The sequence below is a fragment of the Mobula birostris genome, chromosome 13 (genome assembly GCF_030028105.1).
Source record: "Mobula birostris isolate sMobBir1 chromosome 13, sMobBir1.hap1, whole genome shotgun sequence".
NCBI classification, from domain to species: Eukaryota; Metazoa; Chordata; class Chondrichthyes; order Myliobatiformes; family Myliobatidae; genus Mobula; species Mobula birostris.
The window spans coordinates 106,965,695-107,037,783 of record NC_092382.1 but is presented as its reverse complement, the minus strand read 5'-3'; the positions used below and the strand labels follow the sequence as shown (position 1 = coordinate 107,037,783).

The window sequence follows — 72,089 nt, the reverse complement described above, 5'->3', positions numbered from 1 at the left end:
CCCATCACACACACCCGGGCTCGGACAGGGAGTAAAACTTCCTCCACGCAGTCACGTCACACACTCCCGGGGTCAGACACAGAGTAAAACTCCCTCCACACAGTCCCATCACACACACCTGAGCTCAGACACACAGTGAAACTCCCTCCATCCCTCCTTCTGCCCCACTCACCTCGGGATGGAGACCGTGAGTCCGTTTTTGTGATCTTCACATTCATGTATGTCACCCTGTCGTCCATCCCGTCGAGAATTTTCTGAGTTCTCAGCTCTGATAGGATAAGCGACCTTTGTCAGAGGAAGCCCGTGTTTACAGGGGGTCAGACCGACACCAGCAAACACCAGATGAAGGGATAATAAAGAGAGAGGCCAGGAGCAGGGACGGGATGTGCCGGGCAGGACGAAGGTTGAAGGTGAGAGAGCGGGTGTTCTCGAGAGTTGTCAGTGGCGGGGGGAGGAGTTGTGATAGAAGGGAGAAAGAGGGGGAGGGGAGAACGAGAGAGATTTGGGGGAGTTCGAGAGAGTGAACTGAGTGACAACGGACTAAAAAGGGGAGGGAAAAGAAAGAGGGGGAGGGTCGGGTGTGGGAGAGAATGAGTAAAGAGGGGGGGGGGGAAGCCCAGGATATTTGAAGAGAAATTAGCGGACAGAGGGAATAATGTGAGGGTGAGTTGACGGGTAAAAAAGGGAGAAAGCGAGAGAGAAAAGGGCATGGAGGGGGCGAAGAGCATGAGGGGGAGGAGAGAGAGTACTAAAGAGAGGGAGGTGGGTTGCAGGGGAGGGACAATGGAGGGAGATAGAATGAGAAGTGCGGGAGAAGGGAGTGCAAGAAGATGATAAGAGAGAATTGCAATGAGTGAAGAAGGAGCAAATGACGGAGATGTATATGTCACTCATACAGAGCACCTATTATCCAGGAGAATTGTACCCCCAGGTGCAAACACCCAACACCCAACCAAGCAAGCGAACCCCCACCCCCGAGTGAAATGAACAACTCCTCGCAGTCTCTCTCTCTGTCCAATCTGCACCAAGTTTACACCGGAAAGGTCGCGAAAAACAGATTGCCATTTTTAGACTGTGCAGTGTTTAACAAAAAAAAAAAAAGAACGGGTATGTGGACATTGAAGTTTACAGGAAACCATTCGCACGCTGATCTGTACCTACGGTTTGACTCTCATTTCCAATGAGAACATAAGTTGGGCGTTATCAGTATTTGAGAGAAGTCTTGAAAGCGTGCGACTACTCTGACTGGTTCTTCATCAAGACAGCAAAACAATAACAGGGACGTCAGCCCAAAAGAGGGAGTTCCGGAGCTCAATCAAACACCCTCCATTATTTCCTGTCTATCCCTTTCGCTCTCTGCATAAGTCACTGTCTCCCTATCTATCCCCATGAATGTACCGATCCCGCTTGAGTTTCGCAACTCCTTCGCTGTCCCTCCCTCTCTCTACCCCTCTCGCCGTGTGCCTTTACATCTGACTTCCCTCCTCAATCAGCCTTCTCTTTCTGTCCCCAAACCCTCTGAAAACCACCTTCACTCTGCCCTTTCACGTCCGCGCACACAGAGAGGGAAAAAGATGCGGGATGTTGGAAATGAGGGGTGTGTGGAGTATTTGGCGAAGGGGCTGGTAGTGTGCGTGGCGACGTGCTGGAGCAGCTGTGTGTGTGTGTGTGTGTGTGTGTGTGTATGTGTGTGTGTGTGTGTGTGTGTGTGTGTATGTGTGAGTGAGAGAGAGGGAGACAGAGAGAGAGAGAGAGAGAGAGAGAGAGAGAGAGAGAGAGAGAGAGAGAGAGAGCGAGAGATGTACCTCGGCATCGGCAGAATGAACAGTCAAACACTCTCCCGGAGTCAGACATAGTAAATGTCTCTCCAAACCGTCTCATCGCACACTCCGGGGGTGAGACACGGAGTGAATCTCTCTCCACACCTTCGCATCACACACTCCCCGGGTCAGACACAGAGCGAAGCTCCCTCCAAGGGAAATGAGAGTCAAACCGTAGATATGGATCAGCGTGCGTTGGTTTATTGTAAACTTCAATGTCCACATAGCCATTTTGTTCGTTAACCACTCAATAGTCTATGAAGGGCAATCTGTTCTTCGCGACTTTCTCTGCTGTAAACTTGGTGCATCACACACTCACGTAGTTAGACAGAGAGAGAATTTCCCTCCACGCCATTCCATCACACACTGCCGAGGTCAAGCACAGAGTGAAGCTCCCTCCACACTGTCCTATCACGAACTCCCGGGAACAGAGACAGAGTGAAGCTCACGGCACACCGTCCCATCACACAATCCCGGGCAGAGTGAAACTCCCTCCGTACTTTCCCATCACACACTCACAAAGACACACAGAGAGAAGCACCCTCCACGCCGCTCCGTCAGGCACTCCCGGGGTCAGACACTGAGTAAACCTCCATCCACACCGTCCCATCACACACTCCGGGGTTCAGACACAGAGTGAATCTCCCTCCACACCGTCACATCACACACTCCCGGGGTCAGAAACAGAGTGAAGCTCCCCCCACACCGTCCCATCACACACTCCCGGGGTCAGAAACAGAGTGAAGCTCCCCCCACACCGTCCCATCACACACTCCCGGGGTCAGACACAGAGTGAATCTCCCTCCACACTGTCCCATCACACACTCCCGGGGTCAGACACAGAGTGAATCTCCCTCCGCACCGTCACATCACACACTCCCGGGGTCAGAAACAGAGTGAAGCTCCCCCCACACCGTCCCATCACACACTCCCGGGGTCAGGCACAGTGTGAAGCTCCCTCCATCAAACAATAGATCCATAGAACATTAGAGCACAGAAACAGGCCCTTTGGCCCTTCTTGGCTCTGCCGGACCATTTTTATGCCTAGTCCCACTGATCTGCATCTGACCATATCCCTCCATACACCTCTCATCCATGTACCATCCCAAGTTTATCTTAAAAGTTAAAAGTGTAACCGCATTTACCACTTCATCTGGCGTCTCATTCCACACTCCCACCTCCTCTGTGTGAAGAAACCCCTCCCCCCAATGTTCCCTTTAAACTCTTCCCCCTTCCCACAACCCATGTCGTCTGTTTTTTTTTCTCCCCTAGCCTCAGTGATAAAAGCCTGCTTGCAGTCATTCTATCTATACCCATCATAATGTTAGATTCCTCTATCAAATCTCCCCTTTTTCTACGCACAGAGAATAATGTCCTAGCCTATTCAACCTTTCTCTGAAACTCAGTTTCTGAAGTCCCGGCAGCATCTTCGTAAACCTTCTCTGCACTCGTTCAACCTTATTAATGACCTTCCTGTAATTAGGTGATCAAAACTGCACACTATACTCCAAATGCGGCCTCACCAATGTCTTATACAACATCACCATAACAGTCCAACTCCTGTACTCAGTACTTTGATTTACAAAGGACAATGCAACATTAGGTATCCTTACGACCTGTGCCACAAATTTTAGGGAATTTGGGATATATATTCCCAGATCCCAGATTATCACCCTCGAGGTCTTGCTGTTTAGCTTCCTACCAAGCTCTCGATACTCACTCTTCAGGACCTCTTCGCTGTTTCCTCCTACGTCATTGGCACCATAATATCTGGCTGATCATCCTCCCATTTCAGAATGCTATACAGGCGATCAGAGACATTCCTGAACATGGCTCCCAAGAGGCATCAAACCATCCCGGAGTCCCTGCCACGACCACAGAATCTCCTGTCTGTACCTCTGACTATCGAGTCCCCTATCACTACCGCTCTCCTCTTCTTCCACCCTGCTTTCTGCACTGCAGAACCAGACTCAGTGCCAGAGATCCGGCTGTCGCAGCTTGTCCCAGGTAAGTCAACAAATCGGTATACAAACGTTTGTACTTGTTGTTGGGGGAAATGACCACAGGGGACCCTGCGCTTCCTGTCCTTTCCCCCTCCCTCGCCTGATGGTAACCAATTTCCTGCGCACTGCTCCTTTGGCGTGACTACCTTCCTGAAGCTTCTGTCTATAAACACCTCATTCTCCCGAATGATCCGGAGGTCGTCCAGTTCCGTAATCCGGTTTGTTTAGGAGCTGTAGCTGGATGCAATTCTTTCAGGTGTCGTTGTCAGGGACACCAGAGGTCACCCTGACTTTCCACATCCTGCAGGAGGAGCATTCCAACATCCTACCTGGCATTCTCTCTAAACATACTAGTTAAAAAAGAAATCTAATGAGATAAAAAAAAAACAGGCACAACAACAACAACAACAACTTACCTGAACCTCCCCTCGCCTCTGCCTGTTCTCGTCGAAGCCTGTTGAGCCAAAGCCGTCTAACTCTGACTCAGTCCACTCCGACGATGGAAGCTACGAAGATGGCCGCTTCGCTAGACGAAACTTCTTTTAAAACGCGCTCGCTGACCGGTTGTCTTCAGCTCTTCCGCTCCCAAATGGCTGGCCCTTTAAAAAAACGGAAAAACCTGCGAATCCTTTCTATCTCAGATCTGACAACGGCCACTTCAATCAGTGTATCTATCCCGCTTCAATACCGCTCCCTTCTCCAGCTCTCTGCCTCACTCTGCCCTCTCTCCGGATCCTTTCAATCTCACCGCCCTCCTCACGAAACATCCTCTTTCTATCTGTCCACACGCTCTACCCTCCTTTATCCCTTCCCACTCTCTCCCGCTTACAGTAAACGTTCACCGTACTGAAATGTGACCGGGCCGTCTGTCCTATTCCCAGGAGAGGGGCCGCCCACTGGGCAGACGGATTCGTTATATCCTCCACAGTAAGTAAGGGGGAGGTGAGAGGAAATGGAGCTACGGAAATAAATGCGGGGAGCGTCATGACTAAGGGGGCGGTGGTGCGGGAGGCGATGTGCTGCAGCGGCTTTATGGGTGTATGCGTGTGTGTGTGTGTGTGTGTGTGTGAGAGAGAGAGAGAGAGAGAGAGAGAGAGAGAGAGAGAGAGAGAGAGAGAGAGAGAGAGAGAGAGGAAGAGAGAGAGAGCCCCTGCACCGTGCGAACAACAGTCCCGGGGTCAGACACAGACTGAAGCTCCCTCCAGCCCGTCCCATCACGCACTCACGGGGTCAGACACAGAGTGAAACTCCCACCAGCCCGTCCATCACACACTCACGGGGTCAGACACAGAGTGAAACTCCCACCAGCCCGTCCCATCTCACACTCACGGGGTCAGACAGAGAGTGACACTCCCACCAGCCCGTCCCATCACACACTCACGGGTTCAGACACAGAGTGAAGCTCCCTCGACCCCATCCCATCACACTCTCCTGGGGTCAGACACAGATTGAAGCTCCCTCCACACCCTCCCATCACAAACATCCAGGGTCAGACACATAATGAAGCTCCCTCCACACCGTCCCATCACACAGTCTTGTGTTCAGACACAGGGCGAAGCTCCCTCTGCATGGTGTCATCACACATGCCCAGGGTCAGACACAGAGTTCAGTTCCGTCCACACCGTCCCATCACACTGTCCTTTCCTGAGACAGAGTGAAGCTCACTCCACCCTGTCCCATTACCCATTCCTGGGGACAGAAAGAGATTGAAATTCCTTTCCTCCGTCTCCGCCCCTCTCTCTTCTCGATGGAAACCATGCGTCCGGTTTTACAAGTTGCATATTCATGTAGTTCGCTCTGCCGTTAATCCTGTGTCGGATTCTCTGCGTCTCTGAGCTCAGCGAGGGGAAGTAATTGTTGTCAGAGGAAGCCCGTGTTGACAGCGGAGTCAGACCGACAGAAACAAAGACCAGATGAGCAACTGATAAAGAGAGGAGCCGAGAGCAGGGGAGGAACTGCTGGGGAAGAGGGAGATTGAGGTTGAGAGAGGGGGTTATTCTGGAGCGATGAAGGGGCGGGGTGAAGAATAGGAAGAATGTGGAGATTCAGAGGGAGGGGAGAGTGAGGGAAAGGCTAGGGCTTGAAGGAAAGAGAGACGTGGGTTACGGGAGTCAGAAAGGAGGTGCGGAATGAAAGAAATGGAGGGCGAGAAGTAGGAGGGAATGGGTAGAGAGAGGGGCTAAAATAGGGAGGGATGGAGTCTTGGAGAGAAGTTAGAGGATAGAGTGAGAAAACAGAGCGCCAACAGGAGAAACAGAGTGAGAATTAAAAAAAAAAAATAACGGACAGGGAGGAGGCGAAGGAAGAAAGGGAGAAGAGAAAGCGCTACAGAGAGGGAGGAGGGATGCAGGGAAGGGTCGATTGAGGGAGAAGGAATATAGAAGTTGGAATGACATAGGAAGGGAAGAAGGGAGAGAGAAAGCAATGGAAGCAGGGGAAGATTGAGGGATGACGATTGTACAAGGAAAGAAAGGCGGACGGATATTTTGTCACACATGCAGAGACTTTAATGTCTGAGAAATTTACAACTAACACCACACCCCCCACCCCCACACCCCAACCCCAACCCCAACCTCGCAGTGATTCCTGGTTTGAGCGTCAGCGCTCCCATTGTTCTGCTTATCGCCGGGGCTTCAGACCCTCTGTGCTCTAGAAACCACGGCCCGGGACAAACCCGCAACACCCCCCATGAAATAAGCCAGCCCCTTCCCTCCGAGAAGACTTCAGAGCAATAATTTGCCATTTTTAGACCGTGTCGTATTTAGTAAAAAAAAAACCGGGCGTTTAGATATTGAAGTTTGAACCAACGCACGCTGATCGGTATCTGAAGTTTCACACGCTGCACCCATTGGAAAATAAGTGGGGGATTTTCACTATTTCAGAGAAGTATTGAAAGCTTGCTGCTGCACGGATTGAGCTATATAAACAACAAGAAATAAAAATAGCAGGGACGTCAGCCCAACAGACGCAGTTCAGGAGCTCTCTCAAAAACCTTCCATCACTTCCTGTCTGTCATTTTCTCTCTCTGCTTCCCTCACTCTCCGGTCACTATCTCCCTATTTCTCTCCCATGAATCCCTCCAACCCGCTTCAATTTCGCTCCTCTCTCCACCCCCCTCCTTTTTCCTCTTACCCCTCTCCCTCCTATGCCTCTCTATCTCACTGCCCTCCTCATAAATCCTTCTCCTTTGTCTCCCCACCCTCTCTACCCTACCTTCTCCCTTCCCACTCTCCCCCGCTCACACTGAACGCTCACCGGACTGAAACGTGGCCGGGCCGTCTGTCCCGATCACAGGAAAGGCGCCACGCACTCGACAGCCGGATTAGTTACATCCTCCACAGTAAGGAAGGGGGGAGGTGAAAGGAAATGGGTGTGAGGGTAATAGCTAAGAGGGTGGTGGTGCGGGAGGTGATGTGCTGGATCGGCTGTGTGTGTCTGTGTGTGTGTGTGTGTGTGTGTGTGTGTGTGTGTGTGTGTGAGTGTGTGTGTGTGTGTGAGAGAGAGAGAGAGAGAGAGAGAAAGAAAGAGAGGGAGAGAGAGAGAGAGTCAGAGAGAGAGAGAGAGCCAGTGTGTGTGTGTGTGTGTGTGTGTGTGTGTGTGTGTGTGTGTGTGAGAGAGAGAGAGAGAGAGAGAGAGAGACAGAGACAGAGAGCCCTCGGCACCGTCCGACCAACCGCACCCGGCGTCAGACACAGAGTGAATTCCCCTCTGCACCGTCCCATCACACACTCCCGGGGTCAGACACAGAGTGAATCTCCCTCCACACCGTCCCATCACACACTCCCAGGGTCAGACACAGAGTGAATCTCCCTCCACACCGTCCCATCACACACTCCCGGAGTCAGACACAGAGTGAATATCCCTCCACACCGTCCCATCACACACTGCCGGGGTCAGACACAGAGTGAATCTCCCTCCACACCCTCCCATCACACAGTCCTGTGTTCAGACACAGAGTGAAGCTCCCTCTGCATGGTGCCATCACACACGCCCAGGGTCAGACACAGAGTCCAGTTCCGTCCACAACGTCCCATTACACTGTCCTTTGTTGAGACAGAGTGAAGCTCACTCCACATTGTCCCGTTACACATTGCCCGTGTCAGACACAGAGTGAAACTCCCTGCACCCTGTCCCATTACCCACTCGCGGTATTAGAAAGAGATTGAAACTCCCTCCCTTCGTCTCCGCCCCTCTCTCTTCTCGATGGAGACCATGCGTCCGTTTTTACGAGCTGCACATTCATGTAAGTCTCGCTGTCGTCAATCCTGTCTCGGATTCTCCGCGTCTCTGAGCTCAGCGAAGGGGAGGGGAAGGAACCGTTGTCAGAGGAAGCCCTTGTTGATCGACACAAACCAACAGCACCTGAGCCGCTGATAAACTGAGGAGCCGAGAGTGGCCGGAGGAAGTGCTGAGGAAGAGGGAGATTGAGGGTGAGAGAGTGGGTGCTCTGGAGTGATGAGAGTGGCGGGGTGAAGAATAGTGAGAGTGTAGAGATTCAGAAGGAGGGGAGAGTGAGGGTAAGGCTAGGGCTTGGCGGAAAGAGAGACGTGGTTTACAGGAGTCAAAAAGGGGGAGCGGAATGAAGGAAATGGAAGGCGTGAAGTGGGAGGGAATGGGGAGAGAGAGGGGTTAAAATAAGGAGGGTGGAGGGTTGGAGAGAAATTGGGCATAGAGTGAGAAAACAGAGCACGAGCAGGAGAAACAGAGAGTGAGAATTAAAAAAAAACGGACAGGGAGGGGGCGAAGGAAGAAAGGGAGAAGAGAAAGCGCTACAGAGAGGGAGGAGGGATGCAGGGAAGGGTCGATTGAGGGAGAAGGAATATAGAAGTTGGAATGACAAAGGAATAAATGAAGGGAGAGAGAAAACAATGGAAGCAGGGGAAGATTGAGGGATGACGGGTGAACAAGAATAAAAAGACGGACGGAAATTTTGTCGCACACGCAGAGACTTTATTGTCCGAGAAATTTACAATGAACACCACACCCCGCCCCCCCCACCCCAGCCCCAACCTCCAGGTGGTTCCTGGTTTGAGCGTCAGCGCTCCCATTGCTCTCCCTATCGCCGGGGCTTCAGACCCTCTGTGCTCCAGAAACCACGGCCCCGGGACAAACCCGCAACACCCACCGAAGTAAGCCAGCCCCTTCCCTCCGAGAAGACGTCAGAGCAATAGTTTGCCATTTTTAGACCGTGCAGTATTTAGCAAACAAAAGCGGGCGTTTAGATATTGAAGTTTGAAGCAACGCACGCTGATCAGTATCTGAAGTTTCACACACTGCACCAATTGGAACATAAGCAGGCGGGTTTCATTATTTCAAAGAAGGCCTGAAAGCGTGAGGTTACACTGACTGGGTGGTCATACAGACAGCAGAAAATAAAAATAACGGGGACGTCAGCCAAACAGACGGAGTCCAGGAGCTCTCTCAAAAACCCTCCATTACCTGCTGTCAGTCATTTTCTCTCTCTGCTTCCCTCACTCTCCGTTCACTATCTCCCGATTTCTCTCCCATGAATGGCTCTAACCCGCTTCAAATTCGCTCCTCTCAAGCCCCCTCCCTTTTCTCTACCCCTCTCCCACCTACGCCTTTCTATCTCACTGCTCTCCGCATGAAGCCTTCTCCTTTGTCTCCCCACCCTCTCCACCCTACTTTCTGCCTTCCCACTCTCCACCGCTTACACTGAACGTTCACCGGACTGAAATGTGCCGGTGCCGTCTGTCCCGTTCACAGCAAAGGTGCCGCCCACTCTACAGCCAGATTAGTTACATCCTCCACAGTAAGGAAGGGGGGAGGTGAAAGAAAATGGGTGTGACGGTAATAGCTAAGAGGGTGGTTGTGCGGGAGGTGATGTGCTGTATCGGCTGTGTGTGTGTGTGTGTGTGTGTGTGTGTGTGTGTGTGAGAGAGAGAGAGAGAGAGAGAGAGAGAGAGAGAGAGAAAGAAAGAGAGACAGAGAGCCCTCGGCACCGTCCGACAAGCTGCACCCGGGGACAGACACAAGTACAGCTCCCTGTAGAGCGTCCCATCTCAAAGTACTCAGGATCATACACAGAGTGAATCTCCCTCCACACCGTCCCATCACACACTCCCGGGGTCAGACACAGAGTGAAGCTACCTCCACACCGTCCCATCACACACTCCCGGGGTCAGACACGGAGTGAATCTCCCTCTGCACCGTTCCATCACACACTCCCGGGGTCTGACACAGAGTGAATCTCCCTCTGCACCGTCCCATCACACACTCCTGACGTCAGAGACAGAGTGGATCTCCCTCCACACCGTCCCATCACACTCTGGCAGGGTCAGTCACAGAGTGAATATCCCTCCACACCGTCCCATCACACACACCCGGGGTCAGATACAGAGTGAATCTCCCTCCACACCGTCCCATCACACACTCCCGGGGTCAGACACAGAGTGAATCTCCCTCTGCACCGCTCATCACACACTCCCGGGGTCAGACACAGAGTGAATCTCCCTCTGCACCCTCCCATCACACACTCCCGGGGTCAGACACAGAGTGAATCTCCCTCCACACCGTCCCATCACACATTCCCGGGGTCAGACACAGAGTGAATCTCCCTCTGCACCGTCCCATCACACACACCCGGGGTCTGACACAGAGTGAATCTCCCTCTGCACCGTCCCATCACACACTCCTGACGTCAGAGACAGAGTGAATCTCCCTCCACACCGTCCCATTACACACTCCCGGGGTCAGACACAGAGTGAAGCTCCCTCCACAACGTCCCATCACACACTCCCGGGGTCAGGCACGGAGTGAATCTCCCTCTGCCCCGTCACATCTCACACTCCCGGGGCCAGACACAGAGTAAATCTCCCTCGGCACCGTCCCATCACACACTCCCGGAGTCAGACACAGAGTGAATCTCCCTCCACACCGTCCCATCACACACTCCCGGAGTCAGACACAAAGTGAATCTCCCTCTGCACCGGCCCATCACACACTCCCGGGGTCAGACACAGAGTGAATCTCCCTCCACACCGTCCCATTACACTCTCCCAGGGTCAGACACAGAGTGAATCTCCCTCCGCACCGTCCCATCACACACTCCCGTCGTCAGACACAGAGTGATTCGCCCTCTCACAGTCCCATGACACATACCCAGCGTCAGAGACAGATGGAAGCGCCCTCCACACCGTCCCGGCTCACAACCTGTGCTCAGACACAGAGTGAAGCTCTCTCCCCACAGTTCCATAACACAACTACGGATCAATAAACAGAAAGAATCTCCCTCTTTACTCCCTCTCTCCCCTTTCACCACTCACCATCACTTCAGTCTTTCTGTAGCCTCTAATTGTGTGACTAGACGTAGAACTGAGGAGAGAGGAGGAGGAGAGGAAGGGCTGTGAGGAGGTGGTGAGATTGTTGCTCTGCGCGGACGTGGTGTGAAACCACACGACCAGCCTGTACATACAGAGACGCAGTGATATTCAGCACCGAGAGAGCGATATCCGGTGGAAGTGGCAAAACTAGCAGCAACTGTGTGGAGGGAGATTCACTCTGTGTCTGACCCCTGGAGTGTGTGATGCGACGGTGTGGAGGGAGATTCACTCTGTGTCTGACCCCGGGAGTGTGTGATCGGAACGTGTGGAGGGAGATTCACTCTGTGTCTGACCCCGGGAGTGTGTGATGGGACAGTGTGGAGGGAGATTCACCCTGTGTCTGACACCGGGAGTGTGTGATGGGACGGTGTGGAGGGAGATTCATTCTGTGTCTGACCCCGGGCGTGTGTGATGGGACGGTGCGGAGAGAGATTCACTCTGTGTTTGACCCCGGGAGTGTGTGATGAGACGGTGTGGAGGGAGATTCACTCTGTGTCTGACCCCGGGAGTGTGTGATGAGACGGTGTGGAGGGAGATTCACTTTGTGTCTGACCCCGGGAGTCTGTGATGAGACGGTGTGGAGGGAGATTCACTCTGTGTCTGACCCCGGGAGTCTGTGATGGGACGGTGGAGAGGGAGATTCACTCTGTGTCTGACCACGGGCGTGTGTGAGGGGACGGTGTGGAGAGAGATTCACTCTGTGTCTGACCCCGGGAGTGTGTGATGGGACGGTGTGGAGGGAGATTCACTCTGTGTCTGACTCCGGGAGTATGTGATGGGACGGTGTGGAGGGAGATTCACTCTGTGTCTGACCCCGGGCGTGTGTGATGGGACGGTGCGGAGAGAGATTCACTCTGTGTCTGACCCCGGGAGTGTGTGATGAGACGGTGTGGAGGGAGATTCACTCTGTGTCTGACCCCGGGAGTGTGTGATGAGACGGTGTGGAGGGAGATTCACTTTGTGTCTGACCCCGGGAGTCTGTGATGAGACGGTGTGGAGGGAGATTCACTCTGTGTCTGACCCCGGGAGTCTGTGATGGGACGGTGGAGAGGGAGATTCACTCTGTGTCTGACCACGGGCGTGTGTGAGGGGACGGTGTGGAGAGAGATTCACTCAGTGTCTGACCCCGGGAGTGTGTGAGGGGACGGTGTGGAGAGAGATTCACTCAGTGTCTGACCCCGGGAGTGTGTGATGGGACGGTGCGGAGGGAGATTCACTCTGTGTCTGACCCCGGGAGTGTGTGATGGGACGGTGCGGAGGGAGATTCACTCTGTGTCTGACCCCGGGAGTGTGTGATGGGACGGTGTGGAGGGAGATTCACTCTGTGTCTGACCACCGGCGTGTGGGAGGGGACGGTGTGGAGAGAGATTCACTCAGTGTCTGACCACGGGCGTGTGTGAGGGGACGGGGTGGAGGGAGATTCACTCAATGTCTGACCCCGTGAGCGTGTGGGAGGGGACGGTGTGGAGAGAGATTCACTCAGTGTCTGACCACGGGCGTGTGTGATGGGATGGTGTGGAGGGAGATTCACTCTGTGTCTGACCCCGGGTGTGTGTGATGGGATGGTGTGGAGGGAGATTCACTCTGTGTCTGACCCTGGGAGTGTGTGATGGGACGGTGTGGAGGGAGATTCACTCTGTGTCTGACCACGGGCGTGTGGTTTGGGTGCTGTGGAGGGAGATTCACTCTGTGTCTGACCACGGGACTGTGTGATGGGACGTTGTGGAGGGAGTATCACTCTGTGTCTGACCCGGGAGTGTGTGATGGGACGTTGCGGAGGGAGATTCACTCTGTGTCTGACCCCGGGAGTGTATGATGAGTTTGTGTGGAGGGAGATTCACTCTGTGTCTGACCCCGGGAGTGTATGATGAGTTTGTGTGGAGGGAGATTCACTCTGTGTCTGACCCCGGGAGTGTGTGATGGGACGGTGTGGAGGGAGATTCACTCTGTGTCTGACCACGGGCCTGTGGGAGGGGACGGTGTGGAGAGAGATTCACTCAGTGTCTGACCCCCGGAGTGTGTGATGGGACGGTGTGGAGGGAGCTTCACTCTGTGTCTGACCACGGGCGTGTGTGAGGGGACGGTGTGGAGGGAGATTCACTCAATGTCTGACCCGGTGAGCGTGTGATGGGACGGTGTGGAGGGAGTATCACTCTGTGTCTGACCCCCAGAATGTGTGATGGGACGGTGTGGAGGCAGCTTCTCTCCGTGTCTGACCACGGGCGTGTGTGAGGGGACGGTGTGGAGGGAGATTCACTCTGTGTCTGACCCCGGGTGTGTGTGATGGGACGGTGTGGAGGGAGATTCACTCTGTGTCTGACCCTGGGAGTGTGTGATGGGACGATGTGGAGGGAGATTCACTCTGTGTCTGACCACGGGACTGTGTGATGGGACGTTGTGGAGGGAGTATCACTCTGTGTCTGACCCGGGAGTGTGTGATGTGACGTTGCGGAGGGAGATTCACTCTGTGTCTGACCCCGGGAGTGTATGATGAGTTTGTGTGGAGGGAGATTCACTCTGTGTCTGACCCCGGGAGTGTATGATGAGTTTGTGTAGAGGGAGATTCACTCTGTGTCTGACCCCGGGAGTGTGTGATGGGACGGTGTGGAGGGAGATTCACTCTGTGTCTGACCACGGGCGTGTGGGAGGGGACGGTGTGGAGAGAGATTCACTCAGTGTCTGACCCCCGGAGTGTGTGATGGGACGGTGTGGAGGGAGCTTCACTCTGTGTCTGACCCACAGAATGTGTGATGGGACGGTGTGGAGGCAGCTTCTCTCCGTGTCTGACCACGGGCGTGTGTGAGGGGACGGTGTGGAGGGAGAATCACTCTGTGTCTGACCCCGGGTGTGTGTGATGGGACGGTGTGGAGGGAGATTCACTCTGTGTCTGACCCTGGGAGTGTGTGATGGGACGATGTGGAGGGAGATTCACCCTGTGTCTGACCACGGGCGTGTGGTTTGGGTGCTGTGGAGGGAGATTCACTCTGTGTCTGACCACGGGACTGTGTGATGCGACGTTGTGGAGGGAGTATCACTCTGTGTCTGACCCGGGAGTGTGTGATGGGACGTTGCGGAGGGAGATTCACTCTGTGTCTGACCCCGGGAGTGTATGATGAGTTTGTGTGGAGGGAGATTCACTCTGTGTCTGACCCCGGGAGTGTGTGATGGGACGGTGTGGAGGGAGATTCACTCTGTGTCTGACCCCGGGAGTGTATGATGAGTTTGTGTGGAGGGAGATTCACTCTGTGTCTGACCCCGGGAGTGTATGATGAGTTTGTGTGGAGGGAGATTCACTCTGTGTCTGACCCCGTGAGTGTGTGATGGGACGGTGTGGAGGGAGATTCACTCTGTGTCTGACCCCGGGAGTGTATGATGAGTTTTTGTGGAGGGAGATTCACTCTGTGTCTGACCCCGGGAGTGTGTGATGAGTTTGTGTGGAGGGAGATTCACTCTGTGTCTGACCCCGGTAGTTTGTGATTGGAAAGTGTGGAGGAAGATTCAGTCTTTTGTGAGCTTGTCTTCTGTGCATCTGACTCGTAACTCTTCCTTTTTTGCATTTATTTCCAGACGCTGTCAATCAGAGTGAGAAAAATATTGCTTCGCCACAACACCTGCACTGGAAAATAGGAGCAAGGAACGGCGAATCTCTCCAAGCACCGACCATTGCATCCGCCGGTAGTCAGACACAGAATGGGGAAGTGTCACACTGACCCGTCACACATTTCTGGGATGAACTGTAAAGAGAGGATCCCTCCGATTCGATTAATCAAACAGACTCGCCCGGTCAGAGACAGAGTGAAGCTCCCTCTGTACCGTCCCATCGGAATGCCAGACATACAACGAAGTTCCCAACACACTCACCCAAAACACATTACCCGGATAACACAGAGAGTGAAGATCCTAAAACACAGTCCCAGTACAGAATAATAATAATAAAAACTCCGTTAGTACACAGATTAAAGTTGTTTTCATACCGGCCCATCAAAAAAAAAGAAAGGGGACAGACTCAGAGTGATGCTCCCTCCACACCATCCCATCACACACTCTCGGGGTAAGACACAGAGTGAAACACTCTCTCCACGGTCCAGAAACACACTTCAGGAATCAGTCAAGGCGTGAATCTCTCTGGCCACTGTCTCATCACGCACTCCCGCGGTCAGACACATCGTGAATCTGGATCCATACGGTCCAATCAGGCATTCCCGGAGTGAGGCACAGAGTGAAGCTGTGTTGCTCCGTCTCACAGCCCAGTGGTCAGACAGGGAGTGAAATCCCCTCCATGCAACCCCACCATGAACTCAACGGGTCAAACACAGAGTGACTCTCCCTCCGTACCTTCTCCCACACACTCCCGATGTTAATCAAAGAGTGACGCTTCCTCTCGCCATGCCTGCCCTGTGATGAGGAGCGGGTTAAAGAGGAGGATGGTGTCTCACCTCTTCTGCTGATCAACAATTCACAGATGTGAGCTTTGATGCAGTTGACAGATGGTAGCGCAGGGTGGGTTGTAGCGGGGGAAGTGGGTCAAGTGGTATAGGGAGGTTTGAAGGGAGGTAGTGACAGAGACTGGAGGAGTGCAGTGGAGGTAGGTTGTGATAGACTGGGAGAAGATTAGTAGACTGAAGGGTTGAGAGAAACGCGGAGTGATTTGAAGAGGAAGTGAGTTATAGGGACGGGGAGGGCGTGTCGGTGTGGCGGGGTCAGATGAGGAGCGCGTTCATCTCACGGTGAGATATGTGTCGGTATCACGGTGTGATGTGTGTCACTGTCATCGTAAGTGGTCGTACCCTGTCCCGTTGAGGATTGTGAGGCAATCTCCGTACTATCCGGTCACACACTCCCGGAATATGACACAGTGTGAAGCCCCCGCCACATAGCAGAGACCCAGGGGTCAGATACAGTGCTGCTCCTTCCACACCGTCACATCACACACTCCCGGGGTCAGACGCAGAGTGAATCTCCCTCCACACCGCCCGTTCATACACTCCCGGGGTCAGACACAGAGTGAAGCTCCCTCCACACCGCCCGTTCACACACTCCCGCGGTTTGACACAGAGTGAAGCTCCCTCCACATCCTCCTATCACATACACCCAAGGTTCAGTCACAGAGTTTAGTTTCCTCAAAACCGTCCCATATCAGAGTCTCGGGGTCAGACACAGAATGCAGCTCCATCCACACCTTCCCATCACACTCTCCCGGGGTCAGACACCGAGTGAATCTCCCTCCACACCGTCCCATCACACACTCCCGGGGTCAGACACTCAGTGAAGCTCCGTGCAGATCATCCCACCACTCACTTGCGGGGTCAGTCAAGCAATTAAGCTCCCTGAATATTTTGCCATCACGCTCCCGGAGTCAGAAATGTGATGTACCCCCTGCACTATTGCAACACACTGTACTGGAGTCGGAACAGTTGCGCAGCTCTCTCCTTCCTCCCATCTCCCCGCTCAACAATTCCCAGCACAACGGCGTTCCAGTTGTCTCGAATTGTGTGTCTCTCGGAGATGGTGTTTGTGTGTGGTATCGGGTGGTGTGCTGCAGGAAGAGGAGGGTAGGGGCGGAGAGAGGAGGCCAGGGAAAGGGTGGTGAGGTTGCAGCCACTATCAACTGGTGTAGAAACACTCCACCAGCCTGTGCATGCAGCTTTGCGGAGAGACTCAGAACCTGGTGATAGATATCCGGGTGAAGGGCGGCGTAGCGTCAGACGTCAAATCTCCCTCACACTCTCCACAATTGTCTGTGATCACAGAAAGGGAGACATGTGCAGTGGCGACTGAGTTGGGGAAGTCTCTAGGGGATGCAGCCGGTGACGGAGACGGGGTGTGCCGTAGGGAAGGTAGGGAATGACGGGGAGTAGTGCAGGAGAGTGAGAGGTTGTCGCAGAAGGGGAGGGGTTTTGAAAAGGGAGGGAGTTATGCATACAGGGAGGAGTGTGCCCGTGCTACGGTGAACCGCCTAAATCTGTGTCGGTATCGTTGATATGGTGGATTCCTGTTATGGTGCAGGACGTGTCGGTGTGCCGAAGAGGGGCGTGTTCCTGTCACGGCGAGGGTTGTGTCGGTGTCACCGAAACACTGTAAAGAGACCTTGAGTGTCACGGTGAGTGTTGTTTGTCTCGTTCACAGTGTCTGAGCTCTTTTGTGGCTTTTCCCTGTGTACGTCAATAGATCGTCAAATTCCTTGATTTGCCAAACCTCCTGCTCCTCCCATAGAGGGCAATGGTAACCCCAGGTAATTTCTCAGGTAAGGCCATGTTCGAAACGGCCTTGTGATCTGAAGGGCCTGTTTTCTACGTTTCTAACGATGGGTTGAAATCTTTCTCTGCTGTTTCGGCAGACCAAAAAAACGTAGATCACAGAAGAGAACAGACCCTTCGGCTCATGAAGTCGTGATATTCCAATTAAACTTAATCCGTTCTGCCGACACAACGCCCGTCTCTCATAATTCCCTGCACACCCACGTGCCTGTTAAGAAGCCTCTTAAACGCCTTTATGACCCTCCCTCCACCACCAGCGCTGGCAGCACGTTCCAATCACAACCCACCCTCTGTGACAACAGAAACTTGCCAAACTCCTCTCCCTTGAAATTACCAGCTCTCACCTCTGTTATTCGACATTTCCATCCAGGGGCTAAAAATACCTGTTATCTGCTCTGTCTGTGTCTCTCGTAATGATATAAACAACTGTAGCTGCTCCCTCAGACTGCCCCGCTACAGAGAAAAGAAACGGAAAAATTCCGAGCTCTACTTATAGATTTTGCTCTCTATTTTGAAATGCCATGCTCCCAGGCGTTGGGCCCTGCCATCAGCTCATCTGGCTTTAGGACACTACTTTCTGTATTGAAATGTACGCAGCTCCGAACATGAGTCCCAACGGGCTCAGCCTTTTGCTTTCTGACTTTGTCCCATTAACCACTCCACTGCATGATATGCCATTCTGGTTTTCGTTCCCCTGTAACTCTAGAATAAACCCCACCACTCCCCATTTTAATAGCAAACTTCCCGTTTGGATATTAGTTCCATTCCAGTTCAGGCGCGCAGACTCCCGGTGGGTGGTATCTGTCATCTGTCAAGTAGGGGACCGTACACAATTCTGATTTGATGGAGACATACGTGATAGTGCGGAGGAACATCTGGAGAAACTTCTGATATTCCCGCTTCGCTGTCGCTGCTACTGTGTGGTAAGCGGAATCTCCGGAGCAGAAGGCCTGATCCTCGGCTTTGCGTGTTTCAGCGGCCGGGGCGAGGTCGAAGGCGCTCGGCAGAGGATGGCGCTCGGGAGGTTGTATCGGAGAGGCTAGTCAGAGGCTCGAGGTTTTCGGATAGACGGACTCAGTGTCGGCTGTGGTCGGCTGCTTCCAAGGCATCGGCAGTTGACGGTGCCTGGAGGTTTATGGCAGGGAGTTTCTCTATCGGGGAATTGGGAGTCGATCGACTCGGGGTCTTTGAGAATTTTTTTAACCGTGCCCATGGTCTGTTCTTTATCAATTCATGGTTTTGCTTTGCACTGCAGTAACTAAATGTTATAATTATGTGGTTCTGTCAGTGTTTGTCTTTGGTTTGTCTTGTTTTCTGTACTATCACTCTGGAGAAACTGTGTATCATTTCCTCATGTATGCATACATTTCGAAATGACAATAAAAGAGGACTGAGTGCTCTCATAATCTAAAACTGATGCCTCATGCTAGAGGAAATGAAGGAGCTGACACAATGGAGGCGGTGTTGCGCGGCCTCCAGGCAAGAGTCTGTGCCGCCCCCTAGTGTTCGTTCGGCAGAACAAGCTTTATTGCCTTGGATTATAGATTTTGGTGGCATTCAAAGTCCCCTGGGTCTCAAGAAGTTGCATAGATGCATATATACGTGTGTGTGTGTGTGTGTGTGTGTGTGTGTGTGTGTGTGTGTGTGTGTGTGTGTATGTGTGTGTGTGTGTGTGTGTGTGTGTGTGTGTGTGTGTGCACTTGTTGTGTCTTTAACAGATATGCCGCACGTGTTTCATGTATTTCTATCTTATACCTATCATGTGTGCTTCGTACCGTGTGTAATTGTTGGTATTGTGTTTTGCAGCTTTGTCCTGGCTGTATTCACGGGAGTTCATGTATGATGGAATTACAATTAAACTTAAATTGAAATCAATTGAACTGAAATGCAAACGTCTCGTCTGTGGAGGTCGCACCTTCCTTGAAATAGAGCCCAACGATCCACATATCGGAAGCCTTCGTTCCGACCCTAAGTCCATAATCCCGTGTTAATGTCAATGTTCTTTCTATTTCTAGCCACATCTGCACATGAATAACTTCTCAGAACAGCCTCTCTGCTCCTACCGATAGCAGTGAGGAACGCTGAGGCTGTTTACAAGAAGGGTCAGAGCCGTTTCTATTTCCTGAGGAGACTGGGGTCCTTTAACATCTGCCGGACGATGCTGAGGATGTTCTGCGAGTCTGTAGTAGCCAGTGTGATCATGTTTGCTGTTTTGTGCTGGGGCAGCAGGCTGAGGGTAGCAGGCACCAACAGAATCAACAAACTCATTCATAAGGCCAGTGATGTTGTGGGGATGGAACTGGACTTTCGGACCGTGGTGTCCGAAAAGCGGATGCTGTCCAAGTTGCATGCCGTCTTGGTCAATGTCTCCCATCCACTACATAATGTACTGGGTGGGCACAGGAGTACATTCAGCCAGAGACTCATTCCACCGAGATGCAACACAGAGCGTCATAGGAAGTCATTCCTGCCTGTGGCCATCAAACTTTACAACTCCTCCCTTGCAGGGCCAGACACCCTGAGCCAATAGGCACGTCCTGGAATTATTTCCTGGCATAATTTACATATTACTATTTAACTATTTATGGTTTTATTACTATTTAATTATTCATAGTGCAACTGTAACGATAACCAACGATGACTATTTGACTACTGTCACCAATAACGACAACATACCAACGAGAAATCTCGTCCTGGTCCTCAGAACCTCTTTTCGGTTCCGTAACAAAGAAAACCCTATCGCTCCGGCTCGTCACATCTCCACCATCCCACAATCTATTCCCTTCTGAGCCACAGAACTACACTCAGTGTCAGAGACATGACCCGTGTGATTTTCCTCTGCTTGCTCCTCTCTCCTCCAATCCAGAAGTATCGAAGCTGTTATACCTGTCAAAGAAAGGGTTGGCCACAAGGGGCCTCTGCACAGGAAATGACAGTGGAGTGGTTATTGGGCCAGATGTTGTTATGACCTTAGACAACGTCAGGAAGCAAAAGGTTGAGCCTGCTGGGTCTCATGTTCTGAGCTGAGTGCGTTTCAATGCAGAGGTATTGTACGAAAGGCAGATGAGCTCAGGGCAGGGTCTGCGACGGGAATTATGATATTGTAGACCTTAGTGAGACGAGGTTGCAGAACCGGCGGAACACTCAACATTCCGTGTTACAGTTGTATTAGTCGTGATGAAGCGGAAACAATTCAATGGTGAGGGGTTGTTTTTCTAGTCACATTCGCTCCATTGACAAAAACAGCGAGAGAGGGTTTCAAGTGGCTCTTTTACAGGGACGTGTGTGTACAGGGTATGCAGAGAGCTGGATGTTGTGCAGGCAATAGTGATTTAGTTGAATTAGTATATCACAACGTTTCGGCCCGATGCGTCTGTTCTGTTCGACAATTTACGTCCTCTGTTCTGTACGGGAGCAAAGAGTGATTTGAAGTCATTGCGTAGGAAGGGTAAAGGGTGGTGTAGATCAAGAACTTTTACGATAGATCGCGGAAAAAGCGAACGGCCACTTCACAGGTTGCATCGGCAGTGAACGAGCCACACAGCCTTCACCGTGACGCGGACACAGCCCTCAACGGGATCCTGAGTGACCCCTTATGGTTACAGTGACACGCACCTCACCGTGACACCGACATCCCTCACAGTGAAAACAACGCGCCCCTCATCGTGACACGTTAACATCGACGCCATGCACCGTGATACGGACACACTCCTCCCCATCTCCATAACCCCCTCCAGATACCCTCCCAGTTTCTGTCAAAATGTCACTCTGCTACTCTCCTCCCCGTCACTGCCACACACTCCCTCCTTTACACCACCCTCGTCTCCGTCACCCTCTTCCCTTCCAAGCTGCCCCGTCTCCGTGACCCATTCCTCCCCTGCAGACTTCCAAGTCTCCTTCATCCCTTAACTCACCGTGGACCCTTCCGTCTCCGTGACCAACAACAATCCATACAGGCCTCCACGTCTCAGTGGCTTTCCCCCACTGTCAAATCTCTCTCTTGGTGTTCACAGTTAATTGCGGGGAGAATGGAATCTGCCCCCTTCCAGAGGTTATCAAATCTTTCGCTTTTGAGCCCCTGCAGAGATCTAAATGCACAGCCAGGATAGGTCGAAGTCAGCATGGATTTACGAAGGGGAAATCGTGCTTGACTAATCTTCCGGAATTTTTTGAGAATGCAATTATGAAAATGGACAAGGCAGAGCCAGTGGATGCAGTGTACCTGGACTTTCAGAAAGCCTTTGAGAAAGTCCCACATAGGAGATTAGTGGGCAAAATTAGGGCACGTGGTTTTGGGGGCAGAGCACTGAATGGAAATTGCCTGGCTGACAGAAACAAAGAGTAGCGATTAACGAGTCCCTTTCGGAATGGCAGGCCGTGACCAGTGGGGTACCGCAGGGTTCAGTGCTGGGACCGCAGCTGTTACGATATATATTAATGATTTAGATGAGGGAATTAAAAGTAGCATTAGCAAATTTGCCAATGACACAAAGCTGGGTGGTAGTGTGAAATGTGAGGAGGATATTATGAGAATGCAGGGTGACTTGGACAGGCTGAGTGAGTGGGCAGATGCATGGCAGATGCAGTTTAATGTGGATAAATGTGAGGTTATCCACTTTGGTGGTAAGAACAGGAAGGCAGATTATTACTTAAATGGAGTCAAGTTAGGAAAAGGAGAAGTACAACGAGATCTAGATGTTCTTGTACATCAGTCACTGAAAGCAAGCATGAAAGTACAGCAGGCAGTGTAGCAAGCTAATGGCATGCTGGCCTTCATAACAAGGGGAATTGAGTATAAGAGCAAAGAGGTCCTTCTGCAGCAATCCTCTTATCAACTTATACACCTTTATCAGGTCACCTCTCATCTCCGTCGCTCCAAGGAGAAAAGGCCGAGTTCACTCAACCTATTCTCATTAGACATGGTCTCCAATCGAGGCAACATGCTTGTAAGTCTCCTATGCACCCTTTTAGACCATAAGATCATAAGACAAAGAGGCAGAAGACGGCCATTCGGCCCATCGAGTATGCTTCGCCATTTTATCATGAGCAGATCCATTCTTCCATTTAGTCCCACTCCCACGCCTTTTCACCATAATCTTCGATGCCCTGGCTACTCAGTTACCTATCAATCTCTGCCTTAAATACACCCAATGACTTGACCTCCACTGCTGCCCGTGGCAACAAAATTCCATAGATTCACCACCCTCTGACTAAAAAAAAAAACAACTTCGCATTTCTGTTCTGAATGGGCGCCCTTTAATCCTTAAGTCATGCCCTCTCGGACTAGACTCCCCCATCATGGGAAACAACTTTGCCACATTCACTCTGTCCATGCCTTTCAATATTCGAAATCTTTCTATGAGGTCTCCCCTCAGTCTTCAAAACTCCAAGGAATACAGTCCAAGAGCGGACAAATGTTCCTCTTATGTTAACCCTCTCATTTTTGGAAGCATTCTAGTGAATCTTCTCTGTACCCTCTCCAACGTCAGCACATCCTTACTTAAATAAGGAGACCAAAACTGCCCACAGAACTCCAAGTGAGATTTCACCAGCGCCTTATAGAGCCTCAACATTACATCCCTGCTCCTATACTCTATTCCTCCAGAAATGAATGCCAACATTGCATTCGCCTTCTTCACTACAGACTCAACTTGAAGGTTAACTTTAAGGGCATCCTGTACGAGGACTCCCAAGTCCCGTTGCATCTCCGAACTTTGAAGTTTTTCCCCATTTAAATAATAGATGCCCGTTCATTTTTTTTTTTCTGCCGAAGTGCACAACCATTCGCTTTCCAACATTGTACTTCATTTGCCGCTTCTCTGCCCATTCATCCAATCTATCCAAGTCTCTCTGCAGACTCTCCGTTTCCTCAGCACTACCGACCCCTCGACCTATCTTCATATCGTCAGCAAAATTAGCCACAAAACCATCTATTCCATAATCCAAATCGTTGATGTACAATGTAAATAGAAGCGGCCCCAACACGGACCCCAGTGGAACACCACTGGTAACCGGCAGCCAACTAGAATAGGATCCCTTTATTCCCAGTCTCTGTTTCCTGCCAACCAGCCAACGCTCAATCCACGTATGTAACTTTCCCGTAATTCCATGGGCTCTTGTTAAGTAGCCTCATGTTTGGCACCTTGTCAAGGGCCTTCTGAAAATCCAAATGTACAACACCCACAGCATCTCCCTTGTCTAGCCTACTGGTAATTTCCTCAAAAAATTGTAATGGGTTTGTCAGGCAGGATTTTCGTTTAAGGGTTCCATGCTGAGTTCTGCTTATCTTGGCATATGCCTCCAGGTACTCTGTAACCTCATTTTTGAGAATCGACTCCAAAAACTTCCCAACCACCGATGTAAAGCTAACAGATCTATAATTTCCTTTCTGCTTCCCTGCCCCTTCTTAAATAGCGGAGTGACATTTGCAATCTTCCAATCCTCCAGAACCATGCTAGAAGCTATCGACTTTTGAAAGATCTTCGCTAATGCCTCCGCAATCTCCACAGCTACTTCCTTCAGAACACGCGGGTGCATTCCATCTGGTCTCGGAGATTTACCTACTATTCAGCTTCCTGAGTGCGTTCTCTGTCGTAATTGTGACAGCGCAGACTTCTCCTGCCTGCCACCCTTGAGTGTCCGGTATACTGCTGATGTATTCTTCAGTGAAGACTGATGCAAAATACTCGTTCAGTTCCTTTGCCATCTCCTTATCTCCCATTATAATTTCTCCAGTATCATTTTCTATCAGTCCTATATCTACTCTCACCTGTCGTTTGCTCTTTATATACTTGAAAAAGCATTTAGTATCCTCCTTGATATTATTTGCCAGCTTCCTTTCATAGTTAATCGTTTCCCTCTTAATGCCCTTTTTGGTTTCCTTTTGTAAGGTTTTAAAAATTTCCACAATCCTCTGTCTTCACACTATTTTTTGCTTCCTTGTATGCTCTCTCCTTTGCTTTAACTTTGGCTTTTACTTCTCTTGACAGCCGCCGTTGCATCCTTTTTCCACTCGAAAATTTCTTCTTTTTTGGAATATACCTGTCTTGCACCTTCCTCACCTCTCGCATAAACTCCAGCCACTGCTGCTCTGCTGTCTTTCCCACCAGTGTGTCTTTCCAGTCAACTTTGGCCAGTTCCTCTCTCATGCCACTGTAATTTCCTTTACTCCACTGAAATACCGACACATCAGATTTCGGCTGCTCTTTGTCAAATTTCACAGTGAACTCAATCATGTTATGATCACTGCCTCCAAAGGACTCCTTCAGCTCATTCTCTCCAATCACCTCCGGTTCATTACACAATACCCAATCCAGTACAGCCGATCCCCTAGTGGGCTCAACAACAAGCTGTTCTGAAAAGCCATCTCACAGACATTCTGCAAATTCCCTCTCGTGAGATCCAGTGCCGACCTGATTTTCCCAATCCACTCGCATGTTAAAATCCCCCACAATTATCATAACACTGCCCTTCTGACAAGCCTTTTCTATTTCCAGTTGTAATTTGTAGTCCACATCCCTGCAGCTGGTTTGGAGGCCTATAAATAACTGCCAACATGGTCCTTTCACCCCTGCTATTACTTAGCTCAACCCATAAACTGTCTGACCTCCCGATCCTATAGCACCTCTTTCTAATGATTTAATGTAATTTCTTATCAATAAAGCTACACCTCCCCTTCTGCCTCCCTGCCTATCCTTCCGATACACCGCGTATCCTTGGGCGTTCAGCTCCCAGAGACATGCATCCTTTAGCCAGGTTTCAGTCATGGCCACAGTATCATACCTGCCAATCTGTACCTGTACGACAATTTCATCCACCTTATTGCTTATGCTGCGTGCATTTAAGTATAACACCTTAAGACCAGTATTTGATACTTCTCGCCTTGATTTCACTGCAACTTTTTTGCACTGCAACTCATTCCAATGTCACACTGGTGGGGGCATTGGGAGCAAGAGTGGACCCAAATGCAAGACACATCTTGAGAGGCTACTTAGATTTAGTTTATTGTTCGATACCTGGAGAGCAAGGCAGGAGCAGGAAATACCGAACTGGACAGGGACTCAGGACTACGACTAGGCTGGGATCAAGGGTCTGGGCTAGGACTCGGAATCGGCTCCCAGAACTAGAGGAGACTTGAAGAGACTAGGGTATAGGCTCCGAGCCACAGACTCGGCAAGTGCTCAGTACCTGGGTCTTGCCATGGGCTCGGATCCCAGAACCAGGCAAGGACAGGACATGGGCTAGGGAGAGGAGGAACATAGTAACACAGATCCTCGGTCTCGGGGAGCAGATACAGGGAACCATGGGCACATACACAGAACACAGAGTCGGGACCCCTCCTTGCGTACAGGACATAGGGCCGGGACTCAAACACAGAACAGAGAGTCGGGACCCCTCCTTGGGTACAGGACATAGGGCCGGGATTCGCACACAGAACAGAGAGTCGGGACCCCTCCTTGGGTACAGGACATAGGGCAGGGACTCATGACCCTCCGCTGGGCAACGGCAAGACGGCCTGACTTACCCCACGGAGGCAAGGACAAGACAAGACAAGACATGGCTCCCCGCGGGGCAACGGCAAGACGACCTGATTACCCCACGGAGGCAGGACAAGACAAGACATGACTGTCCGCGGGGCAACGGCAAGTCGGCCTGACTTACCCCACCGAGGCGGGGACAAGACAAGACAAGACCAACACGAATGAACACCAGACAGTACCTATCTAGCTGCAGCGATGGTACTACACCGGAGTGCAGGCGGGGGCTGCAGACAAGGGCTAGAGGCGAGAGGGGCAGAGAAGGGATTCAGACAGGGGGTGTAGGACAGGAATCACAGATCACCAGGGCCAGGACCTGACTTAGAACTGGGAAGCCGCCAGGGTCAGGACTCGACTTGGTGCTTGAACGCCGCCAGGACTAGGACTTGAGTTGGTGCTTGCATGCCGCTAGGAACAGGACTCGACTTGGTGCTTGAATGCCGCCAGGACTAGGACTTGACTGGGTGCTTGCATGCCGCCGGAGACAGGACTTGACTGGGTGCTTGCATGCCGCCGGAGACAGGACATGACTTGGAGCCTCCGGGTAGTGGCGAGCTCTCGACTAGTCCCGGGTACTGGACAGCGTTTCTTGATTCCCTCTGGCAGGTTAACTGACGGACCCACCTCAGCGAGGAAACTTTGTAGGCTCGCTATGGCCTGGTAACTGGACAGGGTTGCTCCGGTGAGGAGAGGCGAATTTCCGGCACTCGCTTCGGCAGAGATTCGGCTTGTTCCTGCCTGGTGACATTGGCCGCCGTGACTTTGCAGACACTCCCGCGCCGAACGGGTGAAAGCAGGAGACTATAAACTACCGGTTCAGCCGTGCGTTAATTGCCTCTAAATATCAAAGTCGACGGACACGGGAAAACAGGGAATCAACCGTCCAGATCGTATCATAAACAAGGTAAATTTAAAGGCACCCCGATCCGGACCATGACACCCAATGGCTACAAATTTGCCCCACCACCTGCCTGTCTTTCCTGAAATCTTTACTGCTCATTATATTAGATTTATTTCTGTTTTCCCTTTCCTCCGCTCTGTCATTCCGGTTTCCACCCCTTTGCCAAATTGGTTTAAACTCTCCCTAACAGCTCTATTAAACTTTCCCGCCAGGATATTTGTCCCCTTCGGGTTTGGGGGTAACCTGGCCATTTTGAGCAGGTCATACTTCCCCCAGAAGAGATCCCAATGTTCCAAGAATCTGAAGCCCTGCCCCCTGCACCAGACTCTCAGCTACGCATTCATCTGCCTGATCCTACTATTCTTGCCCTCGCACAGCCCAGGATCTGCAGCTTGTTGTTTCGAACTGAGGAAATAATTGTGCTGAACGCTGAGCTGTTGCCAGGTAACCGCAGCCTGACGTAAGTTCTGCTATTTTCCAGATGGTCCGGGGCCCAGAGGAGAGCAACTGAGATGACAACAGTAGTAGAACTATTGTGGAGACAGACACATTGCAGAGGGTCGATGTCCTTCTGCATGGAGGCCAGTGACCTGCTGTATAACAGAGGGATCTGTTCTGGGACTCCTGCTCGTTGTGAAAGCTGGAAGGTGGCTTAGTCTCTTTGTCAATGTCACAAAAGTTGCGGGTGTTGTGGATAGTGTGGAGGGCTGTCAGAGATTACTGCGCGATATCGATAGGATGCAGAACTGGGCTGACAACTGGCGAGAGGAGTTCAACCATATCAGTGTGAAGTGGTTCATTTCGGCAGGGGAAATATGAAGACAGGACTTAATATTATTGGCGAGACTCTTGGCAGTGTGGAGTATTATAGAGATCGTTGGGTCCGTGTTAAAAAGGCTTACGATGTATTGGCCTTCATCAACCGTGGGAGGTAATGTTAAAACTATAGAAAAACTTGGTCAGACCGCACTTGGAATAGTGTGTTCATTTCTGGTCACCTCACTACAAGAAATATGTGAATACTATAGAGAGGGTGCAGAAGATATTTACAAGGCCGTTGCCTGGATTGGGGAACATGGCTTACGAGAATAGGTTCTGTGAACGCGGCCTTTTCTCCTTGGAGCTACGGAGGATGAGCTGTGACCTGATGGAGGTGTATCAGATGATGAGAGGCGTTGATCTTGTGGATAGGCAGAAGCTTTTATCCCCAGGGCTGAAATGGCTAACACGGGAACACACAGTTTTAAGGTGCTTGGAAGTAGGTACACAGGAGATGTCGGGGGTAAGGATTTCACACAGGGAGTGGTGAGTGCGGGGAACGCACAGACAGCGACGGTGGTGGAGGCTGATACAAACGGGTCTTTTAAAGACTCTTGGATAGGTCCATGGAGCTCAGTAAAATAGAGGGCTATGTGATAGGGAAATTCTTGGCAGCTGCTGGGGAAGGTTACTTGGACGGCACCACATTGTGGGCCGAATAGCCTGTAATGTGCTGTAGATTACTGTGTTCCAGCCAATAAACACTAACGCGTTATTTTACACTCGATAGTCGCAGAAGCAGCTTAGCCCACCCTCCCTGAATACTGGTATGATCGTCGCCCTTTTGAAGCGGATGGGATGCTTCCAATGCAGAAGTGAGAGACTGAGGAAGAGGCTCGGGCAATCCGGTCTGTTGGTCGGCACAGGTCTGCAGGGCCCACTCCAGGTACACCATCGGGGCCCGACACCTGGTGAGCGTTCACCCACCTCAAGGACGTTCTGGCCCTATGCCCCGAAACAGAGATCGCAGAAAATCTCTCACCCCTCACCACTGACCAGCTGCATGAGCTCCTGACAGCGCTGGAGTATCCGGCCCCTCCATAATCCCTTGCACCGACTCTCTGTCACCGTCTACCCCTTTCTACCTCAGAGTAATCCCCCGTCTCCATCACCCCCTCCTTTCCCTAAACCTCTATTAAATCCTTCACCTCCTTACTCGACTGTACCGATCTCCCTCATCCCCAAACTCCCTGAAGCTACTCCCTGTTTACGTAGACCACTCCATCCCCAGCAGACCTCCAGATCTCTGGGTCCAACCCAAGCCCCTCCTCTCCAATTCACCCTCTCTGTGTTCACCGGGATTTCTGAGTACGATAGGGGTTTACTCCCTTTATATCGGATACCGGTCTCTCGGTTCTGAGGCTCTCAACAGTTCTGTGTGGATAAAACTACCATGTGATTCCTCTCCTATGTGCAATCTCACCACCCGGTCCCCGCCCACTCCACGCCTCCGCTTCCTTCCTCTTTCCTCTGCTTCGCAACGGCTCTCAGACACACACACACACACACACACGGAATCTTAGAAGCAGACACACAATTCAAGACTTCAGGAACGGCTGGAGGTAGGGAGGTGGTGGGGAAGGGTGGAATGGTGAGAGGGAGAAAAGGAGCGGGTGGGGGTGAGGGTGGGAGTGTGAGAGACAGGTGGGGGGAGGGGCACGGAGGGACGAGTAGTGCAGGGGGAAAGAGGAACGGTGTGGGGGAGGGAAAGGGGAAGCGAAGGAGGGTGTGGACAGAAGGGACACAAACAGGAAGTAGCGAGACGGAGTGAACGAGGGGGTGAGGTGGGGAATTGCACTGCAGAATGTGAGAGAGAGATGGCTGTCCCGAGCCAAAAAAAAACACCCAACGCCTTCCCCACCTTCGACAAGTCGGAAGCGATAAATATGGTGGGAGATGTGGAAGGAGACAGAGCCCAGAGAGGGACTGCAAGACAAATGAGGAATGCGACATAGGAGAAAGAAGGGGAAGGAGGGAGAAAGAGAGAGAGAGAGACAAAGAGAGAGAGAGGGGAATGAGAGGGAGAGATAGATAGAGAGAGCGAAAGTGAGAGAGAGAGAGAGAGAGAGAGAGAGAGAGAAAGAGAGAGAGAGAGAGACTGCCGTGCGGTAAGGAAGGGAAGACAGAAAAGACAGAGAACGAGGAAAAGAGAGAGTGGGTTGGGTTTGTGTCCTGTGTCCAGTCACTCTCCATATCTCTCTTCTCCCTCTATTTCACACTACCCTGCCCCCCACCACATTCATCCCACACACACTCAATCACTCTCCTATCCCTTTCAGGATATCAAGAACTCAATACGATGGATGAGAGCGAGACCTACGCGAACATGCGTTTCACAGGAGCGGACTCACAATCTCCTTCGAGAAGTGAGTGGTGCAGAGAGAGGGAGAGAGCTAAACACTGTGTCTGACACCCTGGAAATATGAGGTGGGACAGCGTGTACGGAGCTACACACTGTGCCTGACACTGGGGAGGACGGTTGGTCGGTCAGTGCTGAGGGCGCTTTACTCGGTGCCTGACACCAGGAGCTTATGACGAGTCGCTGTGAAGGGAGATTTACTCAGTGTCTGACTCGGGAATCTGTGAAGGGACAGTGTGGAGAAAGATTCACTGTGTTTCTGTCTAGGAAATAGGTGATTGGACTGCGTGGAGGAAGTTTTACTCTGTGCCTGCCCCAGGAGGGTGTTATGGGCAGTGTGGAGGGAGCTTCAGTCTGTGTCTGACCCCGGGAGTATGTTATGTGAAGTTGTGGAGGGAGTTTTACTCTGTGTCTGAACCCGGGAGTGTATCATGCGACTGTGCGGAGGGATCTTCAACCTGATTCTCACCCTTACTGTTGTGCTCCCAGCTGAACCTGATGTATCGTACGTGGAACTTAACGTCACGGCCCTCTCCGCTCCTCGGGTCCGGAGAGATGGAGGTCAGTATCATTTTTGCTGACTTGACTGTGTTTAGGTAACGTGTCCACGCCTGTCGAGAGATCTCAGCGCATGCGCACAGTTGACCCTAATGATAAGCTGCTGTAGAATAAGCCGGAGGGAACCGGTGGCTTTGGCCATGATGTGGGAGGTCTGTGGGAGTGTCGGTGTGGAGGGTGCGCTCTGTGAGGTACGGTGGGTATTCAGCACCATGGCAGCAGGGAGCTCTGTTTGGTGGGGACGGTGCGGTCTGCGAGGGGATGTGTGGACTAAGCGTTGTGGGATCGGGAACGGGGCAGTGCTGTGGAAGGCGTCGGAAAGGAGGGGTGCTCTGGGAGGCGTGGAGTGGTGGGTGTGCCATGGAATTGGGTGAGGAGGGATTTCCGTGTGAATCATCGGTGAGGATAAAGGGACATTGAGGACGGGGAGCTGTGTCGGGCACGGAGCAGAAGGAGCGCCGTTGGAGCGGTCGGTGAGGAAAGGAGGGACATCTGTGGGAAGGGTTGGTAAGTCTGGAACACCATTGGAGGGGTGCTGAGGACGGGTGGGGGCATGGAGGAGGCGGAGAGGAGACAGCGTTGCAGAATTTGAACGGTTCTCCGAAAATTCTAACCATCTTTCTCTCTCTTCTGATCACCCTGTCACCCTCTTTCTCTTCTCCTATACCTCCTCTCTCCCTACTTCCCCTCCCTGCTCCCCTCTCCTTTGCCCCCTGCTCCTCACACCCCATTCCCTCCACTCTCCCTTCCTTTCTAAACCGCTCCATCTTTTCTACCACTTTCTCCCACTACCCCTCTCTCCATTTCCCTTCTTTGCCCACTTTCTCTAAACTCTCTCTGACCTTCTGCAATTTGCCCCGTTTCTCCTTCCTTCACTTTCTCCTTGTTCTCTCCCCTTCGCCCCATTTTCCGCTTATATCCCGCTCCGCAACATCATCTCTTTGATGATCCCTTCCCCTTTTTCCCTCTCGCTCAGGCTTTCCCTCCTCTCCCTTCCCCTCTCTCAGATTCTCTCTCTTCTTCTGCCTCTTACCCCCTCGCACTCCCAATTTTCTCCTTCCATCTGTCTCCTATCTTCCTCCGCTCTCTTTGCTTTCTCTCGCCCCTCTCCCTCTCCCTTCCGTTCTTCCCTCTGCCACTCTCTCCGTATCTCATACCCATACTCTCTCCCCATTCACTCACTCCCAATTCGTCGTCCATTGCCCCTATCGTTCATCATTGTCTCCTCTTTTCCATCCATCTCTCATCCTTTTTCTCCCCCGTCTTCACCCGTTCCTTCAACTTCTTTCTCTTTGTCTTTCATCCTTTCTCCGCTTCACTTAACATACTCTCTCTCCCTGCTCTCCCTTCGCCTCTAACTGCTCGTTGTCGCTGTCCTCACTCCTCTTTCTCTTCCCTTCTCTCTCATCCTCCCTCGCTCGACGCCCCAGCTGGTCTGAGTTCCACCTACGCAGAGGTGAACTGTCCGAAAGACGAGCCCGTCATCGATGAGGACGAGGCCCCTCCCATTGCCGCAGGATCCCGCAAGCAGACAACCAATGCCCAAACAGGTCAGAGTTCACAATGATAACATTATTATGTCATATGCGGAAGTGTGTGTATTTTTAAGTACTTAACATTTCTCTCCTTCAGCCACATTTCTTGCATCTCGTTCCACATACGGACCGCCAATTGGTTACAAACTTTTGTCACAAGGGTACCCAATTATTTTTTACTCTCTCACTTTCTGCGTGTGCACTCTCTTCCGCGATTCTCCTTGATATGCGCATTCACCCTGTCTGTGCCCCTCGTGGTTTTATACACCTCTGTAAGGTCACCAGTACACTCCAAGGAAGAATGTCCCTCTGTAGGTCAGTCCTACGCTCCAAGGATTAAAGTTCAGAACTACACGACATCTCCTAACTAGGTCCCCGGAGTCCCCGCAACATCCTCGTAAATTTCCCTCTGCACTTTTTCCAGCTGACTGACATTTTTCCTACAGCACGGCCAACAAAGCTAAACACCCAGCTCCGACTCCGGCCTCGCCGGCATCTTGTACAACTGCAAAGTGACCTCCCATCTCCCGAACTCAGTGTCCTGACTGGTGAACGCGAGCGTGCCAAACACCTTCTTCACCGCCCTGTCCACCTGTGACTCCTGTCCTTCTACGACCTCCTGCCTTCCTCAAAGCTACCGTTCCTCCACCAGTCTCCACACAGCGCATTAATTCAATCATCCAAGTCTTTGACATCATATAAAAAGGAATAATTCACAACACGGAACACTGTGGAACACCACAAGTCACCGGCAGCCAACCAGGAAACACACCCTTTATCCCCACACTTTGCCTTCTGTTCATTGCTGGTCGCCCCATTACAGAAAGGAGCCGAAGCTTTGGAGAGGCTGCCGAAGTGATTCACCAGGATGCTGCCTGGATGAGAGGGCACAAGCTGTGCTGAGAGGATGTAGAGAATTGAGTTGTCTTCACCGGCTCTGAGGATGACGAGAGGAGATCTGATAGAGTTTTGTTAGATTATGAGAAAAAGAGATAGACAGACAAACCGTATCTTTTTTTTTTCTCCCATGGGGCTGAAATATCAAATCCCAGAGTGCATGCAACCCAAGTGAATGGGTGAGGTTTGAATCGAGGTGTAAAGAGTCTGTTGTTTGGACACAGAGGGTTTTGCCTGGATTTGCTCTTCCTGGGTTGGGGTTAGAGACAGGCACAGTAAAGAGTTTAACGAGATATTTAGGTAAGCCGATGAATGTGAAGGAACGGAGAGATATGGAGATTGTGTAGGCAAAAGAGATGAGGATGGTTATCCATTTGATGCGGAATTCATGTATCGGGGACAACTTTGTGGGCCGAAGGGCTGTGCTGGTCAGTCTGTGTTCTGTGTGTGCAAATACTTTACGGTATCTGCGAGGCAGCATGTCCTAAACGCACAAAGCCGTGTTGAACACGAAGCTTCCGTCCAAGTCTTTGCCACAGGCGGCACCGATCCGTGCGGAACACAACCAGTCACGGGCGGCCAACCTGCGACCGTCGCCCACTCTGTTCGGTGGGCAAGTCAACTTCGAATCCAAATGGCCCATTCACCGTGAATCCCATGCATCGCAATCTTGTGAATGAAACTCCCACCAGAAGATTTATATAAAAGGCCCGTCTGCAGTCAACTCTGTTACACCCCATTGACCTGCGTAATAAAGCCAAAATCTCTTTCGAATGCACAGTTAAGCGCTTTGCCGTTGCAGGTGTCCTGTCCCTATACAACTGAATTTCCAGAGCGCAAAACCTCACACTAAACCGGGATAAACTCATCTACCATTATTGACTCAGATCTTTAACAGATCCAAACCCACTGAATGTATTGGCGATCTTCTACACTGTCCACCATACCACGAATTTTATGTCATCTGCAATTTTACCAACCCACTCATATTCAGTTTCTTTGAAGTCGGTCCTAATGCATCATATACAACCTTGAGATTCAGAGCTTTAAAATTGTCCTTGGATTTACATATTTATTAATAAACGGTGTGGAATCGGCTCTTCCGGCACTTCAAGCCGCGCTGCCCGGCAATTCCCCGAATTATTCCTGGCCTAATGACGGGACAATTGACATTGACCGATGAATGTCCCAGCTGGAACGTCTTTGGAATGTGGGAGGAAACCGGGGCACCCGGAAGAATCCTACTGGCTCACGGGATAAGGTGCAAACTCAATGCAAGCGGCAGCGGGAGCTGAACCCGGTTCGCTGGTAATGTAAAGCGTTTGCTGACCACTACGTTACCATACCCCCGACAACATGTTAATCCCTACAAGACCGTCATATATCCCACGTGTAAGAAAAGAAAAAAGCTGGGTAACAACAATTCAACTATGAAAAATAATAAACTCTGAATCCGGACGACCAATTCCCCGTGGATCCCAGGTTTCCTAATCGTCTGTATAAGCCTCCTCTGAGGGTCCCAGTCAAATGTCCAATTGAAGTTCACGAAGACAACGTCCTCGACTCTAACTTCACAGTTCAGCTCAGAAGCAGAAACAGAAACAGCCAGACATTAGACAGCCTTTGCCCAGTACAGGATTTAGGACTCTCAGCGATGACGGATAAAAATAGATGGGATTGAGAGAGGGACGGGATGACTTAACATAGAACATAGAATAGTTCTTCACAGTACAGGCCCTTCGGCCCACAATGTCGTGCCGACCCTTAAACCCTACCTCCCATAAAATAAACATCTTAAACTCCACCATATACCTGTCTAGTAGTCTGTTAAACTTCACGAGTGTATCTCCTTCCACCGCTGACTCAGGCAGTGCATTCCACGCACCAAACACTCTCTGAGTAAAAAAAAAACTTCCTCTAATATCCCCCTTGAACTTCACATCCCTTCCCTTAAAGCCATGTCCTCTTATGTTGAGCAATGGTTTCCTGGGGAAGAGGCGCTGGCTGTCCACTCTATCTATTCCTCTTAAACCTTGAAGATCTATCGTGCCTCCTCTCATCGGCCTTCTCTCCAAAGAGGAAACCCCTAGCTCCCTTAATCTCTGATCACAATGCATACTCTCTAAACCAGGCAGCATCCTGGTAAATCTCCTCTCTATCCTTTCCGAAGCTTCCACATCCTTCCTATAGTGAGGTGGCCATATCCTTCTTCTCGTGATCGTGGTGGAAGGAGAAAGCGTGAATGGTGGGTGGAAGGGGGTCGCAGTAGGGGACACGGCTGAACTCAGACGGACACACACTAAATGGGCTCTCTACAGGTGCACATGAACAGGAGCCGAAACAGAACATCGAAAATAGACGATACATGAAGATCTGCCTACTCTGCCTATTTACGTCCGTGCTCATCGCCATAGTGGCCGGGCTCTCGATCTATGGTGAGTCTGGATGGAGTCAGAGAGTGGACAAACAGTGTGGAATAAATGTTCGCGTGAAATCTCACAGTGATGACGACACGCCCCTGAACATGACACCAACACACCCCTCACCGTAACACCGACATATCTCTGGCCGTAACACTGACACAATTCCCACTATGCCAATGATACTGCCGGGCAGCTGTCGGAGCGGGCAGCGGTGTCAGCGGTAGCAGAGTGTAGGGCTTTGGCTGCAACGGGCTTCGGTGATAAACGGGAAGAGGCGAGAGCGAAGCGCCAACTCTTGTTTTCTCTCCCCCCCCCCACCCCCCCCACCGCTTTCGCGAATCGGCCCGGACAGACAGGAACAGCAGGGCTCTCACAGCTAACGGTTTAAAAAGTTTGTCTGTTTGGCGAGGTAAGTGGGTGAGTAGACTTATTTTTCCTGTTTCATTCGTGTAGAATTAGATAGCATGCCTGCAGGGTTAGTGCTTTGTTCAGAGTGTCAGATGTGGGAATCCTGGGAGATTTCCAGACCCCCTGACGGCCACATCTGCGCCAGGTGCACCGAGTTGCAGCTCCTCAGAGACCGTGTTAGAGATCTGGAGCTGCACCTAGTGCTTATCAGGGAAAGTGAAGAGGTGATAGACAGGAGCTACAGGAGTCAGTAGTCATCCCTAGGCTACAGGGGTCAGAACAGTGGGTCACTGTCAAGAGAGGGAAAGGAAATGCCCGGATAGTGGAGAACACCCCTGTGGCTGTCTCCCTCAGCAACAAATATCTTGTTCTGGATGCTGTTGAGGGGGATGACCTGACAGGGGGCGCTCACGGTGACCGGGTCTCTAGTACTGAGACTGGCGCTGTTATATAGGAGAGAAGGAGGGTGAAGAGAAATGCGGTAGTCGTGGGGGATTCCATAGTCAGGGGAACAGACAGGAGATTCTGTGAGTCTGACAGAGATACTCGCATGGTGTGTTGCCTCCCAGGTGCCAGGGTACGGGATGTCTCGGATATTCTAAAGGGGGAGGGTGAGCAGCCAGTTGTCTTGGTACATGCTGGTACCAATGACATAGATAGGACAAAGGAGGAGGTCCTGAAGAGAGATTTCCAGGAGTTAGGAAGGAAGCTGAGAAGCAGGACCTCCAGGGTAGTAATCTCGGGATTGCTACCTGTGCCACGTGCTAGCGAGGGCAAGAGTAGTCGGATCAGGCAGATGAATGCCTGGCTGAGAGACTGGTGTAGGGGGCAGGGCTTCAGATTCTTGGATAATTGGGATCTTTTCTGGGGGAAGTATGACCTGTCCAAAAAGGACAGGTTACACATAAACCCGAAGGCGACCAATATCCTGGCGGGAAAGTTTAATAGAGATGTTAGGGAGGGTTTAAACTAATTTGGCAGGGGGATGGGAACCGGAATGATAGAGCGGAGGAAGGGGAAAACAGAAATAAATCTAAGATAGTGAGCAGTAAAGATGTCAGGAAACATAGGCACGTGATAGGGCAAATGTGTAGCCATTGGGATGAGTTGCAGTGCAATAAAGTTACAGTGAAATCAAAGCAAAAAGTATCAAATACTGGTATTAAGGTGTTGTACTTACATGCACGCAGCATAAGAAATAAGGTGGATGATCTTGTTGTACAGCTACAGATTGGCAGGTATGATATTGTGGCCATCACTGAGACCTGGCTAAAGGGTGCATGTCTCTGGGAGCTGAACGTCCAAGGATACACGATGTATCGGAAGGATAGGAAGGTAGGCAGAGGGGGAGGCGTAGCTTTATTGGTAAGAAATGGTATTAAGTCATAGAAAGAGGTGATATAGGATCGGAAGGTGCAGAATCTTTATGGGTTGAGCTAAGAAATCGCAGGGGTAACAGGACCCTGATGGCAGTTATTTATAGGCCTCCGAACAGCTGCAGGGATGTGGACTACAAATTACAACTGAGAATAGAAAAGGCTTGTCAGAAGGGCAGTGTTATGATAATTGTGGGGGATTTTAACATGCGAGTAGATTGGGAAAATCAGGTCAGCACTGGATCTCAAGAGAGAGAATTTGTAGAATGTCTGCGCGATGGCTTTTTAGAACAGCTTGTTGTTGAGCCTACTAGGGGATAGGCTGTACTGGATTGGGTATTGTGTAATGAACCAGAGGTGATTGGAGAGATTGACGTGAAGGAACCCTTAGGAGGCAGTGATCATAACATTATTGAGTTCACTGTGAAATTAGAAAAAGAGAAGCCGAAATCTGATGTGTCGTTATTTCAATGGAGTAAAGGAAATTACAGTGGCATGAGAGAGGAACTGGCCAAAGTTGACTGGAAAGGACAGTGGCGGGAAAGACAGCAGAGCAGCAGTGGCTGGAGTTTATGCGAGGAGTGATGAATGTGCAAGACAGGTATATTCCAAAAAAGAAGAAATTTTCGAGTGGAAAAAGGATGCAACCGTGGTTGACAAGAGAAGTCAAAGCCAAAGTTAAAGCTAAGGAGAGGGCGTACAAGGAAGCAAAAGAAGTGGGAGATAGAGGGTTGGGAAATTTTTAAATGCTTACAAAAGGAAACTAAGAAGGTCATTAAGAGGGAAACGATTAACTATGAGAGGAAACTAGCAAATAATATCAAAGAATATACTAAAACGTTTTTCATGCATATAAAGAGTCAAATACAGGTGAGAGCAAGACATAGGACCGATAGAAAATGATGCTGGAGAAATCGTAATGGGAGATAAGGAGATGACGGAGGAAATGAAAGAGTATTTTGTATCACTGTTCACTGAGGAAGACATCAGCAGTATACCGGACACTCAAAGGTGGCAGGGAAGAGAAGTGTGCGCAGTCACAAAAAAGGCAGAAAAATTACTCAGGAAACTGAATCGTCTAAAGGTAGATAAATCTCCCAGAGCAGATGGAATGCACCCTCGTGTTTTGAAGGAAGTAACTGTGGAGATTGCGGAGGTATTAGCGATGATCTTTCAAAAGTCGATAGATTCTGGTATGGTTCCGGAGGATTGGAAGATTGCAAATATCACCCCGCTATCTAACAAGGGGTCAAGGAAGCAGAAAGGAAATTATAGACCTGTTAGCTTGACTTCGGTGGTTGGGAAGTTGTTGGAGTCGATTGTCAAGGCTGAGGTTACAGAGTACCTGGAGGCATCTGACAAGATAGGCAGAACTCAGCATGGATTCCTTCAAGGAAAATCCTGCCTCACAAACCTATTATAATTTTTTGAGGAAATTACAAGTAGGCTAGACACGGGAGATACAGTGGATGTTGTTTATTTGGATTTTCAGAAGGCCTTTGACAAGGGGCCACACATGAGTCTAATTAACAAGATGAGCTGCCATTGAATTACAGGAAAGTTACATACGTGGATAGAGCGTTGGGTGATTGGCAGGAAACAGAGAGTGGGAATAAAGGGATCCTATTCTGTTTGGCTGCCGGTTACCAGTGGTGTTCCACAGTGGTCCGTGATGGGGCAGCTTCTTTTTACATTGTATATCAACGATTTGGATTATGCAATATATGCCTTTGTGGCTAAGTTTGCTGATGAAACTAAGATAGGTGGAGGGGCCGGTAGTGCTGAGGAAATGGAGAGTCTGCAGAGGGACTTGGATAGATTGGAAGAATGGGCAAAGAAGTGAAGAATGAATTACAATTTTGGAAAGAGTATGATCATGGACTTCGGCAGAAGAAATAAACGGGCAGACTGTTATTTAAATAGGGAAAGAATTCAAAGTTCTGAGATGCAACGGGTATTGGGAATCGTCGTACAGGATACCCTTCAGCTTAACCTCCAGGTTGAGTCGGTGGTGCGAAAGGCGAATGCGATGTTGGCATTGATTTCTGGAGGAACAGTGTATAGGGGCAGGGATATGATGTTGAGGCTCTATAAGGCGCTGGTGAGACAGCGATCTGAGTACTGTGGGCAATTTTGGGCTCCTTATTTGGGAAAGGATGTGCTGACGTTGGAGCAGGTGCAGAGAAGATTCGCTAGAATAACTCTGGGAATTAGAGGGTTAACATATGAGGAACGCTTGTCCGCACTTGGACTGTATTCCTTGGAGTTTAGAAGAATGAGGGGAGACCTCATAGAAACGTTTCGAATGTTGAAAGGCATGGATAGAGTGGATGTGGCAAAGTTGTGTTCCATGATGGGGGAGTCTAGGACAAGAGGGCATGACTGAAGGATTGAAGGGCGACCATTCAGAACAGAAATGCGAGGAATTTTTGTTTTTTTTTTGCATGAGGGTGGTGAATCTATGGAATTCGTTGCCACGGACGGCAGTGGAGGCCAAGTCATTGGATGTATTTAAGGCAGAGATTGATAGGTATCTGAGTAGCCAGGGCATCAAAGGTTATGGTGAGAAGGCGGGGGAGAGGGACTAAGTGGGGGAATGGATAAGCTCATCATAACATGGCGGAGCAGACTCGATGGGCCGAATGTCCGACTTCTGCTCCTTTGTCTTCTGGTCATATGGCTTATAACCATGATAAAGACACGGCATTCACCGTCACACAATCAAGACTCATCCTGACACCGGCACGCCATTCACCAGAACATGAACAATTCAGTCACCGTATCACGGCCACGACCTTCAACGAGACACAGATACACTCCTAAGCGCAACACGGACACGGACCATGGCCGTTACACACCCGTGGCAGTCACACTGACCGCAACGTACCCCTCACTGTAACATCGACATTCCCACTGACCGTGTTACTGATAAACTCCTCAAGGCAGCAGCGAAACACACCTCAAAATGACCCCGACACGGTTTTCACTGTGACACTGTGGTACCGTACACTGTGACACCTTCACGCTCCTCGTCGTGATCTGCACCGCCTCGTGACAAAGATTCAGAAGTCACTGTAACACCCCTGACCGAGACAGTATCACCGCTCAACATAACGCCGATGCACCGCTCACTGAGGCAATTACCCACGCCTCATTCTGACATGGGCAAGCCTCTTAGCGTGATATCAAAACACCTCAGCCTGACGCTGTTACAACCACCGTGGCAATGACATGCCTCTCACCGTGACACAAACACATCCCTCTCTAAACACACCCCACACCATGACAGAGATGCTCCACTCACCTTAACAGCACCAGGCCCCTTACTCTGACATTTCCCACGCCGTGACATCGAGGTACACTTCAATGCGACCGGGCACAACTCTCACCGGGGCACAGAATCACCTATCACAGTGACACCGCCACGTCCTTCACAAGAACTTGATTATGACCCACATGATATTGACGCAGACCCCCATTGTGACAACAACATAACCTTCACCGACACATTAATATACCCCTCAGCGTGACACGACAGGCCGACGCCTCTCACTGTGACAACCTTCAACGTGACACTGACACAACACTCTCTGTGGCCCGCTCGGTAGCGTGTTGCTGAATCACGTGTCACTGTAAACGCTAATCATCCTTCACCATCTCTCTCAGTATCACAGATTCGTCAGTCCAAGTTCACCCTCGACCGAAACTACGATGAGTTAAACTCAACCCTTCAATCCAAGATCAATGAGATGGAAGCGAAGTACAAAGCTGTGAAGGAAACCAAGGCTCAAATCTGTGAATTGTTGACTAGCCGAAGAGGTGAGGCATCATCCTCTCCTTTAACCCGCTCCTCATCACAAGGCAGGCATTGAGAGCTGAAGGGTCACTCTGTGTTTGACATCGGGAGTGTGTGAAGAGACGGTATGGAGGGAGATTCCCTCTCTGTGTTTGACCGGTGAGTGCGTGATGGTGCTGCGAGGAGGAAGCTTCACTGTATCACTGAACCCACAAGAGTGTGACGGGACGTTGTGGAGGTGGATTCTTCTGTGCCTGCCCAGAGGATTGCGAGACGTATCTTTACAGCTTCACTCTATGTCTGACTCCGAAAATCTCTGATGGGACGGTATGGATCCACCTTCACTCTGTGTCTGACAGGCGGTTTGTGTGATCGGACAGGGCCCAGAGAGCTTCACCCAAGGTCTGACCCCTGAATGGTGTTATGGATTGGCGGAGAGAGAGTTTCACTCTGAACCCGGGAGTGTGTGACGGGGCGGTGCAGAGGGGGCTTCACCCTGTGTCTGAATCCGGGAGTGAGTGATGGGACGTTGCAGAGGGGGATTCACTCTGTGACTGAATCCGCGAGTGTGATGGGACTGTGTGGAGGGAGCATCACACTCTATCTGATTCCCGGAGTGTGTAATGGGATCGGACGGAGAGAGAGCGTCTGTGTCTGACTCCGGGAGTGTGTGATGGGTCAGTGCAGAGGGGCGTTCACTCTATGTTACACCGGGTTGTGTGATTGGATGTTATGATGGTAGTCTGACCCCGTGAGTGTGCATTGGGAGGATGAGGGCGGATTTTCGCTTTGTGTGTGAACACGGGGTGTGGGGGGGGGGTGTGATGGGACGGTTCAGAGAGAGCTTCACTCTGTGAGTCACCAGGGACTGTGTGATGAACCGTAAGGAGGGAGATTCACACTTTGTTAGACTCGGTGGTATGTGATGTGGCCGTGCGGAGGGAGATTTATTCTGTGTCTACCCACGGCACTGTGTTATTGGGCGAGAGGAAGGAGATTCGCACTGTGTTATTCTCGGGAGTGTGTGATTGGACGGTGAGGAGGTAGGTTCCCTCTGTGTCAGACAGTTTGCCCTGTGGTGTGTTGAGAAGACGTAGAGGGAGAATCGGTCTCCCTCTGTTATTTGTCGTGTGCGCTAAGGCAGTCTCTTTCCGTGTCTAACCGCTGGAGTGTGTGATGGGCTTGTGGAGAGAGAGATTCACAGTGTGTCTGACCAAGGCTGTGTGAGATTGGACTTTGGGAAAGGATCTAAATTCTGATCTCTTACTCAGGGCATGTATAAGGGGCGGTGTGGAGGTAGCTTCACTCTGTGTCTGACCCCGAGAGTGCGTAATGAAACGGTGTGGAAGGAGTAACATTCAGAATCTGACACGGGGAAGAGTGCATTTGGAAGGTGTGCAGGAAACATCACTCCACGTCTGACCGCTGAGATGTGTGATGAGCCCATGGAGAGAGAGATTCACTCTGTTCCTGACCCAGGCAGTACGTGACGAGGCTTTGTAGAGGGAGCAAAACTCTCTGTCTGACTCCGGGAGTGTGTGATGGGACAATGCGGACGGGAGCTTCACTCCACGTCTAACGCCTGCAGCGTGTGATGGGACGGCGGAGAGAGAGATTCCATCTGCGCCTGACCATTTTAGTGTGTGATCTGACCGTGTGCAGGAAGCTTAAAGTGTCTCACCCCGTGTGTGTATCATTGGACTCTGTTTGTGACACAGTGTGCGTGTGATGGGAAGGAATACCGGAGGTGGGGGTGGGTGACTGCGTTTGGGAGGGCGGTTATGTGTGTGTCTGACACCGGGAACAGTGGCGCGTGCCTGGATGGTTTTCCGCTCTGTGTCTGATGCCAGGAGTGAGTGATAGAACGGTGCGGAGGGAGCTTCTCTCGTATTCTGACCCCTGTGTTGTGTGATGTGACAGGGTAGAAGGAGCATCATACTGTGTCTGACCACGGGAATATGCAGTGGGAAGGTGGCGAGAGTGTTTCATTTTTATCTGATCACGGGCGGGTGTAACACGGTGGTGTTGGAGGAGGTTCACTCTGTGTTTGCCCGCAGGACTCTGTGTTAGGAGAGTGTGCAGTGAGCTTCACTCCATGTCTGACCCAAGGAATGTGTGATAGTGAGGTGGAGAGAAAGCTTCAGTCTGAGGCTGAACCGGGGACTGTGTGATGGACAGTGTGGAAGGAGCATCACTCTGTGTCTCACACCGGAAGAGTATGATGGGAACATGAGACAAGAACTTCATTCTTCGTCTGTTCCCGAGAGTGCGTGACGGGACATTGTGGATGGAAGCCCAATTTGTGTCTGACCCATTAGGAGGTGTGTGATTGGATGGCGTGCAGGCTGTTGCACTCTGTAACTGAATCCGGTGTCTGTGATGCCGAGGTAGTTTCATTCCGTATCTGATCTCGGGATTGTGTGATGGGATGGTATGGATGGAGATTCACTCTATGTCTGACTTTGGGTGCGTGTCATGGGATGGTGCGGAGTGAACTTTACTCTATGCCTCACTCCGGGAATCTCTGATGTGACAGTATGGATCCAGCTTCACTCTGGGTCTGACAGGCGGATTGTGTGATCGGACAGGGCCCAGAGAGCTTCACTCCATGCCTGACCCAGAATAGTGTTATGGCACCGTGGAGAGAGAGAGTTTCACTCTGAATCCGGGAGTGTGTGACGGGGCGGTGTAGCGGGGTCTTCACTCTGTGTCTGATTCCGGGAGTGAGTGATGGGACGGTGCAGAGGGCGCTTCACTCTGTCTGAATCCGAGAGTGTCTGAAGGGACGGTGTGAATGTAGCTTCACTCTGTGTCTGACTCCCCGAGTCTGTAATGGGATCGTAGAGAGAGACAGAGCGTCTGTGTCTGACTCCGGGAGAAGAGGGAAGAGTGTAAATGGACGGTGTGCAGGAAACTTCACTCCACGTCTGACCGCTGGAATGTGTGATGAGGCACGGAGAGAGATTCACTCTGTGTCTGACCCAGGCAGTAGTGACTTGGCTTTGTAGAGGGAGCTAAACTCTGTGTCTGACTCCGGGAGTGTGTGATGGGACAACGTGGACAGGAGCTTCACTCCACCTCTAAACCCTGGAGTGTCTGATGTGTCTGTGGGGACAGAATCTATCTGCGTCTGACCGTTTCAGTTTGTGATCCGACGGGGTGCAGGTCGCTTAAATTTGAGTCTCAGCCCGGTTGTGTATGCTTGGACTCTCTCTGTGACACAGTGTGCGTGTGATGGGAAGCAATGGTGAGGGTGGGGGGGTGCGTTTGGAAGGGGGTTCATGGGTGTGTCTGACACCATGAACAGTGACGCGTGCTTGGATGGTGTTCCACTCTGGGTCTAATAACAGCGGTGTGTGACTGGACGGTGCGGAGGGAGCTTCTCTTGTATTCTGATCCCTGTTGTGTGAAGTGACAGGGTAGAAGCAGTATCATACTGTGTCTGACCACGGGAGTATGCGGTGGGATGGTGCCGATAGTGTTTCGTTTCCTGTCTGATCATGGGCGGGTGTAATGGGGTAGTGTGGATGAAGATTTACTCTCTGTTTGCCGCAGTTAAGGCAGTCTGCAGGGACCCTCACTCCAGGTCTGACCCAAGGAGTGTGTGATAGCGTGGTGGGGAGAAAGCTCCAGTCTGGGATGACCCTGGGAGCGTGTGATGGGAGAGTGCGGAAGGAGCATCACTAGCGTCTGACACCCGGAGAGTATGATTGACCGTGAGACAAGAGCTTCATTCTCCCCCTGTTTCCGAGAGTGTGTGACGGGTCATTGTGGATGGAACCCAAATTTGTGTCTGACCCTTCAGGAAATGTGTGTCTAAATTGCATGCGGGGACCTTCACTGTATAAGTAACTCCCGCTGCCTGTGATGGAACTGTTTCTGACCCTGCGCCTGTGTCACGGGAAAGTGAGAAAGAGCTTCACCTCATGTCTTCCTCCGGGTGTCAGTAATCGGATGGTGCTGAAGGAGATACGCTGTGACTTATCCCTGGAGTGTGCGATTACACACTGCGACAGCAGCATAACTCTGTGATTGACTCCTCGATTTTGTAGTGGTAGGGTGTAGAGGGAGCTTCACTCTGTGTCTGACCCCGGGAGTGTGTGATGAGACGGTGGGGAGGGAGATTCACTCTGTGCCTGACCCCGGGAGTGTGTGATGAGACGGTGGGGAGGGAGATTCACTCTGTGCCTGACCCCGGGAGTGTGTGATGAGACGGTGTGGAGGGAGATTGACTCTGTGTCTGACCCCGGGAGTGTGTGACGGGAAGGTGTGGAGGGAGATTGACTCTGTGTCTGACACAGTGTGTTTGCGATGGGGTGCTATGCACAAAGCCCCACTCTGTGTCTGACCCCAGGAATGAGTCTTCGCAGAGTGAGGAGGGAACTTCAATCTGTCTTCTACCGGGGCTGTCTGATGGCAAGAACATTGACTTCTCTAACTTCCATTAAGGCCCCACTATCCTTTCGTACCCTACCCTTTATTTATTTGTTTGTTCGTTTGGTTGTTATTACTATGATGTTGCCTTTTTTTTCTTTCGCTCTTTTTTTTTTCTCTCTCTGTCCCTCTCAGTATAACTCCGTACCCATCCTCTAGGTTCCCCTCCCCCTTTCTCTCTCCCTTGGCCTCCCGTCCCATAATCCTCTGCCTTCTCCCGCCTCGCACCCCTTTGCCAATCGACTTTCCAGCTCGTAGCTCCATCCCTGCACCTCCTGTCTTCTCCTATCATTTCCGATCCCCCCCCTCCCCCTCCCACTTTTAAACGTATTCCATTTCTTCTTCCGGTTATTCCTGACTAAGCTTCTCGGCCCGAGAAGTCGACTGTACCTCTTCATTGCAATGCGGCCTGGCCTGCTGGGGTCACCAGCATTTTCTGTGCGTGTTGCTTGGATCCCTATTCTATGTCTGTCTCCCGGCGGATGCAATGTACGGACGGAAGGAGATTCACTGTGACTTGTTTGGAATTTTCAGAGCAAACGTTTTCCCAGGACTGGTTCAGACATGAAGACGGGTGTTATTTTATATCCAGGATTGAAAGATCCTACGATGAGGCGAAGCTGCATTGTGAAAATTCTGATTCAATTCTTCTTGAAATAAATTCAGCAGAAGAACAGGTACGTGTCGGTTCGAGGGAAGACATATCAACACCAGAGTAAAGCTCAATCGACACCGTCACATCACGCACTCCCAGTATTAGACACAGAGTGAATCTCCCTCTACACCAACCCATTACACACTACCGGGTTCAGACACAAAGTGAATCTCACTCCACACCGTCCCACTACACACTACCGGGGTCAGACACAGAGTGAATCTTCCTCCACACCGTCCCATCACACACTCCCGGGGTCAGACACAGAGTGAACCTCCCTCCACACCATCCCATCACACACTCCCGGGGTCAGGCACAGAGTGAATCTCCCTCTACACCACCCCATTACACACTACCGGGGTCAGACACAGAGTGAATCTCCCTCTACACCGTCCCATCACACACTCCCGGATTCAGACACAGAGTGAATCTCCCTCTACACCACCCCATTACACACTACCGGGTTCAGACACAGAGTGAATCTCCCTCCGCACCGTCCCTTCACACACTCACGGATTCAGACACAGAGTGAATCTCCCTCCACACCGTCCCATCACACACTCCCGGGGTCAGACACAGGGTGAATCTCCCTCCACACCGTCCCTTCAGACACTCCCGGGGTCAGACACAGATTGAATCTCCCTCCACACCGTCCAATCACACACTACCGGGGTCAGACACAGAGTGAATCTCCCCGCACCGTCCCATCACACACTTCCGGGGTCAAACACAGAGTGAATCTCCCTCTACACCATCCCATTACACACTACAGGGGTTCAGACACATAGTGAATCTCCCTCCACACCGTTCCATCACACACTCCCGGGGGTCAGACACAGAGTGAAGCTTCCTCCACTTCGTCCCATCAGACACTCTCGGGTTCCGATAGAGTGGATCTCTCTCTACACCATCCCTTCACACATTCCCGGGGTGAGACAGAGTGAAGCTTCTTCCATACGGTGTCATAACACACTCCCGGATTCAGACACAGAGTGCAGCTCCCTCCAATCCCTACCATCAACATTTCCTGGATCAGGCAGGGTGTGAATCCCCTTCTGCACCATCCCATCAGACTCTCGCGGGGTCAGACAGAACGTGACGAACCTTAAATTGTGCTGGAATTCAATCATTAATCATAGCAATTTAATTTCACAGAGACTAGTCAAGAAAGCTATCAACGACCAACGTAGTTCATACTGGATTGGAAAATGCAAAAGCGGGTGAGAGTTGGTGTCATGAAAGTTGTTGAGGAGAAAGTTGGCCGTGGGATTAGTTTGGGGATTGATGTAAACTGCAAGAAGGGAGTGGGCAGTGGGATTAGTTTGGGAACTGACACAGGTGGCGAGAGGGAGCCAGCAGGGGGATTATTTTGCGGACTGACGGGTTCTGTGGGGAGAGTGTGGGATTTGGTAGTATTTTGCGGACAGGGAAAGGTCTGCGGGGAGAGAGTGGGGTGTTTGCATTTGTTCAGTGACTGACACAAATCTCTAGGAAGGAAAATTGTCAGTAGGAGTATTTTGGGGACGGACACTGTAGGGAGGGAGTGAGGCACTGGGATTAATTTGGGGCACATACATCTGTGGGGGGAGAGTGGGCAATTGGTTTAGTCTGTGCACTGGCACGGGCTATTGACAGAGTGTGTGTAGTTGAATGCGTTTGGGGACTGACGTGGAATGTGGGAAGAGAGCGTGAAGTGGGAGTGTTTTGGTGGTTGGGAAAGGTCTGTAGGGAGAAGGTTAGGCAGTGGGATCATTTTCGGAACAGGCACGGGGCCGTGGGGACTGGGTGGATCTGTAGAGCGCTTTTGGGAACTGACACAGGTTTTGAGAGAGAGTTCGGCAGCGGGAGTTCTTTGGGGGCAGACACAGTTCTGTGGATAGAGAATTTTTTCAGTGGGATTAGTTTGGGCATTGACAGAGGTCTGTGGAAAAACAGTGGAAAGTGGGGGTGTTTTGGTTTCTAACACAGGTTTGGAACAAGAAGGCTGGGCAGCAGGATTATTTCCGGGACTCGCACGGGGCTGTAGGGAAAGAGTGTGAAGTGCGAGTATTTTGGGGACCGACACGGGGTCGTGCGGACAGAGCGAAGCAGTGTGTGAACTTTGAACTGACACTGATCTGTGGGGTGAGAATGAGAAGTCAGCGTCCTTTGGGGTGTAAAATCAGGCCTGTGGGGAGACTGTGTAGCAGTTGGAGTATTTTGGGGTCTGACCTAGAGCCTTGGGGAGCGAGTGTCGCTATGTGTGTATTTTGCGACCTATGGGGAGCAGCTGGGGTACTGAGATTATTCTGGGGTCTGACACCGGTCTGTGCGGTGAGATTGGGGCAAGGGATTAATTTTGGGGCTGACTCAGTGCTGCAGGGAGAGGATGGGCCAGTGGGAGTCTCTGGAGACTGAAACTGGGCTGTGCTGGGAAATTGGGGAAGTGGGTGATTTGGGTGTCTGCCACAGGTCAATGGTGAGGGAATGTGTCAGTGATTTTGGGTACTGACACAGGGCTGTCTGCTGCGGGAGAGTTGTACCTTTCAACTTGTTCACCCCCCACCCCGCCTCCCTTGACAGGAAAGTGGCCTCTTATGTCGTGCAGAAGAATAAAGCTGGAAATTTCGAATGCAGTGAATGTAAACGGGACCGTTGCAAAAACGATCAGCACCGTTTCATCTGTGAGAAGTCGGCAGCTTTGTGCCCAAATATTCGTGAAAAGATCCAGGATCTCTGTCATCAGTCCGAGGGGCCGACTTGAATCAGATGACAACACCCTCTTTCTCCCCCATCTCCCTCTCCGCACCTCACAAACCCGTCCTCTCTTCTCCAATTCCCTGTCCTATTCTCCTCCCTCCTTCTATCGCTCTGTTACTCGCCATCTCGCGTTCCGTTTACCCTCGTTCCTCCAAACTCTCTCTCCATTCTCCTCCCCTCCCACCTGACCTATTATATCCGCATTTTCCTTCCTCTCGCATTTTTGCGTCCCTCTTCTCCAACTCTTCTCTTCACACTCTCTCTCCCGATTCTCTACTCCTTCTCTACCCCTCTCTCCCCATCCCACTCTGTCATTTGATTTATCCCTCTCCACCTCCCTTTTCTCTTTTCAGCTACTCGCACCTAAATCATGTGTCCTAATGTTGCTGATTCCCCATCCCTGGGGAAATAGAGTGCCTTATCTGTGCCGCTGGTGGTTTTATACACCTCTGTAATGTCACAGAATAAAACCTAAACATTCTAGGCCTCGCTCCATAACTCAGTCCGTCGTGTTCCGGCAGCATCCTCGGAAATCCCCATCTGCAGTTTTTCCAGCTTAGAGGCATCTTTCCTACAGCAGGGCGACCAGAACTGAAGACCGTACTCCAAGGGTAGACTCACCGTTGTCTTGTACAACTGCAACGTAACGTCCGACTCCCGTACTCAGTGTCCTGACTGATGACGTCCAGCGTGTCCAATGTCCTGTCCACCTGTATCGCAGGTTTTTCACCGGATTCACGGTCTGTTTTATTATCTGGGACTTGTACCACCTGGGATTTGATCTTTTTGAATGATCTGTAGGGCACAGATATGTAAAATTAATATGAAATGCCAAAAGATAAAAATACCACAAAGAATGCCGAGGTGGTGCTCATGCGTTCAAAAGTATGATAGAGGAGGGGAAGAAGGTGTTCCTGAATCGTTGAGTTTTCATCTCCTGTGCCTCATGTCCGATGGTAGTAACGAATAGGAGCTTGTCCCGGGGTGAGCGGCTTCAGTGATGAATGCCGCCTTCTCCAGGTAACGCATCTTTTTTTTTATTCAATTTCAAACTTGACTACATAGAATAATATCTACCCTCCCCCTCCCCTTAACCCTTCCCCCGTTACATACCTCTACCTAAAAAAAGAGAGACAAAAAAACAGGAAAAAAATGAAAAGAAAGAAAGACAGACTGCCTGGATATTGGAAGGTCTCCACATGTTCCATGGGATTCGAAATAAATTTCATATATGTATTTGTTTATTTCCCCAATGGACCAACATCTTTATCATCAGAGCACCTATATATATAATCCTATCTTTTGTAAATAAGGGCGCAAAATACTCAAAAATGTATCATATTTATTCCTTCAATTATAAATAATTTGTTTTCAAGTGGAATACAGCCAAATATTTCATTATTCCAACGATCCATACTTAAATACGAATCCGATTTCCATGTAACTGCAATAGCCTTTTTGGCTACTGCCAATGCAATTTTTATAAATTCTTTCTGAATTTCATTCAATTTAAGTTCCGGTTTTATCCCTTCAATGTCACCTAATAAAATAATATTGGATTATGTGGAAATTCTGTTCCAATAATGTGTTCCAATAAAACTCTTAAGTTTATCTAAAAAGGTTGAATTTTGAAACAAGACCAAGTAGAATGTAAAAAAGTACCAATTTCTTGATTACACCGAAAACATTGATCAGATAAGTTTGTATTTAATCTACTTATTTGTTTGCTGTGTAGTATATAATTGTTGTAAAAAATATATTGTACTAATCTGAGTCGAAGTTTTATTGTATTTGTCATATTGTCAAGACATAGTCTTGACCAACTTGCTTCATCAATATTAATATTCAAATAATTTTCCCATTTTTGTCTTGACGCATGGATTCCTTGTTTAATCAGATTATACATAAAATAAGTTTTTTTAAAATTTTTTCCTTTTTGAATTATAGTTTCAATTAAATTAGGTTTCGATAATAACATTGTTTGACCCAGTTTCTCTCGTAAATGAGCTCTTAATTGAAAGTAACAAAAGTGTTATTTTATACTTTATATTTATTCTTTAATTGTTCAAATGACATCAATATACCTCCTTCATAACAGTCTCCTATACATCTAACCCCTTTTTGATACCAATTATATAAAAGTTGATTGTTGATTTTTAAAATTTGGAAGTTGTAAGCCTCCTAAGTCAAATTTCCATGTCAAGTTTCCCAACGATAAACTTGATATCTTACTTTTCCAAAGAAATTTCTTCACACATTTATTTAACTCTAATAAAGAAACCCTAATAAATAAAGACTGTAATCTATGAAATATATTCATTTTTATAGCACTAACTCTACCTACTAATGTTATTGGTAAGATCATCCAATTGTCAAGATTTTCTTGAAATTTTTTCAACAGTGATAAATAATTTAATGTATATAATTTATTTATATCATTATCAACTCTAATACCTAAATACTTTATGCCATTTATCGGCCATCCAAATTGAGTTGCTAATCCACATTGACTATAGTCTCCATTAGTAAGGGGTAAAATTTCAATTTTTTCCCAATTTATTTTATAGCCAGTAACTTTCCCATATTCTTCTAACCTAGAAGATAATTTCCGCTACGAATGCAATGGGTTTGTTAAATAAATCAAAACATCATCAGCAAATAAATTAGTCTTATATTCCTCCTGATTTACTCTAAAACCCTTAAAATTGAATCAATTCTAATTAATTCAGCTGATGATTCTATCGCCAATAGAAGTAAAGCAGGTGATAATGGACAAGCTTGTCCAGTTGACCTTTTTAACTGGAATGGTGTTGAAATTAGGCCATTTGTCACTACTTTAGCGTTGGGATCAGTATTTAAGGTTTTAACCCAATTGGTAAAAGGTACTCCTAACCAATATTTTTCTAATATTTTAAATAAAAAAAAATCCCACTCCAATCTATCAAACGCTTTTTTCTGCATCCAAAGCGACTACCATACTCATTTCCTCCCTCTTCTGTGCCAAATGAATTATACTGAGTAACCGAGTTACATTATCTGCCGATTGCCTATTTTCAGTAAATCCTGTTTGATCAGTTTGTATTAATTTTGGTAAATATTTAAATAATCTGCTAGATAAAATTGTTGCTATTATTTTATAATCCGTATTACACAAAGCCTGTACGATGCTGGTTTTAAAGGATCTCTCTCTCTTTTTTTGACAATACTATTAAAATCACTGTCAAAATAGACTCTGGAAGTTTATGTGTTCTTTCCGCTTGACGTATTAACTCCATAAAAGGAGAAATTAATAAAGCTTTAATTTTTTTTTTGTAAAATTCAGGCGGAAAACCATCGTCTCCCGGAGATTCATTATTCTGAAGTGAACCTAAAGCTTCTTCAACCTCTTTTAATGTAAAAGGCAAATCTAATCACTTCTGTTTTTCCGAATTCAAATGTGGGAGAGTTATTTGTGATAAAAATCTTTCTATCTCATTACCATCATTTTGTGACTCCGATTGATATAATTCAGAGTAAAAACTTTTAAATGTTTCATTAATTTCTAAAGGTTTATAAGTAATTTTATTTGCACTTGTTCTAATTGCATTTATCGTTTTGGAAGCCTGTTCTGTTTTCAGTTGCCAGGCATGAATCGGGATCCGGGGAAGTTTGGCCAGATGGAATCAGAATTGGCTTGTCTGCAGAAGAAAGAGGGTCGTGGTACAGGGAGTAGATTCAGATTGGAGGATTGTGACTAGTGGTGCCCTACAAGGATCTGTTCTGGGACCTGTACTTTTCGTCATTTTATTAACGACCTGTATGTGGGGGTAGAGGGGTGGGTTGGCAAGTTTTCATACGACCCAAATGTCGGTGGTGCTATAGATAGTGTAGAGGGTTGTCGAAGATTGCAGAGATACATTGATAGGATGCAGAAATCGGCTGATAAGTGGCAAACGGAGTTCAACCAGGAGAAGTGTGAGGTGGTGTACTTTGGAAGGACAAACTCCAAGGCATAGTACAAAGAAAATGGCAGGATTCTTGGTAGTGTGGAGGAATAGAGGGATCTGGAGCTACATGACAACAGATCACTGAAAGTTGCCTCACAGGTAGATAGGGCAGTTAAGAAAGCTTAAGAAGTGTTATGTTTCATAAGTCGAGGGATAGAGTTTCAGATTCGCGATGTAATGATGTAGCTCTATAAAACTCTGGTTAGGCCACATTTGGAGTACTGTGTCCAGTTCTGGTCGCCTCACTGTTGGAAGGATGGGGAAGCATGGGAAAGGGTACAGATGTGATTTACCAAAATACTACCTGGTTTAGAGAGTATCCATTATGATCAGAGATTAAGGGAGCTAGGGCTTTCCTCTTTGGAGAGAGGGAGAATGAGATGTGACATGATCGACGTGTACAAGATAATAATAGGAATTTATAGAGTGGATAGCCAACGCCTTTTACCCAGGGCACAACTGCTCAATCCAGAGGACATGGCTTTAAGGTAAGGGGTGGGAAGTTCAAGGGGGATATTAGAGGAAGTTTTTATTTTATACTCAGAGATTGGTTCGTCCGTGGAATGCGCTGCCACTGTCAGTGGTGGAGGCAGATACACACCTGAACTTTAAGAGACTGCTAGACAGGTGCATGATGAAATTTAAGTCGGGGTTTATACGGGAGGCAGCGTTTGATGGTCGGCACAACATAGTGGGCCGAAGGGCCTGTACTCTGCTGTACTCTTCTATGTCTATGTCTAAATGAAGCTGAACCCAGGAGCTATTCATGTAGCCAGTCCAAAATTAGAATAAGCTTCTTCAATCAGAGCAGCAAACAGAAAAAGGGAAAACCAGAAAACCTGGAATAAGGAACGATGAACCGGACTGTGAAGCGGAATGTGGACTTCACGGACTAGACCAAGAGAGCCAATCTCCTTTTTAAACGGACATTCCTCCATCCTGAGGCCGTGTTGACTAGTTTTATTATCGCCTCCGCTCACAACGTAGGAAGCCTTATCTCCACAGCTAATCTATTGGGGATCTTGAACATTTGATAGGTTTCAGTGAGGTCTCCACTCATTTTCCAGAATTCCATTGAGTACAGATCCAGATCAAATGCTCCTCCTGTGAAAAGTGTTTCAATGCCGGAACAAAAGGGTGCAGAGGGGATTTACAAGGATGTTGCCTGGATTGGAGAGCATCCATAATGAGAATAGGTTGAGTGTATTCGGACTTTTCTCCTTGGAGCGACGGAGATGAGAGGTGACCTGATAGAGGTGTATAAGATGATGAGAGGCATTGATCACGTGGATAGTCAGAGGCTTTTTCCCAGGGCTGAAAGCGGGCAAAGGGACACAAGGGGACAGGGGTTTAAGGTGCTAGGGAGCAGGTAAAGAGGAGATGTCAGTAGTAAGTTTTTCACTCAGAGTGGTGAGTGCGTGGAATCGGCTGCCGGCAACAGTGGTGGAGGCCGATAGGATAGAGTATTTTAAGAGACTTTTGGATCGATACATGGAGCATAGAAATATAGAGGGCTATTGGTAAGCCTAGTAATTTCTGAGGCAGGGATATGTTCGTCACAACACTGTGGGCGAAGGGACTGTATTGTGCTGTAGGTTTTCAATGTTTCTACGTTTCCAATCATTTTCGTTCACCTCCATGGAACAGCATCGAAAGTTAGCACATCATTTTCGTCAAAGGAGCACAAATTGACTCACAATATACCCCAACTTAGGCCTCACCAGTGTCTTTTAAAACCTTACAATCAAACCTTTGCATTTATAATCTCGCCCTCTGGAAAGGAATGCGAGCATTTGATTTGCTTTTCTCACCACCGACTCCTGTAAGTGAACCAACAGAGAATCGTGCAACAGGATCCACAAGTCCCTTTGCGCCTCAGCTATTTTTTTCTCTCCGTTTAGAAAAAAACGTTTATAATTTTTTTTTCTTTTCTAAGAAGGTACGTGACAATATACTTCCCCACACTGCACTCCATCTGCTACTGCTTTGCTCAGTTCCCTAATCTGTCTTCAACACCACCTGCAGATTGGAAATGCTACGAGCGACCTGCACTGACTGCGGTTTCCCGATGAGGAATTCAAACGTTCTGTTGCAGAGGGAGATAGCCTGTCCCAGGCTTTGCAGCCTGTTGGATAGAACTGAGGACGTGACTGTGCTGAGCGCTGAGCTGCTGTCAATAAACCGCAGCGTGACGTAGGTATTGCTATTTCCCAGTTGGTCCAAAGCCCGGTGGAGAGCGAGTGAGTTTGCAGCCGCTGTAATCCTATTGTGGAGAGAGACAGAGCGCAGCGGGTCAATGTGTTGCCCAGTATAAATCCTCAGAGATGCTATCTCCCTCTCCTACAGACATCCCTGTGACCCTCCTCCTTCCCTCCCACCCTCCCTCCCTCCCCTACAGACATCCACGTACCCTCCACACTCCCTCGCTGCCTCCCCTACAGACATCCCTGTGACCCTCCACCCTCCCTCCCTCCCTCCTCTACAGACATCCCTGTGACCCTCCTCCCTCCCTCCGTCCCTCCCCTACAGACATCCCTGTGACCTTCCACCCTCCCTCCATCCCTCCCCTACAGACATCCCGGTGACCCTCCTCCCTCCCTCCCTCACTCCACCTCAGAAATACCTGTGACTCTGAACCCTCCCTCCCCCCACCCCCCCACAGACATCCTGGTGACCCGCCACCCTCATTCCCCTACAGAGAAATTAGGGATAGTATCAATTCCAAAGAAGAAGCATACAAATTAGCCAGAGAAAGTGGCTCACCTGAGGACTGGGAGAAATTCAGAGTTCAGCAGAGGAGGACAAAGGGCTTAATTAGGAAGGGGAAAAAAGATCATGAGAGAAAACTGGCAGGGAACATAAAAACTGACTGTAAAAGCTTTTATAGATATGCAAAAAGGAAAAGACTGGTAAAGACAAATGTCGGTCCCCTACAGACAGAAACAGGTGAATTGATTATGGGGAAAAAGGACATGGCAGACCAATTGAATAACTACTTTGGTTCGGGTTTCACTAAGGAGAATATATATAATCTTCCGGAAATAGTAGGGGACAGAGGGTCTCGTGAGATGGAGGAATTAAGGGAATCTCATGTTCGTAGGGAAGTGGTGTTAGGTAAATTGAAGGGATTAAAGGCAGATAAATCCCCAGGGCCAGATTGTCTGCATCCTAGAGTGCTTAAGGAAGTAGCCCAAGAAATAGTGGATGCATTGGTGATAATTTTTCAAAACTCTTTAGACACTGGACTAGATTCTGAGGATTGGAGGGTGGCTAATGTAACCCCGCTTTTTGAAAACGGAGGGAGAGAGAAACTGGGGAATTATAGGTTAGCCTGACATCGGTGGTGGGGAAAATGCTAGAGTCACTAATAAAAGATGTGATAACAGCACATTTGGAAAGCGGTGAAATCATCGGACAAAGTCAGCATGGATTGGTGAAAGGAAAATCTTGTCTGACGAATTTCATAGAATTTTTTGAGGATGTAAATAGTAGAGTGGATAGGGGAGAACCAGTGGATGTGGGATATTTGGATTTTCAAAAGGCTTTTGACAAGGTCCCACACAGGAGATTAGTGGGCAAACTTAAAGCACACGATATTGGGGTAAGGTATTGATGTGGATAGAGAATTGGTTGGCAGACGGAAAGCAAAGAGTGGAATAAACGGGACCTTTTCAGAATGGCAGGCGGTGACTAGTGGGGTACTGCAAGGCTCAGTGCTGGGACCCCAGTTGTTTACAATATAATTAATGACCTGGATGAGGGAATTAAATGCAGCATCTCCAAGTTTGCGGATGACACGAAGCTGGGTGGCAGTGTTAGCTGTGAGGAGGATGCTAAGAGGATGCAGGGTGACTTGGATAGATTGGGTGAGTGGGCAAATTCATGGCAAATGCAATTTAATGTGGATAAGTGTGAGGGTTTCCACTTTGGTGGCAAAAACAGGAAAACAGATTATTATCTGAATGGTGGCCGATTAGGAAAAGGGGAGGTGCAACGAGACCTGGGTGTCATTATACACCAGTCATTGAAAGTGGGCATGCAGGTACAGCAGGCGGTGAAAAAGGCGAATGGTATGCTGGCATTGGGAGCAAGAGGATTCGAGTACAGGAGCAGGGAGGTACTACTGCAGTTGTACAAGGCCTTTGTGAGACCACACCATGAGTATTTTGTGCAGTTTTGGTCCCCTAATCTGAGGAAAGGCATTCTTGCCATAGAGGACATACAAAGAAAGTTCACCAGATTGATTCCAGGGATCGATTGATACCCGCATCACGGATAAGGTCAATCAGATAGCACAGTACGAGGTGTACTCGACCATAGACCTAAAATCCGCTTACCATCAGCTGCCCATCCACCGGGAGGACCGCCCTTACACTGCCTTCGAGGCGGACGGCAGGCTTTATCAATTCCTGCGCGTCCCCTTTGGTGTCACGAATGGTGTATCTGTCTTCCAGAGGGCAATGGACCGGATGGTGGACCAGTGCCAACTGAAGGCCACGTTCCCATATCTGGATAACATCACCATCTGCGGCCACGACCGGCAGGATCACGACAACAACCTCCAAAAATTTCTCCAAGCGGCCAAATCTTTCAACCTCACCTATAACAAGGACAAATGTGTATTTGGGACCAACCGACTTGCTGTCCCTGGGTGGGTCGTGGATAATGGAGTCATTGGCCCTGACCCTGACCGTATGCGCCCCTTGTTGGAACTCCCTCTTCCCAATACCCTCAGAGCCCTCAAAAGGTGCCTGGGCTTCTTTTCATATTACGCCCAATGGGTCCCTAACTATGCAGACAAGGCCCGCCCCCTGGTCAAGTCCACCACATTCCCCGTCTCTGCCGAGGCCCACACGGCCTTCAACTGCATAAAAGGGGACATTGCCAAAGCAGCAATGCATGCGGTGGATGAGGCCATTCCCTTCCAAGTAGAGAGTGACGCCTCCGACTTTGCGCTGGCTGCTACCCTTAACCAGGCAGGAAGACCAGTGGTGTTCTTCTCCCGTACCCTTCAAGGCCCTGAACTTCGGCACTCCGCGGTGGAGAAAGAGGCCCAGGCCATAGTGGAAGCTATAAGGCACTGGAGGCACTAATTTGCCGGCAAAAGGTTCACCCTGCTAACTGACCAGCGCTCAATCGCATTCATGTTCAGTAATCAGCAGCGGAGCAAAATCAAAAATGATAAAATCCTGAGGTGTAGAATCGAACTCTCCACCTACAACTATGAGATCATGTACAGGCCTGGGAAGCTCAACGAGCCCTCCGACGCCCTATCCCAGGGAACGTGCGCCAGCGCGCAGATCGACCGGCTCTACGCCCTACATGTAGAGCTTTGCCACTCGGGAGTCACCCGGCTTTTCCACTTGGTGAAAGCCCGGAACCTGCCTTACTCTCTTGAGGAGATCAGGATGATGACCAGGGACTGCCAAGTCTGGGCAGAGTGCAAACCGCACTTCTACCGAACCGAAAAGGCAAAACTCATCAAGGCCACCCGCCCCTTTGAACGACTGAGTGTCGACTTTAAGGGCCCCCTTCCCTCCACCGACCGCAATGTGTACTTTCTTAACGTAATTGACGAGTACTCGCGGTTCCCCCTCGCCATCCCCTGCCCCGACACCACTACCACGTCAGTTGTAAAAGCCCTGCACAAGCTCTTCACTCTGTTCGGATACCCATGCTACATCCACAGTGACAGAGGGACCTCGTTTATGAGTGACCAATATCTACTGGCTAGGGGAGTTGCGACCAGTAGGACCACGAGCTGTAATCCCCGGGGGAATGGACAGGTAGAGAAGGAGAATGGCACAGTGTGGAAAGCCACACTCTTAGCCCTCAGGTCAAAGGGACTGCCAGTCTCCCGCTGGCAAGACGTCCTTCCCGAGGCACTCCACTCCATCCGCTCCCTGTTATGCCACCCCCCATGAGCGGCTCTTTTCGTTTCCCAGGAAATCGACCACTGGGACCACCCTCCCACCTTGGCTGACGTCCCCGGGGCCAGTGCTGCTCCGGAAACATGCGAGGAGCCATAAATACTCCCCGATAGTCGGGAGGGTTCACTTACTTCATGCAAACCCCCAGTATGCCTACGTGGTTTTACCTGATGGGCGGGATGACACGTCTCCATCCGCGACCTGGCGCCCGCAGGAGGGATTACTGACGCCTAACGTGCTGGCACCTGAAGTCAGGCCGGAGCCAGCACAATCGCCATCGCCGATGCTTGTCGATCACAGCGACGGATTCACCGCCTGATAGACTTGACCTGTAAATATACTTCTTGTAAATATTGTCAGTCACTTCACACCGCGGGACTCCTTTTTTAAAAAAAAAGGAGGGGTGAATGTGGTAAACCATGTATATTTGTTGTAACTCGGTTACCTGTCTGGACACACCCCTCTGCTCACTGCCCCAGTGGCTCCTCCCAGCGTGTCCTGTATAAAGGTGTTCGCCTTGCCCCTCGTCCTCACTCTGGGGGCAGACACTCACTGTGGAGGTCCTATTGTACAGCGAATAAAAGCCTTTCAGTATTTTTACCAAACCTCAGTCTTCTGGAGTAATTGAAGGTGCTTCAGAGAATGGATCAGCTCATGATAAAATGGCGGAGCAGACACGATGAGCCGAATGGCAAACTTCTGCTCGTTTGGCTTATGGTCTTATGGTCTTATGATGTAATGGCCATTACAGAGACTTGGCAGGCACCAGGGCAGGAAAGGATTCTCAATATTCCTGGACTTCAGTGCTTTAAAAGGGATGGAGGGGGGCGTAAAAGGGGAGGAGGGATGGCATTACTGGTCAGGGATACTATTACAGCTACAGAAAGGGTGGGTAATGTAGCAGGATCCTCTTTCGAGTCAGTATGGGTGGAAGGCAGGAACAGGAAGGGAGCAGTTAATCTATTGGGTGTATTCTATAGTCCCCCTGGTAGCAGCAGAGATACTGAGGAGCAGATTCGGAGGCAGATTTTGGACCTCCTCTGAGAGTGTCCATGGTTTTGACAGCATGGTCCTGTTATGGTCTAATGGCAGTATCCTGGGCTGGGCTTCCTGCTGTCATCTGCTCTGACTCCCAGAAGCTCACAGGATTCCCAAGACCGTAATCTATGTTTCCGAGCTGCCTCTGACATTCCCTAGTCTTTGATCTATGATGTTCTGAGGAAGTTTCCGAGGAATACGTCGACCTCCTTGAGGTTTTCAGTGAAGAGATGGAAAACACACGCACCACCCCATCGGCTCTACAGTTGTGCCATAGTTATTTCAGGATCCTGTCCACATGAGGGAGACTTTATTCCCTCCCAGGACCTGAAATGCTGGTCAAGGACAAATGTATTCAAGAGGGTCTTGCCTCACAGTCTATTAGATCCTGCACTTCCCCAGCAGGAGAGGGTTCTGTTTGTGATTCACATGGGCCACTGCCACAGGAAAGCAGCATCTATCATCAAGGACGTCCAGCATTCAGGATACGCTCTCTCCTCACCACTACATCTGGGAGAGGGATGCTGGACCCCTTTGTTCAGGAACAGTTGTTACCTTACAACCATCAGTCTCCTGAACCGGTGTGGATAAACTCATTCATCAACAAATCTCAACTGATTCCACAACCTACAGACTCACTTTCACAGAGTCTACAACTCAATATCATAGTCGTATTTTTTTTTATTTTCACCCTTTATTACCCTTGCCCATCAGTAGCTTCTCTGTCTTTGTCTTTTCCTGTGCAGTTTTTAATAAATTCTATTGTGTATTTTTCTTTCCTTCTCAACAGGTGCAAGAAATTGAATCTCCATGAATCACGTGGTAATGTATACATGTTTTGATAATAAATTTACCTGGAACTGTCAAGAAAGGGTTTTCAGTTTGATTTGTTGGTATAAGGTGGAGAATAGTGATGAAGATTTCACAAGAACTGGTAAGATCAGCCAGAGCTGCTGGATCCAGTCCAAGGGTTGAAAAACATTCCAAGGAGCAAGATTGGACAAGGTTCCACACGGTAGGCTTATTCAGAAAGTCAGAAGGCATGGGAGCCAGGGAGGTTTGGCCAGGTGGATTCAGAATTGTCTTGCCTGCAGAAGGCAGAGGGTGGTGGTGGAGGGAGTACATTCAGATTGGAGGATTGTGACTAGTGGTGTCCCACAAGGGTCTGTTCTGGGACCTCTACTTTTCGTGATTTTTATTTACGACCTGGATGCAGAGGTAGAAGGGTGGGTTGGCAAGTTTGCAGATGATACAAAGGTTGGTGCTGTTGTACGTAGTGTAGAGGGTTGTCAAAGATTGCAGAGAGACATTGACAGGATGCAGAAGTGGGCTGAGAAGTGGCAGATGGAGATCAACCCGGAGAAGTTTGACGTGGTACACTTTGGAAGGACAAACTCCAAGCCAGAGTAAAAAGTAAGTGGCTGGATACCTGGTTGTCTGGAGGAGCAAAGGGACCTCGGGATAAATGTCCGCCTTCAGTTAGTCCTGACGAAGGGTCTCGGACTGAAACGTCGACTGCACCTCTTCCTAGAGATGCTGCCTGGCCTGCTGTGTTCACCAGCAACTTTTATGTGTGTTGCCTGAAAGTTGCCTCACAGGTGGATAGGGTAGTTAAGAAAGCTTATGGGGCGCTAGCTTTCACAAGTCGAGGGATAGAGTTCAAGAGTCTATATATTTCTACCACGGAGATGCAATGGATGTTGTATATTTGGGTTTTCAGAAGGCCTTGGATAAGGTGCCACACATGAGTCTACTGAACAAGATAAGAGCCCATGGAATGATGGGAAAGTTACATACGTGGATAGGGCGTTGGCTGATTGGCAGGAAACAGAGAGTGGGAATAAAGGGATCCTATTCTGGTTGACTGCCGGTTACCAGTGGTGTCCCACAGGGGTCCGTGTTGGGGCCGTTTCTTTTTACATTGTACATCAACGATTTGGATTATGGAATAGATGGTTTTGTGGCTAATCTTGCTGATGATACGAACATAGTTGGAAGGGCCGGTAGTGCTGAGGAAATGGAGAGTCTGCAGAGAGACTTGGATAGATTGGAAGAATAGGCAAAGAAGTGGCAAATGAAATACGATGTTGGAAAGTGTATGGTGATGCACATTGGCAGAAGAAATAAACAGGCAGACTATTATTTAAATGGAGAGAGAATTCAAAGTTCTGAGATGTAACCGGCCTTGGGAGTCCTCATACAGGATACCTTTTAGGTTAACCTCCAGGTTGAGTCAGTAGTGAAGAAGGCGAATGCAATGTTGGCATTCATTTCTAGAGGAATAGAGTATAGGAGCAGGGATGTGATGTTGAGGCTCTATAAGGCGCTGGTGAGACCTCACTTGGGTTACTGTGGGCTGTTTTGGTCTCCTTATTTAAGAAAGGATGTGCTGACGTTGGAGAGGGCAGAGAGAAGATTCACTGGAATGATTCCGGGAATGAGAGGGTTAACATATGAGGAATGATTTTCCGCTCTTGGACCGTACTCCTTGGAGTTTAGAAGATTGAGGGGAGACTGCATAGAAACATTTTGAATGTTGAAAGGCATGGACAGAATGGATGTGGTGAAGTTGTTTCCATGATGGGGGAGTCTGGTACGAGAGGGCATGACATAAGCGTTGAAGAGCGCCCATTCAGAACAGAAATGCGAAGGAATTTTTTTAGTCAGAGGGTGGTGAATCTATGGAATTTGTTGCCACGGGCAGACAGTGGAGGCCAAGTCATTGGGTGTATTTAAGGCAGAGATTGATAGGTATCTGAGTAGCCAGGGCATCAAAGGTTATGGTGAGAAGGCAGGGGAGAGGGACTAAATGGGAGAATGGATCAGCTCATGATAAAATGGCTGAGCAGACACGATGAGCCGAATGGCAAACTTCTGTTCCTTTGGCTTATGGTCTTATGGTCTTATGATGTAATGGCCATTACAGAGACTCGGCTGGCACCAGGGCAGGAAAGGTTTCTCAGTATTCCTGGACTTCAGTGCTTTAAAAGGGATAGATGGTGGGCGTAAAAGGGGAGGAGGGATGGCATTACCGGTCAGGGATACTATTAAAGCTACAGAAAGGGTGGGTAACGTAGCAGGATCCTCTTTTGAGTCAGTATGGGTGGAAGTCAGGAACAGGCAGGAGCATTTAATCTATTGGGAGTATTCTACAGGCCCCCTGGTAGCAGCAGAGATACTGAGGAGCAGATTGGGAGGCAGATTTTGGACCTCCTCTGAGAGTGTCCATGGTTTTGACAGCAAGGCCCTGTTATGGTCTAATGGCAGTATCCTGGGCTGGGCTTCCTGCTGTCATCTCCTCTGCCTCCCAGAAGCTTGCAGGATTCCCAAGACTGTAATCTATGTTTCCGAGCTGCCTCTGACATTCCCTAGTCTTTGACCTACGATGTTCTGAGGAAGTTTCCGAGGAATACGTCGACCTCCTTGAGGTTTTCAGTGAAGTGTGGAAAACACACGCACCACCCCATCAGCTCTACAGTTGTGCCATAGTTATTTCAGGATCCTGTCCACATGAGGGAGACTTTTTTCCCTCCCAGGACCTGAAATGCTGGTCAAGGACAAATGTATTCACGAGGATCTTGCCTCACAGTCTATTAGATCCTGCACTTCTCCAGCAGGAGAGGGTTCTGTTTGTGATTCACATGGGCCACTACCACAGGAAAGCAGCATCTATCATCAAGGACGCCCAGCATTCAGGATACGCTCTCTCCTCACCACTACATCTGGGAGAGGGTCGCTGGACCCCTTTGTTCAGGAACAGTTGTTACCCTACAACCATCAGGCTCCTGAACCGGTGTGGATAACCTCAGTCATCAACAAATCTCAACTGATTCCACAACCTACAGACTCACTTTCACAGAGTCTACCACTCAATATCATAGTCGTATTTTTTTTTATTTTCACCCTTTATTATCCTTGCCCATCGGTAGCTTCTCTGTCTTTGTCTTTTCCTGTGCAGTTTTTAATAAATTCTGTTGTGTGTTTTTTTTTTCCTTCTCAACAGGTGCAAGAAATTGAATCTCCATGAATCACGTGGTAATGTATACATGTTTTGATAATAAATTTACCTGAAATTGTCAAGAAAAAATTGTAGGTTTGATTTGTTGGCATAAGGTGGAGAATAGTGATGAAGATTTCACAAGAACTGGTAAGATCAGCCAGAGCTGCTGGATCCAGTCCAAGGGTTGAAAAACATTCCAAGGAACAAGATTTGACAAGAATCCACACGGTAGGCTTATTCAGAAAGTCAGAAGGCATGGGAGCCAGGGAGGTTTGGCCAGGTGGATTCAGAATTGGCTTGCCTGCAGAAGGCAGAGGGTGGTGGTGGAGGGAGTACATTCAGATTGGAGGATTGTGACTAGTGGTGTCCCACAAGGGTCTGTTCTGGGACTTCTACTCTTCGTGATTTTTATTTACGACCTGGATGCGGAGGTAGAAGGGTGGGTTGGCAAGTTTGCAGATGATACAAAGGTTGGTGGTGTTGTGGATAGTGTAGGGGATTGTCAAAGATTGCAGAGAGACAGTGACAGGATGCAGAAGTGGGCTGAGAAGTGGCAGATCGAGTTCAACCCAGAGAAGTGTGAGGTGGTACACTTTGGAAGGACAAACTCCAAGGCAGAGTACAAAGTAAATGGCAGAAAACATGGTTGAGTGGAGGAACAGAGGGACCTCGGGGTAAGTGTCCGCCTTCAGTTAGTCCTGACGAAGGATCTCGGCCTGAAATGTCGACTGCACCGCTTCCTAGAGATGCTGCCTGGCCTGCTGTGTTCACCAGCAACTTTTATCTGTGTTGCCTGAAAGTTGCCTCACAGTTGGATAGAGTAGTTAAGAAAGCTTATGGGGTGCTGGCTTTCACAAGTCGAGGGATAGAGTTTAAGAGTCGCGATGTAATGATGCAGCTCTATAAAACTCTGGTTTGGCCACACTTGGAGTACTGTGTCCAGTTCTGGTCACCTCACTTTAGGAAAGATGTGGAAGCATTGGAAAGGGTCCAGAGGAGATTTACCAGGATGCTGCCTGGTGTAGAAAGTATGCATTATGATCAGAGATTAAGGGAGCTGGGGCTTTACTCTCTGGAGAGAAGGAGGATGAGAGGAGACATGATAGAGGTGTACAAGATAATAAGAGGAATTAATAGAGTGGATAGCCAGCGCCTCTTCCCCAGGACACCACTGCTCAATACAAGAGGACATGGCTTTAAGGTAAGGGGTGGGAAGTTGAAGGGGGATATTAAAGTAAGGTTTTTTACTCAGGGAGTGGTTGGTGCGTGGAATGCACTGCCTGAGTCAGTGGTGGGTAATGTAGCAGGATCCTCTTTTGAGTCAGTATTGGTGGAAGTCAGGAACAGGAAGGGAGCAGTTAATCTATTGGGTGTATTCTATAGTCCCCCTGGTAGCAGCAGAGATACTGAGGTGCAGATTGGGAGGCAGATTTTGGACCTCCTCTGAGAGTGTCCATTGTTTTGACAGCAAGGCCCTGTTATGGTCTAATGGCAGTATCCTGGGCTGGGCTTCCTGCTGTTATCTGCTCTGCCTCCCAGAAGCTTACAGGATTCCCAAGACCGTAGTCCATGTTTCCGAGCTGCCTCTGACATTCCCAAGTCTTTGACCTATGATGTTCTGAGGAAGTTTCCAAGGAATACTTCGAGCTCCTTGAGGTTTTCAGTGAAGAGTGGAAAACACACGCACCACCCCATCGGCTCTACAGTTGTGCCATAGTTATTTCAGGATCCTGTCCACATGAGGGAGACGTTTTTCCCTCCCAGGACCTGAAATGCTGGTCAAGGACAAATGTATTCAAGAGGGTCTTGCCTCACAGTCTATTAGATCCTGCACTTCCCCAGCAGGAGAGGGTTCTGTTTGTGATTCACATGGGCCACTGCCACAGGAAAGCAGCATCTATCATCAAGGACGCCCAGCATTCAGGATACGCTCTCTCCTCACCACTACATTTGGGAGAGGGACGCTGGACCCCTTTGTTCAGGAACAGTTGTTACCCAACAACCATCAGGCTCCTGAACCGGTGTGGATAACCTAATGCATCAACAAATCTCAACTGATTCCACAACCTACAGACTCACTTTCACAGAGTCTACCACTCAATATCATAGTCGTATTTTTTTTTATTTTCACCCTTTATTATCCTTGCCCATCGGTAGCTTCTCTGTCTTTGTCTTTTCCTGTGCAGTTTTTAATAAATTCTGTTGTGTGTTTTTTTTCCTTCTCAACAGGTGCAAGAAATTGAATCTCCATGAATCACGTGGTAATGTATACATGTTTTGATAATAAATTTACCTGAAATTGTCAAGAAAAAAATTGTAGGTTTGATTTGTTGGTATAAGGAGGAGAATAGTGATGAAGATTTCACAAGAACTGGTAAGATCAGCCAGAGCTGCTGGATCCAGTCCAAGGGTTGAAAAACATTCCAAGGAACAAGATTGGACAAGATTCCACATGGTAGGCTTATTCAGAAAGTCAGAATGCATGGGAGCCAGGGAGGTTTGGCCAGGTGGATTCAGAATTGGCTTGCCTGCAGAAGGCAGAGGGTGGTGGTGGAGGGAGTTCATTCAGATTGTAGGATTGTGACTAGTGGTGTCCCACAAGGGTCTGTTCTGGGACCTCTACTTTTCGTGATTTTTATTTACGACCTGAATGCGGAGGTAGAAGGGTGGGTTGGCAAGTTTGCAGATGATACAAAGGTTGGTGCTGTTGTAGATAATGTGGAGGATTGTCAAAGATTGCAGAGAGACATTGACAGGATGCAGAAGTGGCAGATGGAGTTCAACTCGGACAAGTTTTACGTGGTACACTTTGGAAGGTCAAACTCCAAGGCAGAGTAAAAAGTAAGTGGCTGGATACCTGGTTGTCTGGAGGATCAAAGGGACCTCGGGATAAATGTCCGCATTCAGTTAGTCCTGACGAAGGGTCTCGGCCTGAAACGTCGACTGGAACCTCTTCCTAGAGATGCTGCCTGGCCTGCTGTGTTCACCAGCAACTTTTATGTGTGTTGCCTGAAAGTTGCCTCACAGGTGGATAGGGTAGTTAAGAAAGCTTATGGGGTGCTGGCTTTCGTAAGTCGAGGGATAGAGTTTAAGAGTTGCGATGTAATGATGCAGCTCTATAAAACTCTGGTTAGGCCACACTTGGAGTACTGTGTCCAGTTCTGGTCACCTCACTATAGGAAGGATGTGGAAGCATTGGAAAGGGTCCAGAGGAGATTTACCAGGATGCTGCCAGGTTTAGAGAGTATGCATTATGCTCAGAGATTAAGGGAGTTAGGGCTTTACTCGTTGGAGAGAAGGAGGATGAGAGGAGACATGATAGAGGTGTACAAGATAATAAGAGGAATAGATAGAGTGGATAGCCAGCGCCTCTTCCCCAGGACACCACTGCTCAATACAAGAGGACATGGCTTTAAGGTAAGAGGTGGGAAGTTGAAGGGGGATATTAGAGGAAGGTTTTTTTACTCAGGGAGTGGTAGGTGCGTGGAATGCACTGCCTGAGTCAGTGGTGGAGGCAGATACACTAGTGAAGTTTAAGAGACTACTAGACAGGTATATGGAGGAATTTAAGTTGTGGGGTTATATGGGAGGCAGGGTTTGATGGTCGGCACTACATTGTGGGCCGAAGGGCCTGTACTGTGCTGTACTATTCTGTGTTCTATATTCTATGAAATTGGAACAGTGAACAATACAGTTGAGAAACATGCCATTAATTTCTCATTTAATGTCCCACTGAACTAATGCCATCTGACAATATAATATCCCCACTTGTCCATTTCCTGCACGTTCATGTACCTATTGAAGAGTCTCTTGATCCTCTCTGTTGTATTTGCTTCAAGTATCACCCCTGGAGGGGTATTTCATGCACCCACCACAAGATGTCAACAAAACCTTGCCCCACATATCTCCTTTCAACTTAACCCCTCTCAGCATAAAGACATGCCACCTCGTCTGTGATATTTCAACAAAACCAATTGTCTATTCCATCTGTGACTCTGTAATCTGACAAACATTTGTTAAATTTTCCTTCAGCCTCCGCAGCTGCAGAGAAACCAACGCGAGTTTATCCAATTTCTGCTTATAATCCACGTCGGGTCTCAACAAGTGCCAGAACTGCCCATCCAGATGAGGGGACACTTTGCCTGTGAGTTTGTCGTGTCACTGACTGTATCCATTCTCTTATGTAGTGCACAGACGTGTCACTGATTACGGAACTACTTTGGCTCTATCCACCACGCCAAGTGATTCTGGGAATGATGGGAATAGGGTGAATTTTATTCACTCTATCTATACCCCTCAAAACCTATACACATCTTGAGAGCAGATGAGGGGAAAGATGAGTGATTGGGGAAGGGAAATGAAGTAAGAAGCTGGGAGGTGATAGGCTTTGAGGAAAGAGAAGCAGAATAAAGGGTGTCAAGTTAGGAAGGCTGAAGGGCTAAAGTGGGTGTATTTCACTGCAAGAAACATCAGGAACAAAGGTGCTGAGCTGAGAGCTTGGATACATACATGGAATTATGATAAGGAGATGGCGGAGGAACTGAACATGTATTTTGCGCCAGTCTTCACTGAGGAAGGAATCAGCAGTACACCGGACCCTCAAGGGAGGCAGAGAAGAGAAATGTGCGCAGTCACAATTACGACACAGAAAGTACTCAGGAAGCTGAATAGTCTGAAGGTAGATAAATCTCCCGGAGCAGATGGAATGCACCCGCGTGTTCTGAAGAAAGTAGCTGTGGAGATTGCGGAGGCATTAGCGATGATCTTTCAAAAGTCGATGTATTCTGGCATGGTTCCGGAGGACTGGAAGGTTGCAAATGTCACTCAGATGTTTAAGAAGGGGGCAAGGAAGCAAAAAGGAAATGATAGACCTATTACCTTGACATCGGTGGTTGGGATGTTGTTGGAGTCGATTGTCCAGGATCAGGTTACAGAGTACCTAGAGGGATATGGCAAGATAGGCAGAACTCAACATGGATTCCTTAAAGGAAAATCCTGCCTGACAAACCTATTACAATTTTTTGAGTGAGTTACAAGTCGGCTAGACAAAGAAAATGATTGGTTAAGACAAATGTAGGTCCCCTACTGACAGAAACAGGTGAATTGATTTGGGGAAAAAGGACATGGCAGACCAATTGAATAACTACTTTGGTTCGGGCTTCACTAAGGAGGATATATATAATCTTCCGGAAATAGTAGGGGACAGAGGGTCTCGTGAGATGGAGGAATTAAGGGAAACTCATGTTCGTAGGGAAGTGGTGTTAGGTAAATTGAAGGGATTAAAGGCAGATAAATCCCCAGGGCCAGATGGTCTGCATCCCAGAGTGCTTAAGGAAGTAGCCCAAGAAATAGTGGATGCATTTTTGAAATTTTTTCAAAATTCTATAGATACTGGACTAGATTCTGAGGATTGGAGGGTGGCTAATGTAACCCCGCTTTTTGAAAACGGAGGGAGAGAGAAACCGGGGAATTATAGGTTAGCCTGACATCGGTGGTGGGGAAAATGCTAGAGTCAGTTATCAAAGATGTGATAACAGCACATTTGGAAAGCGGTGAAATCATCGGACAAAGTCAGCATGGATTGGTGAAAGGAAAATCTTGTCTGACGAATTTCATAGAATTTTTTGAGGATGTAAATAGTAGAGTGGATAGGGGAGAACCAGTGGATGTGGGATATTTGGATTTTCAAAAGGCTTTTGACAAGGTCCCACACAGGAGATTAGTGGGCAAACTTAAAGCACACAGTATTTGGGGTAAGGTATTGATGTGGATAGAGAATTGGTTGGCAGACAGAAAGCAAAGAGTGGAATAAATGGGACCTTTTCAGAATGGCAGGGAGTGACTAGTGGGGTAACCCAAGGCTCAGTGCTGAGACCCCAGTTGTTTACAATATAATTAATGACCTATATGAGGGAATTAAATGCAGCATCTCCAAGTTTGCGGATGACACGAAGCTGGGTGGCAGTGTTAGCTGTGAGGAGGATGCTAAGAGGATGCAGGGTGACTTGGATAGGTTATGCGAGTGGGCAAATGCATGGCAGATGCAATTTAATGTGGATAAATGTGAGGTTTTCCACTTTGGTGGCAAAAACAGGAAAACAGATTATTATCTGAATGGTGGCCGATTAGGAAAAGGGGAGGTGCAACGAGACCTGGGTGTCATTATACACCAGTCATTGAAAGTGGGCATGCAGGTACAGCAGGCGGTGAAAAAGGCGAATGGTATGCTGGCATTCACAGCAAGAGGATTCGAGTACAGGAGCAGGGAGGTACTACTGCAGTTGTACAAGGCCTTGGTGAGACCACACCATGAGTATTTTGTGCAGTTTTGGTCCCCTAATCTGAGGAAAGACATTCTTGCCATAGAGGACATACAAAGAAGGTTCACCAGATTGATTCTTGGGATGGCAGGACTTTCATATGATAAAAGATTGGATCGACTAGGCTTATAGTCTCTGAAATTTAGAAGATTGAGGGGGAATCTGATTGAAGCGTATAAAATTCTAAAGTGATTGGAAAGGCTAGATGCAGAAAGATTGCTCCTGAAGTTGGGGAAGTCCAGATCGAGGGGTCACAGTTTGAGGATAAAGGGGAAGCCTTTTCGGACCGAGTTTAGGAAAAACTTCTTCACACAGAGAGTGGTGAATCTGTGGAATTCTTTGACACAGGAAACAGTTGAGGCCAGTTCATTGCATATATTTAAGAGGGAGTTAGATCTGGCTCTTGTGGCTAAAGAGATCAGGGGGTATGGAGGGAAGGCTGCTATAGGGTTCTGAGTTGGACGATCAGCCATGACCATACTGAATGAAGTTGCAGGCTCGAAGGGTCGAACGGCCTGCTCCTGCACCTATTTTCTATACTTCTATATATTTCTACAAGGGAAATGCAGTGGATGTTGTATATTTGGGTTTTCAGAAGGCCTTTGATAAGGTGCCACACATGAGTCTACTGAACAAGATAAGAGCCCATGGAATGACGGGAAAGTTACATACGTGGATAGGGCGTTGGCTGATTGGCAGGAAACAGAGAGTGGGAATAAAGGGATCCTATTCTGGTTGACTGCCGGTTACCAGTGGTGTCCCACAGGGGTCCGTGTTGGGGCCGCTTCTTTTTACATTGTACAACAGCGATTTGGATTATGGAATAGATGGTTTTGTGGCTAATCTTGCTGATTATATGAACATAGTTGGAAGGGCTGGTAGTGCTGAGGAAACGGAGAGTCTGCAGAGAGACTTGGATAGATTGGAAGAATGGGCAAAGAAGTGGCAAATGAAATACGATGTTGGAAAGTGTATGGTGATGCACATTGGCAGAACAAATAAACAAGCAGACTATTATTTAAATGGGGAGAGAATTCAAAGTTCTGAGATGCAACAGGACTTGGGAGTCCTCATACAGGATACCTTTCAGGTTAACCTCCAGGTTGAGTCGGTGGTGAAGAAGGCGAATGCAATGTTGGCATTCATTTCTAGAGGAATAGAGTATAGGAGCAGGGATGTGATGTTGAGGCTCTATAAGGCGCTGGTGAGACCTCACTTGGGTTACTGTGGGCTGTTTTGGTGTCCTTATTTAAGAAAGGATGTGCTGACGTCGGAGAGAGTACAGAGAATATTCACTAGAATGATTCCGGGAATGAGAGCGTTAACATATGAGGAAAGTTTTCCGCTCTTGGACTGTACTCCTTGGAGTTTAGAAGATTGAGGGGAGACTGCATAGAAGCATTTTGAATGTTGAAAGGCATGGACAGAATGGATGTGGTGAAGTTGTTTCCACGATGGGGGAGTCTGGTACGAGAGGGCATGACTTAAGCGTTGAAGAGCGCCCATTCAGAACAGAAATGCGAAGAAATTTGTTTAGCCAGATGGTGGTGAATCTATGGAATTTGTTGCCACGGGCAGCAGTGGAGGCCAAGTCATTGGCTGTATTTAAGGCAGAGATTGATACGTATCTGAGTAGCCAGGGCATTACAGGTTATGGTGAGAAGGCGGGGAGAGGGACTAAATGGGAGAATGGATCAGCTCACGATAAACTGGCGGAGCAGACTCGATGAGCCGAATGGCAAACTTCTGCTCCTTTGGCTTATGGTCTTATGGTCTTATGATGTAATGGCCAATACAGAGACTCGGCTGGCACCAGGGCAGGAAAGGATTCTCAATATTCCTGGACTTCAGAGCTTTAAAAGGGATAGATGGTGGGCGTAAAAGGGGAGGAGGGATGGCATTACCGGTCAGGGATACTATTAAAGCTACAGAAAGGGTGGGTAATGTAGCAGGAT

The 72,089-nt window shown here is 49.2% G+C and overlaps 1 protein-coding gene across 2 annotated transcripts; it reads left to right on the top strand.

Moving 5' to 3' along the window:
* The first annotated feature begins 29,967 nt into the window (after positions 1-29,967).
* LOC140207290 (uncharacterized) lies at positions 29,968-51,057 on the top strand. 2 transcript variants are annotated; one of them, XM_072275772.1, is made up of 8 exons: positions 29,968-30,046; positions 30,529-30,600; positions 31,605-32,147; positions 35,348-35,464; positions 40,903-41,055; positions 46,001-46,143; positions 47,277-47,341; positions 48,684-51,057. In XM_072275772.1, exons 1-8 carry the CDS (start codon positions 29,980-29,982, stop codon positions 48,862-48,864), a joined length of 1,341 nt encoding a protein of 446 aa, XP_072131873.1. In that variant the 5' UTR covers positions 29,968-29,979; the 3' UTR covers positions 48,865-51,057. The 2 variants fall into 2 exon arrangements, with proteins under 2 accessions (XP_072131873.1, XP_072131874.1); XM_072275773.1 differs by lacking the exon at positions 29,968-30,046 and having other exon boundaries at positions 30,570-30,600; positions 31,574-32,147.
* The last annotated feature ends 21,032 nt before the right edge of the window (positions 51,058-72,089 follow it).

Coding starts and splice junctions, on each gene's coding strand:
- LOC140207290 (XM_072275772.1), top strand. CDS start 29,980: ATGGATGAGAGCGAGACCTACGCGAACATGCGTTTCACAGGAGCGGAC. Junction 30,047..30,528: donor CTCACAATCTCCTTCGAGAA/GTGAGTGGTGCA, acceptor TTGTGCTCCCAG/CTGAACCTGATGTATCGTAC. Junction 32,148..35,347: donor GACAACCAATGCCCAAACAG/GTCAGAGTTCAC, acceptor GGCTCTCTACAG/GTGCACATGAACAGGAGCCG.